The sequence below is a fragment of the Neomonachus schauinslandi genome, chromosome 10 (genome assembly GCF_002201575.2).
Source record: "Neomonachus schauinslandi chromosome 10, ASM220157v2, whole genome shotgun sequence".
Lineage (NCBI taxonomy): Eukaryota > Metazoa > Chordata > Mammalia > Carnivora > Phocidae > Neomonachus > Neomonachus schauinslandi.
The window spans coordinates 110255548-110324714 of NC_058412.1; the positions used below are offsets into that span (position 1 = coordinate 110255548).

Genomic DNA, 69167 nt, shown 5'->3' on the forward strand with positions numbered 1-69167 from the left:
CCACACTATGAGCATTTGGTGTAGTTTGTTCTGAGGCCTATCCTGCGGTAAGTCCACCACCGGTGTGCAGCCAGTAGGGATCCCTCCAGGGCAGGACCAGGTTATCCTTGCTTCCGGGAATGCTGGCTCCTTTCTCCCTGAAAAACTCCTATTCACCTTTCTGCTCACACATCACTTCTGAGAAGTGTCCCAAAGTCAGAGAGACAGAGACAGATAGCCACAGAATCAGACAGACTCAGAGAGACAGAGCGAAAGATACGGGTACTTAGAAAAATAGATATGGGAAGGGGGTAGGGGTCAGGGGAGGGGGGCACAAGGAGCCCGAGGCAGAGGTGAAGGAAGGCAGGACAAGACACAGAGGCTTCCCAGGCCACCCAGGTAAGTTTGGGAGGCAAAGCTACAAGGACTAGGCCCCCAAGTCCTTTACCCTCCAGGAGCCCCGGCCAGGAGCTGGCGAGGGTCCCAGAAACCTGAGGAACAAACCAGCTGGGAGGTGCCAAGAGAGAGGAGTGGTTTATTGAAAGCTCAGAACTCTCCACTGTTCTTCGAAAAGGAGTCCTGTGCCCAGCCCTGCAGTCCCCACCCCAGACTGGGGGCAGAGCTGCAGGGCTAGAGCACCTGGGTGGTCCTGGGTGCCTAAGGGACACTAACACTGTCACCGACACAGGCCAGAGGCTGGGAGGGAAATTGAGGCCGAGTGAGCAGGTGCACGGACTCTGGAAGTCAACGGGGAGGGCAGGTGGCCATCCTCAGCTTCAGGATACCACGGTCAATACAACAGCATTCTGCAAGGAGCGACGGTTCTCGGTTAGCCCATCTGCCACGCCCTCCACCCCCGCTGCTGTCTCCATGTCATCCTCCAATCCTCCCCTCACCCCCAGCCCTGTGCCCTGGGGTTAGCACCAGACCTGGAACCCAGCAGGCACTCGCTAACTGAATGAATGAACAAGTGAGTGAACGATGAATGAATGACATCCAGTGTGGGAGAGGTCACTGACTTCCGAACTTAAGTCAAGAGACCCAAGTTCAAGCACCATTTCTCCTGCTAATTTATTAAGTGGCCTTGGACCAGAAATTTGACCTCCTTCATCCCTGATCCTCATCTGATAAATGGATCCATAATTCCCTGCTCTGCCCACCTCCCAGAGTCGTTCCAAGACTCAAAGTGGTGCTGGATTGAAAAGGATCGTGAGGGAGTGCCTGGGTGGCTCAGTCATTAAGCGTCTGCCTTCGGCTCGGGTCATGATCCCAGGGTCCTGGGATGGAGCCCTGCATCGGGCTCTCTGCTCCATGGGAAGCCTGCTTCTCCCTCTCCCACTCCCCCTGCTTGTGTTCCCTCTCTCGTTGTGTCTCCCTCTGTCAAATAAATAAAATCTTTAAAAAAAGAAAAGAAAAGAAAAGGATCGTGAGGCCATGTTGATGTTCAGCAAGAAAAAATGTCATGAACTATTAGCCATGCCTGCCACAGGCACAGGATATTTGCTAGCCCTGGGCCAGGGGAGCCGTGACTCTGTGAGTGAATTTCAAATTCCATCCAGTAGGTCAGATGCGTGTGTGCATTCAACAGGAGAGGATTCTGTGATCGACCGACAATGTCTGCCGTGGGCGAGTGAGGAAGGAGCTGTAGCGCACGTCATATGTTTGACATTCCCAGGTGAAGTAACTTGTAATGCCCTGAGCAACTTAAAAAACGGTGCAGGGACAGACCAGATGGTGAGGCAGGGCATTCCCCTCAGCTCGAGCTTAAGGCCCATCAAAGCCACACCTGCGTGGGAAGCTTACCTCGATGATCTTCAGGGCTGCGTTGGCAAAATTGACATTGAGAACCTTAGGCAAGGGAATTCCAACATCCAGGTCCACTGTGAGGAGGAAATGGTTGAGAGCCAAAGTAGGTTGGGGGCTGGGACAAGTTTCCTTGAGCCAGCCATTTCTGTTCTTGGGGACTCAGTTTTCCTGATTGGCAGACTCCTACTCATCCTACTAAACCCAAACAAAAATGCTCCTTTTCTGTATTGTCATCAGTGGCTCCCCTCAGGTTCTATCAGTGCGAGGTTCTATCAGTCCCTTGCATACTCTGAGTCATCTAAATTTTAATTATTTGTTTATATGACTATTTCCCTCTGGATTGTGAGCTTGAGGACAGGACACTGGTCAGACAGCTTTCAAGGCCCAGGGTTTGGCGAGATGGAGGTGCTAATTAATGTAGTTTGAATGGAAACATCGGTGCCTCAGTTTCTACATCTTAGAAATGGGGATCAACCCCTCCAACCTCGGTATCTCTATCAGAACAACGGGCAATCTGATTTCAGACATTCCATGTTTCCAAGAAGAGAGCAAAGTCCGCCCATACCATTGAGCTTCGGCACATAGGCCACCCGGACCACATCACTGAGCCATTCTTCTAAACGGGATGCCTGCAACAGAGCACAAGGAAAGCTGGGAGGTGTGGCTTCGCCAGGAGCAGCTCATCCCTTCCCCAGCAGGGAATCCAGAGGTCCAGCTGCTGAGCCTCCCCCAAGCCTGAGGACACATTCCTGGTGGGCACAGGCCCCACTGGGGTGGCTGTCCATCAATGACCCCAAAGGAGACTCTGTGATTTAGAACAGCTTCACGCAGGCCCTGTGAGCTTGGAAGAACTGCTTTCCTAGAGGAAGGGTCTGTGAGGCCTGGAAGGGACAGTGCCTGAGAAAGAGCAGAAAACATGCCCAGCTCCAGTAGAACTTTGAGAGGTCTGCTCTTAGATTCCTATCCATTTAGGGACCCTTAGAATGTTCTAGAACCTGAGACCATTGTGGGACTCCAGAACCTCCGAACTCTGAGAAGCAGGACACCAAGGGCTCTGTGAGCCTCTGAAATGTTAGAACTTTCTGAGTTCAGGAACATTATTACTGTGTGAAGTTCTAGAATTTTGAGTCCTTGTGAGATTCTGAATGTTTACAACTTTGTAAGGTTCCAAGACTTTGGAAGATCATGAGATTCACTTTCCTCAATGATGACTATTTTACACATACATATACACACATGCACACTTGCTCTGATGTTTGCCCACTCTGGCTTGTTGGGGCAGAGCCCAGACGGGTCAGCTCAGGTATATGACCTATGACTCATCCTGCCCCTTTCCACCCCCCACTTGAAGACCCTCACCACTGGCAAGCTGCTCACCCTCCCAGGAACTTACATCAAAGGCGTGGGCAAAGGAGGAGGCCAGCTTGACACTGAGCCTGGGGGAGAGAAGAGAGATACTGAGCGGCCGCAGCACCCACCACAGCACCTACTGAGCACTGCTCTGCCCACCCCACTCCCAGGATCAGGAAACAGGGTTACAGCCCCAACTCTGCCTCTAGTCACCTCGACTCAGGGACTCAGTTTTCCTACCTGTAAAATGGACCTGAACGGATCTAACCTTCTTCTGATATATCATGACTGCCCCCTCTGACTCTACGGCCCTGGAGTCTTAGTCCCCCTCCCAATTGTTTGGCCCTGGGCAAGTGGCCGAGCCTCCCTAAGGAGTGGCCCTCCCAGAGACTAAGCACTGGACTCAGGGTTCCCGGCATCCAGCAGGCGAGCACTAAAGACAGCACTAAAGACGGATCCCAGCTGGCCCAAATACAGGTCTAGGGCCAGAGCCTGGACACACACCTCTATTTCCTGAGGGGCTGAGGCAGGGACTGCCACCAGGGAGGGCAAGCAAACCCAGGCAGGGGGACAAGGCTAGAAATGGGGCGACAATGGAGCCTTGCAGGGGGGAAGCAGCAGCCTGAGGCCCTGCGGAGGACACGAATATGGGGTCAGGTGAGCACTGGGGGCCTACGGCTCTGGACGGGCAGATCCCAGAGACCCCCGGGAAAGTCCCCCACACCTAGGGGAGGGACAGGCAGGTCCCCAGGCCTCAGGCCATGGTGACAGCACTGGGCCTGCAGAGTGGAGGCCCAGACCACAGCCCGGCTTCGGGGGACAGCCCGCTGCGTGAGCCTGGGCTTTGCCGGCCGTGAAGTGCCATGCATGTGTCAGGAAGGACTGTCACCAACCTCACCATCTTGGTTTTTATGGTTATCATGAGACCTAGTTACCTCGGGGGTGGAGAGATTAGACAAGTAACTAGTCCACATGAATAACAGAGAATTTTACAGTTTTCTCCGTGGCTAGTCTCTGGGGCTGGTAACTCACGGGGTTTGGACTCCATGTCCCCGCAGCACGTTTATCTCCCAGGGCCAGGTCTGGAGCAGGTGCAGTGGTAGAAGCCTGCTTTGGATCCTGCTGCCCTGAGCCCCGGCTGTCCCATCTGTAAAATGGGCTAATACCGACCCCTCCCTGGCAGGTCCTGGAGGCAAGGAAGAGGCTGGTAGAACACAGGCAACTTGACTGATGCTCAGCGAATGGGTGGTGGTTCCAGTCGGCCCCTACCTAGTTCTTGTTCCTAAAGACAAGGCCCAGGACCCCACGTTACCGTTCCAGGGACAGTGAGAGGTGCAGCTTGGTAACCGAGGGAGCCAGCTGGGCATTTAAAGTCAAAACCTGCAATGGAAAGAGCAGGCAGAGGTTAGCCATGAATGTGGCAGGAGGAGCTTGAGGACAGGGCCACTTTGGCCAACAGGTGAATTTCCACTATCCGTTCCCTCCACTAATCCCTACTGTGGCCCTACTGTGGGCTAGGGTTCACGCTGGGCTATGCGGAGGTAACTTGAAGGCTCTGGTGTTCAGGAAGTGGAGCATTGAGGGCACCTGATGCTGCATGAGAGGAAGCTCTGGGGCTCCAGGAGCCTGGAGAGACCCACAATCCAGCCTAAAGGGGGGCAAGGAAAAGCATCCCCAGTGGGGTGACACCTGAGCTGAATCTTGAAAGAGGAAGTTAGCCAAGGGGGGAGGGGAGACGGCACTGCGGGGGGGGGACCCCGCCAACAAAGGCACCCAGGTGGGACCTGCTAGCCCTGAGTCACTGAGGCCGAGGGAGAAGGATGGGAAGGGCAGAGGATGGGGCGGGAGGGCAATGAGTGCCAGGCAAAGGTGCTTGTCCTGGGGGGCCAGGCAGAGAGTGAGCAGGGAGGGAGCTGTGCTTTTGGGAAAACCAGCAGAGGTGGAGGGCCAGGGGGAAGCTGGAGGGTCACCGGAGAGATATCTGAGCACAGCGAGGCTGAGGAGATGGGGAGTCATTCCTGAGATCTGAGGAAGGCAGAGCAGACAGGACCCGGGCCAGGACAGATGCGTGATGGAGCGGGCACCCGGGCCTCCCGGGCCTCAGCTCAGATGACGACAATGGGGGAGGGAGACACCCCCGAAATCAGGGTCTGGGAGAAGGCAGGCCCGCTCAGAGCCCCGGTGCCAGGCTCCCAGCCCTCAGCCACTCACTGCATTCAGCTCGAAGAGGGCTTCAGGGGTCCCTTTAGGGGGGTAGGACAGCACATGGATGTTAGCTGGGATAGAGATGGTGGCCTTGCCGTTCTGGAGTGTGACTGACGGTGCTTCTTTCACCCGCATGGAGAGCAGGAGCTGCTGGCCTGGGGGCAACTTTCCCAGGGCCTGGAGAGAGGCAGGGGCAGGGCGGGGGATGGGAGGGCAGCTTCAGTGCCCCAGTAATAGAATCAGTCAACAAACACCCACTGAGCACCTAATGGGCACCGGGCACCATGCTGGGTGCTAAGGTTACAGCCCGAACCAGACAGTCCTGCTCATGCCCCCCCGAGGCTGACATTCAAGCGGGGAGACATCAACCCACGGAACTGAATCAGGCTCTTGTCTCACAGTCAAAATCCCCCGCAAGAACCACAGGCCCTATACGACCCATCCTCGGCTCTCCTCTCCATCTTCCCTCCAGCCACTGGCCCCACATTCTCTCCTGATTCACTGGCCACTTCGCTCTTCCTCCAAACTGCCTGGCACACCCCCAACCTCAGGGCCTTGGCACTTGCTGTTTCTTCCCCAGATACTCACGTGTTTCCCTCCCTCTGCTCCTTCAGCCTACTGTTCAAATGTCACCTCCTCAGTGAGGCCTTGGCAGGGCACCCTGCCTAAAAGCACTACCCCCGCCTTCCTCATCTGCCTTCACCGCCCCATCCTCTTCCACCTTCTGATGGGGTGTATAGTCTACTTATTCATGTGTCCAATGTCTGTCACCCCTACCAAGATGGCAGCTCCTGAAACAGAGGCTTTGGTCTGCTTTTCATCTTTGGCTCCTTCTGCACACCCAGCACCTAGCACAGGGCCTGGGACATAGTAGGTGCTCAGTGCGTAGCGTTGACTGACTCACGATCAGGAAATTCCAAGATTCACAATCATAGAAGCATGGAAATGCTGGAAGCCACGGAGTCACCGAGGCTTAGGACCACTTGAATGCTGGAACCCAGGGACCCATCAGCCCTGACTCCCAGAGTCGCAGGGTCATAAAGACAGGGACTCACCAGATTCCATCCTTATGTATCCACAGATTCTGAAGTCATGGAACCAGACTCAGAGCCGGGGCCATGGGGCTCTGACACAGCAAGTACAAAGACTTCTGCCTCCAGAGACAGGCCCAGCCTCCCCACGCTGGAGGGACAAGGCCCGGCTCTCTGTGGGCATGGGTTCCCCACTCCTGCCACCTCTGCCTCCTCCAAGTCCCTCTCCATCTTACAACTCCTGCTATCGGGAGGTCCTCTGCATGTCTAGCCCCATCTCCTCCTTTGCCTGAGACCCCTATGCCCTTCAGCCAAGGACTCCCAGAAGCAGAGGCCCCAGCCACGCCCGCTAAGGTTGATGTGAATCACCACCTTCCAAGGATTCAGTTTGTCCTCTGCACCCCCAAACTCCACTGCCCTCTCCATCTTCCCCAGTAGAAACCCAGACCTTCTGGGCCTCATTCCAACCTCTGTCAGCATCTGCTATTACGTAAGGACCTTGTAGTAGTCATTTCAACTCCAGTATGAATTCAGATTCCCACAGCTGGAAAGTGGCTGGTCCAGGGCCTGGGACACAACCTGATGGATGCCCTGAAGTCACAACCTGATGGATGCCCACTAGTCAACCCTCCCTGAATCCTCTCCTTTCCCTTCTCTCCTCAGGGCCAGCACCCAGAATCTTCTCCCTGGGGGCGGAGAAGACCGAGGCCAACATGAAGTTGGGCAGGTGGACGGAGGGGAAGAATCTCCTGTCCTCTGCCTGACGGAGGTGCAACAGCCACAGGACAAATACCCAGTTGACTTCTGGGCAGTTAAACTCTGATCCTTTCCTCTCCAAGCAAAATCTGCGGTCAGGAAAGTTTAAGTGGTAGTCATTTAAACTTTAGCGTGAATTTGGACTCGACATTCGATTGCAGCTGTCTGGAGAGCGGTATTGAGAACGATTCTGGAGTTCACTCAGGCCCATCAGGAAAGAGCGACAATGATCAAAGCCCATGAGAGGGTCACTCACCTCAGGGACCAAAGCCGCCAGGTCTGTAGTTGTCAACGGCACATTGCTGGGGACCTGGACCCAAGCCCAAATGGGGTGTGGGGTGAACAGACACAGGACAGGAATTCTTCAGCATACACAAAGTAGTCCTGCCCACATCCCACCCACCCCTGCCAATTACACACACACATCCCTACAGACACTCGGGTTCCTCCTCTTGGCCACTGATGAGTGTTTACCACTTGCCAGGCCCACGCTAAGAGCTTTGTGTCCTTTGCTCATTTCAGCATTACATTACAGATGGGAAGCCTGATGCTCCCGCCCGAGGTCATAAGCTGGCGAGTTGTGCTGCAGGATCTGACCTGGGAAGGCTGACGCCTGGACTCTTAAACTACTCTGCCAGAGCTTACAATCTGAAGGCCCAGGGATCCGATCCCAGACATTTCTGCCCTTTATCCAAACGGTCTTTTCTCAAAACCTATGAATTTGTTTCCAGTATTTACAAATCAAGAAAGTTCATATAAATTTGCCAGGCTCTGGCTAAAACTTTGGAAAACCTGATCACACTGGGCCTGCACCCCATCCCCTTGGGGAAGCTGAGTAGCAGCTGCCAGAGACACGGGGCACAGGCCCCCTAGCTCACTACAGTCCCATCAGGTCTGCTTTCATCTATAATGGCCCAGCCGCCCCGCCCTGATGTTTGCACATGTCCACTTTGCAGAACATACCTGTTCACACAGGATAAACATACAAACGCATTCTCTCCTGGCCAGAGGATTTCCAGACACTCACCCAACACACAGCTATCACCCCATGGCCACTGAGGTCCCTTTCTCCTGCCACACACACACACACACACACACACACTGCTCTGACACACACATTCTCACACTCATAGTCTCTGCCTAGCCTCCCCTGTCTCCTCCCTCCAGCTAGAAGACACCTGCCTCCCAGCTCAGGGCCCTATTCCCACCTCCCATAGGCCTTCACAGTGCTCTCTGGACCCCACCATCAGGAAATGAGTGATCAATCCTTGCTGCCTTGGGCCTGAGTTGCAGGCAGAGGCCCCAAGGGGCTCAGACTCACTGCCTGTGGAAAGGATGAGACTAAGAAAAATGTCTCTGGGTGAGGCTCCTGCGGGGCTTCCAGACATCTGTGAGGGTACGAGAAGGGCCAGAATGGAAGCAGAGAGGTCTCAGAAGCTTTAGAACAAATGTCCAAGTGACTTTAGGTATAGTCCAACCCTAGTTTTCTTCTCTCCAACTCAAATCTGCTCTTGAGAAAGCAATGGAAATGTTAACCATTCACAGTTTAGCATAAAATTGGGCTTTGACTACAGAAGGACTCATATGGTATGGGGATGGAAAACTAGCTACATTTCATATGCCAGTTTTGACCGATTGAAAGTAACTTCCTGGAGTGCCATGTAGAGAAGGATTCAGAGGTCCCATTCAGATTTAGCCAAGTAGAGGGCCGTTATCGATTAGTGGTATCTGTCACAAGGACAAGAGTGGGCATATGCATGCTGTAAACTTGTCCAACCCTCTCTAGTTATAGAGAAGAGGGCTAGTCAAGGCTGACCAGTGATGATGTGACGAGCTCATGGCTAGCACTGTCAGGCCACAGCGGGGCAGGGGCCACACTTACCAGCTCCCGGGTGATGTCTATGTCAAGGGCACCGTTGGTCTGCAGGAGCCCAAACACGGTGCTGAAGAGGGGCAGAGGCACAACCACTTGGGATGTGTGGTCCTCCTTGGGGGGCACCTTGATGGGTTTGGGGGGCTTGGGGAAGTCGATGACATCACCAGCTATGCTTTTCACGATGGGCTGTAGGGGAGGAGACATCATTTGGAGGACCACCAGCATCTCCTACCCAGCCTCTGCCAGCACCCCACCCCACCCCCGGCTGTGGGCAGGGCCTTGGTGGGCACTCACGTTGATGTCCAACTCTATGTACTGGTTAGAGATAAGAGGCAGTGTGGCCAGAGTAAATTCCACGGACCCAAGAGCCCCAAGGGGCACCAGGCCTACATGGGGAGGGGAGGAGGGAGAAAGACCCCATGAACCCAGCCCCCAATAATAACAAGCCCGCCTCCTATTTATTGAGTGCCTAGCGTTCCACTAAGTATTCACTTGGGCACTAGGGTCATCTGCAGTTTATAGATAAGGAAGCTGAGGCTCAGACGGAGGACGTCACCAGCCCAAGGTCACACAAGCCACAGAATGGAATGGCAAAGCCAGGATTTCTGTTTTCCAGAGCTAGTTTCTTTCACTAACCACGAGATGGCCCCGCCTCTCTCAACATAACACCATATATAGGGACATATGCGCCCCTAAGTTTTCTACCCTTAGCCTGGTTATGTCTTTTTATATTTTTCGAAGGCATCCATGTCTCCATAAGGCTCAGAGAGACTGGAGGCCACTGTGGCCGTGGGGCTTTGGGTTGCTGACTTAAGCTCTGGGCCTCAGTCATCTTGTCTGTCCAGATAATAATAATATCTGTCTCGTGCTTCTGACAGCGCCAGACACACCACCAGTGCTGGACAAGTGACCCTCAGCCCCTGGCAGGGGAAGACCTGGCTGGCTCTAAGCCTCCAGGCCCCGCAGAACCGGCCTCAGCCCAGAACCCCACCATTAGACCTCCTCCATGTGGCGGCCTCATCAGTCTGAGGAGGAAGTGAAGGCCCCAGAATTCTGCCCCTTCCTCTTCCCGTAGCACCCTGCCCCCGCCTTGGGGTAATGGGAAGGGGGAGGGAGAAGGGGCAAGGAGGAGGGGGTTGGGCCCCAGCTTACTCAGCACAGTCCCCAGGAGCTCATTCACCACGCCCAGCACACTGTCCACCATGGGGCACAGCTGCGTCCGGAGGAGACAGGTGTTACAGGAAAATAGAAGTGGCCCCAGCCCAGAGCAGGGGACAGCTGACTTTTCTCCCAATCATTTGCTCAGTGGTCCTGGGGTCCAAGGCAAGTCAGAATGTGCAGACGGACTGGGGGACACACAGGCGGGAGGCAGGGGTGGGGGGGGCTGGACTTTGGTGTCAGAGGGCAGAGCAGAGGGCACAGAGGGCCAGTTACATGGGTCCCCTCAGAAAGCCTCGAAGGAGGCCGGGAGAACAGGGGAGGCACATTTCAGAGGCCAGCTGGGGGGTGGGGGCACAGCCCTCCCTTGAGGAGACAAAGGCAGCTGCCCCCTCCCAGGTCTCGGGCCCCTCCTGCTGTCCAGGTGGGCACTGGGCAACCTAGAATTCAGACACCGAAGAAGGGCAACCCCCCTCCTCCACCCAGAGAGTCAGGCCTGGGCCCCATCCGCTGCACACACTACAGTGTCGTGTGTGCTCAGAAAACCCCTGGGTGAGGAAGACAGACACGAAGTGGTTTGGCTTCCAGAACCCCAGGTCTGGGAGTCACAGAATCTGAGTCCGCTGGAGCAGGAAGCCCAGAGGCGACCCAGTCCAGCCCCTTCCTACTTTCAGCCCCTTCGTTCGGCAGCTGGGATGGAAGAAAGGGACCTGCCCAAGGTCACAGCTGTTCTCAGACAAGAGATGGCTACCTTTTCATTTATACTCAGGGACCCCCAACTCCAGGGTTTCTGGGGTCAGGCATGTCACAGAAATGAGAGGAGACCAGAAAGGGTTCTGCTGGGCAGGAGGGGCCTCCTCCTCGGCACCAGCGTGTGTAACCTGCAGGAAGGAGGGCCTGTGGCTAGGGTGGCTGACTGCACCAGAGAGGCCAGAAATAGGATCGTTAGGAGAAACCTCCAATCTCGAAATGCTAGTAACCGACCCTTATTTTTAAAACCTCTTAGAGCTACACAAGTCCTGTCTTGCACTCAGTTGTCCTGAAGAGCCCAGTGAGGGGCTGTGATTTAAATGTACCCCCTCCACGTTGTTGAAATCTGCCTGAGATGGGTCTGGGTTGGGGTCCTTGCTGCTGGGAGCTTCTTTTCCCCCTGAGCTTCATTTTCAATTGGCTTCTTCAAGCCCAGGGCAGTTTTGCCAACCATGGGCTCCCACAGGTATTCTTCACTATGACTCACAAGAGAGGTCCTGCCAGGACTCGGGGTCAGGAGGCCCGGCCACCCTTTGCTCGCTGTGTGACCCCAGCAAGACCGTCCCCTCACCGGCCTGAATGAAAGGCGGCTTTGGGCAGACCAGCTTTTCTCAGGTTTTCGCGTTTGACCTATGATGTATTAATTTATATATATGTGCTTTTCTGGACATGTTTGCCAAAGCCCAGGGCTCAGTTTTAATTCACTTTAAAACTGGGTGACTCAATTTTAATTCAAAGCTAGTTTAAAGAAAAGTATAAAGTCAATAATCATACAGGAGGCAAAGACAGAGCAGGGGGCAAGAAAGGGGCTTGGATTTGGGAGCCAGGGACTCAGCTCATCTGGAGCTGTCAACTCAGGATCCGGAAGCCTGGGGATGGAGGGTGCCAGGCCACCTACAGACTGGCTTGGCGACATCCGGGAGGCTCGGGGGCAGGCCAGGATGGGATTATCCAGTGGGCGTGCAAGGGGAGAACAGCCTAATCCTGCCTGGCGCCCAGATTTACTCAAAACTGGGGAAGGAGAGGCGCAGTCAAGGGGAGGGGCGTTCCTGGCCTGGGGCCCACACACTCACCCGTCCCGGCAGCACCTTGAAGAGTGTCTGCTCCACGACCCCGAAAAGCGGTGCGGGTAGCAGCCTGCGCAGGGAGAGAAGTGTGAGGGCGTGGCCACCACACAGGGACAGCTCCAACTGGGGAGACACGGCCGGCCGAGTGGGCACTGGGGGCTCTGGCCGTCTCCCGTCTCCAGGCGGAGGGCGTGGGGTTTAAATCTTGGCTCTGCCTTGCCATGGAAACCAGGGGATGACTTCCGTTTCCCCATCTGTAAAATGCCCACCTTAAAGAATTGTTGCTCGATGTGGATGGAACTAGAGGGTATTAATTAGGCTAAGCAAACTAGGTCAGTCAGAGAAAGACAATTATCATATGATTTCACTCATATGTGGAATTTAAGAAATAAAACAGAGGATCATAGGGGAAGGGAAGGAAAAATAAAATAAGACGAAATCAGAGAGGGAGACAAACCATAAGAGACTCTTAACTCTAGGAAACAAACTGAGGGTTGCTGGGGCGGGGGGGATCGGGTAACTGGGTGATGGGCATTAAGAAGGGCACGTGATGGAATGAACACTGGGTGTTATATGTGACTGATGAATCTCTGAACTCTACCTCTGAAACTAATAATACACTATATGTTAATTAATTGAATGTAAATAAAAATTTTTAAAAAAAAGAATTGTTGCTGCCGAGATTACATGGGACTGTATTCATGTCTGGTATACATGCTCGATAAATGTCTGTTCCCTTCATCTTCTCCAACATTTATAGACAAGTGACATTTGGGTCCAGAAGAGTGCCTGGCTTAGAGTGGGGGTTCAGTAAACATCTGTTGGGTGAATGAAGGGATATTTGTTGAATGAATAAGAGGGGGAGGCCTGAGGATGAGAGGTGCATGTCGGTGGGTTCAGGTGCGTCTGCAGACTAGGGGAGTCTGGGGAGGAGGGGTGGCAACCACAGAGCCGCAGCCACAGAACGCCAACACCATCGGGGCTCTAGTCCCCCCAAAGCCCTCTCCAGCCCAGAGGACCAGGGTGGAGCCACCGGGATTTAAGGAGCCCAAAGACCCCACCTGGAAACCCTGGGAAGCCTTTCTGGAGCCAGGAGCAACCCTGGTTCACCCTATTCCTGGGAGCGACCACAGAGCTGTCTGATTATCCCTCACGCTCAGAGCCACCCAACAAAGATGGGCTGGGGGCGTGGGATTTGGCCTGGAGTGTAGAAACCAATGGGGAGATGCAAAGTGTGAGGCAGAGGAGGGGAGGGGAGGGCGCCCAGCCCTGGGGAAAAGCCCCGGATCTGAGTCCAGAGGCCAGCCCATCTCCATCCTTGCTGCTATCTGTGTGTGACCTTCGGCAAGTCTCTTGCCCCCTTTGGGCCTCAGTTGTCCCACAGGAGTGATGGTTCAACATAAGTGTAGGGAAGGCCACTGTGTCCTGGACAGTTGGGGAAAGACACGGATGTAAAAGTGTCAGAGCCTTCTGGATCATCAAATTTAGGTCCTCATTATACAGCTGGGGACACTGGAGCCCAGAGAGAGGAGGGGGTTCCTCTGGGGTCACACAGCGAGTCGGGGGCAGAGCTGGGTCTCTGATGTGCTGAGATGGGGAACTGAGATGGCCAGGGTCTGCTCTGTCTGGGAGACGATCCCGGGGCGGGGGTGGCTGGGGCGGAGAAGGGGAGCGCCCAGTAGTGGGTGATGGTAGCTGTGGGCTGGGTCGGAGAGCTTGTCTGTGATGGGTCTCAGTCTGCGGGTCTGCGCAGCGGGCTGAACAGGCGAGCCCCACCGGCAGCCGGGGGGAGGTCAGGCCCCGCCCAGCCGGCCGCTCCCGGGAGACCTGCGGACTCACCCCGAGAGCAGGCTGATGCGGCCCAGCAGCGTGCTGCAGCGCTTGAGGACGAGGATGGGCGTGCCCCGAGAGCTCACGCCCAGCGCCACCCGCGACGACACGTTCACCTCCGCAGCCAGCTGCAGGAGGCCCCCCAGGGGGCTGCGAGACCGGATGCTGGGGCCGTGGCCAGGCTGCCAGGCCCCACCCAACAGGGCCCGCCTCGGCCACGCCCCCGGGGCTGCGGGAGCCCTGAGGAGTGGGTGGGTGGCCCTGGGAGAGGGCTAGTCCCCATGCCTTCCTGTCACTCACTGCGTCCCTGCCCCATTTTGAGGGTTCCTGCACCCTCTTCCCCCACCCCGTCCAGTGAGCCTTGGGCAATGGGGCAGAGCAGTCCAGGGAGAGAGAGCTAGAAGTCTCTGGGGAGGGGAGTGGGGTGGGATCCAGGAAGGGACCGGTATGGAGAGGAAGTATGTGGGAGGAAATGGGGGGTCAGTGAGATGGGGGTGAGGGGGGCAACAGAGTAGGGTCCCCAATGGAGCAGTGGCCTGGGGTGGAGAGCAGTAGGGTAGAGGTTCCCAGGGACACACTCACCCAGAGCCATGCAGGCCCACCTTGGTGTGCAGGCTCAGCTGCACCCCAAACCCAGGCAGCAGCTTCAGCGACACCTTTGGCAGTGTGAGTTCCTCGATCTTCAGCCTGGGATGGGCATCAAGGGGCGGGCCACTCACTTCCAAACCCCCCCACCCCCAGTGTCAGTCCCTTAGTGCCTGGACCATCTCAGACCAGGTGGTGCCTAGAGCCTCTCTGGACTGTGTCCCACATGCCATCTGTAACCCATAAAGTCAACTGTGGGCCCAATTACTTCACCTCACTGGGCCTCAGTCTCTTCATCTATAAAGTGAGCCAATACTAGTACCCGCCTCAAACGTTGCAAAGACAAGTGAGATAAATGTGGTTGCTGAAGCTGGCACAGCATGTGTTCAATAAATGTAATATCATCCTCACTGGAGGCTCAGTGAATTAAAGTGTTCTCCTCACCCCATCCCCATGGCCTCCATCCTGGTTCAGTCTCTGGCCTGGATCGTTGTCTCCCCACTCCCACTCCCCAGGTCCATGCATATGCAACTCAGCTGGGTTCTCAAACACAGCTCCCCGCAGCTCATTGCTTTCTCTGTCCTCTGGGCCTTTGCCCAGGCTGTTCCCTCTCTCTGGAACACCTTTCCCTTGACTTTCCTTCCACTCTGCATCTACCTTTGGCTAGCTGATGCCTCCCAGCTATCCAGATTGACCTTGCCCCGATTCACCACCAATGGAATGGTTCCCACCCACGTGGGGCAGGCAGGTAAGGCCTGTGACTAACACCCACACCCACCACCACCACCACTCCGGCTGGATGAACTTGGACAGGACCCTTGGCTGCCGGGGGCCTCAATCTCACCTGTTAAATGCCATTGATAACAGTCCTACTTCTAGATTCCATGGGATAATTAATTTACTGTGTTCAGCACAGTGCTAGTTACACAGAAAACCCTGGCTAGGTGGTAATTAAGTTATAAATATTAGCTATTATGTGATTTCATTCATTCATTCAAAAATATTTTTCAAACATCCATTATATATCAAGCACTATTAATGATATCGGGGATATGGCAATAAACAAGCCAAACAGGAGCCCTGCCCCTCCTGGGGTTTATAACCTAGCAGGGAGGCAAGAAACAAACCAGTAAAGCATATGGGGTGCGGGGGAGTGATACATCTTCTGGAGAACTTGAAAGCAGGGGAGGGAACAAAAAGGGGTTGGTCAGAGCAGCAGACACCCAAAGGAGATGAAGCAGATACCTGGATTAGCCCAGAGAGACTAAGCAACTTGCCTTAGGTCACACAGTGAGTAACTAGAGTCAGGCCCAGAACTGGAACCCTCAACCACAGGGACATGCTGCTATTCCTGTGTTTCCTGATACACAGTGGACTCATTATTTTCCGACTCAGGCCCTGGGACTCCCTATGCAGGGCTTCCCCCATTACCCCCACTACCTGCCAACAAATTGAAGACAGTCAATCTCTTCTCTCTTCCCTGAAGCAAAGAAGGGACTAGCCTTCCTGTAGGGCTCATAGTAGGTGGACAATTGAGACACCAAACTGTGAGGACTCACCCAGAAAGCTCTTCCACAATGCCAAAAACTCCTCCATAGCTCAGCAGGCCGCCTCCTCCGAGCAGTCCCCCAGAGCCCAGGAGGCCCTGGTTCACAGATGTGACTGTCCCCAGGACGTTCTGCAGAATAGGCCCCCCAACCAGCGAGTTCTGGATGGCTACAGGGAGGGTTGAAGGTGGAAGGTTCATTTTACAGAAGGGGGAAATAGGGCCCAGAGAAGGGCAGAGACTTGCCCGAAGTCACACAGCAAATCGGGTTTGGGGCCAAAAGTATGACTAGAGCTCCTTGACTCTGGGCCACCCTGTAGCACCAAAAGAAAGGGCAGAAGCAAAGGAGGGAGCCCACAGCCACCAGGGCTTGACCAAGATGGAGGAGGCCAGGCTGATTCCTTGAAGCATTTCCTATTCACAACTGCCCTACTATACCCCCGAGACCGTGACCCCGGGCCGTTGGGCCGCAGAGCACCCAATGCCTACTTGAGTTCCCCCACCCTGGCAAAGACACTGGTCCAGCCAGCCCCCTCCTCTCCACCTCCTCCATCCCACCCGGCCCCATCCCCGAGGCAGATGCAGCCCCCACAGGGCCGAAGCCCACCTCACGCAGTCCACCTCTCAGGAGAAGGCAAACTGATCACCCATGGGAGCCCGCAAGCAAACCTTTTAGCCCCCGAGCTCTCTGAGTAGATGAGAATCACAGCCTGTTTCCAGCGCTTCCTTAGAACAGCCACCCTAGGCATATCAGTGCGGACGTCTACATGGCAGCTGGACCCCTCACAGCCTGCCCACCTCAGGCTCACCTTTGCCAAGTTCATCCTTGTCAATCCGAGCAAGCGTGCCCACCTTCTCAAGCAGCCCCTGGCACGGAGTCACCAGCCCCCAGAGGAGAAGCAAGGACCACATGCCCAACATCCTCGGTGGCACACCTATCGGGGGCAAAAGCAGGAACTCTGAGGCACCCCTCGTGCCCCAGTCTTCGCCTGACCCCTGGGCCCCATCACCAGCCTGGGCCCCTCCCGCCCGCCTGGCCCGGCTCTGTCCAGCCTCACTCCCAGGAAAGCAGCGGCTAATGTGCCTGACTTAGAAGTCTTATTCCTCTGCGTCCCCGGTGAATGCCAGGTCTCTGAGGGAGAGTGACAGAGGGACCTTCCTTCCCAGGACGGCAGCATGGGAGCTTCATTTCCTGGCCCTGCTTTCCCATTGGCTTATGAGGCTGTTTCAGAAGGTGTGGCTGATTGGGGACCCACTAATTAACATGTCCCATTTCTGTCTTCCCCGGTCTCTGTGTTGGAAGGAATGAGATGGAAGGTGAGAGCATGGCTAACTTACTAGTTTCATAGGATGGGACTTATCTTTATGGAGCAACTGCCAATGCAGTCCCATAGCCCATAACCTCTGCTTAAACCCTGCTCCCCACTGCCTTTGGGATAGAACCCAGGCTTCTTGCCATGACCCACTAGGTCCCTGTCTGCCTCTTCGACTCCTTGGTCTTAAACATGCCAAGCCCCTTTCCACCTCAGGGCCTTTGCACACGCTGGTCTTTCTGTTAGGAAGGCTCTTCCCCTGGTTCTTTGCATGACTGACTCCTCATCCCAGGTTCTGAATAAATATTGCGAGCTTGGAAAGGCCTCCCTCCTTTACTTTGTCTAAAGAAGCCTGTTTGTCACTATACATCACTCAGAATATTTATTTTAAGGTGCTATCACAATTTACAATTATGCATTATGTGTTTGTGTCCTTGTTTGCCATCTCTGTAAGCTCCACGAGGTCAGGGACTGTGTCTAGGGCCTCCATGCATGATTGTGTGCTGGATGGGTGCTTGCTGAGGGGGCAAGAGCGGATGGAAATCCAGCTGCGCTTCACTAGCCAACATTTGCCCTGGCACAGGATGTGTCTGCCCAGGAGGGCACCTTTCCTCACTTGCACGAAGGTACATATGGATGCCATATGCACTGGTAGCAATCTCGGCAGAGTCTGTCTTCTTTCTTCAAGACTTGTCCCAGAGCGGCTCCCTGTAACCTCGGGGTCCCTTACAGAAGGAAATAGTCCCACAGTGGGAAACCAGTTGGTTTCTAGGGCTTAAAGAAAAATGGGCACCCCTCGAGCCCTGTCCGTAGGACGGTTCTGTCCTCAGCCCATCCATCCCTGCCTTTGCCCCTGGCTGAGCCCCAGTTTTCCTGTCGGTAAAATGGGATTGTTCTCCCATCACCCTCCAGGGAGCCCCAGCGCCCTCCTAGGGTGGCTTCTTTCCGTGCCCGTTATTCAGTTGGGACAGCAGGATGGTCGCCGGGTCAATGGTTGGGGATCTGGATGAGGCCGGGGCTGCCACAGGCTGCCTTACCCACACCTGCAGCTCCACGAGGGGTGGGTGGAGGTTCCCAGCCTCTTGCCAGCTCCTCTACCCTCTTGGGCCTGGGGGCAGCCCTTATATGCCCACAACAGCTCTGGGGACACAAAGGGGGGCACAGCCGCCAGAAATCCGTCAGTGTGTTATGTCAGAAGCAAATTGTGGTTTGTCCTGCGGGCCTGGGCTAAGCCTTCCTTCTGGGGGGAGAGGGAAGGGGGAGGGGCTGGGGGCTGGGGTTAGTGCCCAGGGGCGGGAGGGAAGGTGTGGGGCTGCAGAGGCAGCCACCTCCTCTCAGAGCTGGGGGCAGGGCGGAGCGTTCGCCTACGGAGTCTCCCTCCAGGGTTCCCCAAGGGCCGCCCGCGTGGCACAGAATCTATCCCGCCTCCCACCTACCCCAGGGAGAGAAGAAAGGGAGACCCTCGGCCACCCCCTACCCCAGGCCTGGCATGGGGGTGGCCGCGGGGCCTGGAGAGAGGAACTCTGGGCCAACCTGGGGGAGGGGCACCAACTCCACCCCCACCTCCCAAGACCCAGTGTCCCCCAGGCTCCAGAACAGGTACTCTTTTCGCCTTCCTGAGGCTGGTGCCAGTGACGGTGGAGAGAAATTCATTCACTCGTCCCTCAGCCATCCATCCACCCTTTGCTGCTTTCGTTCGTACACCCTTCAGCAGGCGTTTGCGGAGGGCCTGCGGCCCGCCGGGTGCTGGGGCTACAGCAGTAAACGGAAGGAACGACCCCGACCCTGAAGGAGATGACCGATTGAACCACGATGCAAACGCACGTGTTCTAGTAGCCATACGTTTTAAAAAGGTAAACGGAGACGAGTGAATTCATTCTAATAGTACGGTTGATTTAACCCAATATAACCGAAATATTATCATTTAACATTTAATCGATATATAATTATTAATGAGACGACTTATATTCTTTTTCTCATAGTAGGTCTGCAAAATCTACTGACAGCACACCGGATTTAGACTCCCCACATTTCAAGCGCTCAGTTGTCCTACTGGACAGCGCAGCTCTGGAGGAGGGACGGGATAAACCCACGACACAGTGAGGCAGAGGCTAATGGCAAGAATAAAGCAGGGGTGGGTGCAACTTTCAATACGGTGGTCAGAGGAGGCCTCAGATTGGAGCAGGCATGAGGCAGAGGCTAATGGCAAGAATAAAGCAGGAGTGGGTGCAACTTTCAATATGGTGGTCATTGGAGCAGGCATGCCCTTGACCCGCATGTAGAGACGGAGTGGGCCAGGGGGATGTCTGGGGAAGGGCCCACGAGGCAGAGGGAAGGGCAGTGGGGCACAGGTGGCCGAGGAGGTGATGGGAGCCTACAGGTTACTATACAGACTTAGAAACGTTGGCTTTTGTTTGCCATCCTTCTGCAGGTACTGGCTCAGGCACCACCCCCTCCAGGAAGCCTTCCTGACCCCCAAGCTGGCTGTGACCCACAGCCCCCTGGGATTCCCTCTGTTGGAGTCTGCGACATGTAGGTCTGTTGCCTTGTTTCTGGGTATCTGTGGGTCTGTCTCCTGCCGGGGGCCCGGAACCGATGCCTGGTGAAATGGGGAGGAGGGACGGTGTTTGTCTCATTCACCCCATAACCTCAGGGCCCCTACCCTTACAGTGTTCATCCTGATGACTTCAGACGCTGAGCCAGGTGACTCAACCACACCACTCTTTAAAAATCAGCTTTTTATTCAACTAGAAAGCACATACGGAGAAAGACCCAGATCCTAAGTTACAGCTCCATGCATATTTACCGACTGAGGGCTCCAGGAGCCCCTGGTGTCCCCTCCAAGTCATTGCCCATCGAGGGCAACCACGGTCCTGACGTCCAGCACAAGGGAGGAGCTCTGTGTGCTCTCGAGGGCGCTCTGCTTTGCTGTCTACTGCTCTGTTCTGCGAGCACACCCGAGTTTGCTTCTCCGTTCTCCTGCTAGAGGTGCCTGGGCCCCCCAGAAGCCGCCGGGGCCCTGCACTCCCGCTCTCAGCCCCGAGGTACTTTCGCTCCACAGCAGCCAGTAACCGGGCCCCCGCAGGGGTTCTCGGACACTCGTTTGAGGCACGACAGACACGGACGTGTGAACCCATCAAGTTGCCCCCGCGGCCGGTGGGGTCAGCGTGATCGTTACCGCCCTGTGCCACATGTGGGGAACCACAGCCCTGCGAGGGGGAGCCGTGGGCCCGAGCTTACACAGGAGTCCAGCCGGGCCAGCTGACTAACACTCCCATTTTAACCACTGCCCAGCCTGGCCCCTTGGAAGGGAAGACAATACTACCTCGTTTCTGGCCTGCCTTATCTTCCCCCAATTCCTTCCAGTCTCCTCCCCAAAGAAGACTCCTAGCACCCTCCACACCCCAGACACCTGTAAACTGCCTCAGGCACCCAAGCCGAGTCAGAGATTGGGCCTGCCCATGGGAATTGAAATACATATCTCCAGGCCCCACCTGGCCACTGTGACCCAGCAGGCCAGGGCTGCGGGGCCTGGGAAGTGGCAGGTTTAACAAGCATCTGGGGACAATCTGATGGGCGGCCATATTGAGAGCCCTGGTGAGGGTGATGGGGAGCCAAGGAAGGGATTAGAGGAGGGGAGGGACTTCAGGAGGACAAATATCCCCAGGCATTAGCTCCTAGAGTGAAGGCTCTGAAGACAGAATTCTGGGGTTCAAAACCCGACTCTTACTGCCGAGTGACTTTCCCTGCAGAGCTGGGATTGCCCCATCTGCAAATTAGGTGCCCACCTCCCCTGAGCGGTCCGGCGATGAGGACAAATATCCTGGCAATGGACTTTAGGGCATTAAGGAAGGGTGCCCAGGGTGCTGAGAATTCCAGGTGATGGCGAGATCCCTGGGAAGTCTTCCCAGAGTTCAGAGTGGGCTTGGTCAGGAGAAGGCAGGGTGGGTGGTGACTGGGGTGGACACAGATTTGGGGAGCATTGTGTGGTATTCATCTTCCCAGGGCTGGGCTGCCTGGCAGGCCCCCGAGTCAATGGCTGTGGGCCCAGGGTCAGAAACCTGAATCAAAGACCTGCTTCTTTCTCACTCTGTGACCTCGAGCCAATCACACACCTTCTTTGGACCTTGGTTTCCTTATAGGAGGATGATGCATCCCACTGCTGAGTGTGGCATGACAGAGGAAGGAGGAGATTCAGACTCAGACAGACAGGGTTCACGTCCCAGCTGCACACGCGTGTGCCCTTGGGCCAGTCCCTTCACCTCTCTGAGCTTCCACTTCCTCACCTAGGGCTGGGGGAGAATGGAAGGTGAGCAGTGCCATGGGCAGAGAACCTCCATCATTACCTTCCAAGGAGGTGAGGTCACAGCACAGGGCTCCCCTGGCCAGCCCAGCCCCCATTTCTGCCCGGGGTAAATCTGGGGTAACTGGCCACTCAAAGAATGTTGAAATCAGAGGTTAGAGCATCTGACCCCTTTCCCATTTCCCAGATGGGAAGACTGAGGTCCAGAGAGGAGCTGTGGTTTGTCCAAGGCCACACAGTGTGCCCCTGGTCATACCATAGGGAGAGCCCAGACCTCCTGACTCTCACAGATTTGTGCCTTGATTTCTCCATCTGAACATTGGCCTGGGGAGCGGGGCAGTGAGGCTTCGGGTGGCCGTGAGTGTACGGTAGGCACATCCAAGGGCGGGACTGGGGGAGTGGAGGGGCGTCTCTGGCATGCCCAGGGAAGAGTATCAGCCACCCCTGGATCACCCAGGCCTCTGCATCTGCCAGGCCTGCCTCAATGCTGCCATTGTCCTGGCGTTGGGGAAATGATGGGTGATGGGATTAAGCCTGCAGCGGGGGACAAGGAGACAGCCCTGGCATCCGGGCCACAGGCAAGGGAGGGAACTCCCTCCTCTCCTCTGTGGCATGGGTCCGGGCCAGGCTGGGCCAGGGCCAACCTGCCAGGGCCCCAGAGACTCTGGGAGTGCTGGCCTCCTGACCAGACCTCTGGCCACACCATACTACCCACAGACATGGAGCCCCCACCTTCACAGACCCACCCAGACCCCCCACATACAAAGACAAAGACATCCTAACAGACACATGTACCAACACCCGGACACACAGACCCATGGCTACCAACCCAGTAATTTCCAGAGCTGGAGCACCAACTGATCACCCCCGATGTACATTTTTTTTCAAAGTTATGGATTTTTTTTTTACATTCTAGCAAATGACACTGATTTTTAGGGTCCATGTAGAGTAGACTTACCTTAAAATGTATTGTTCACTTTATTATGTATAAACATACATTTACTTTTTATTTTTTATTTATTTCTTTATTTTTAATTGAAATATATTTGCATATAACCTTGTGTAAATTGAAGGTATACAACATTTACTTTTAAAAGGAGTCCATTTAGAGAACAGTAGCAGTGGCAATCTCGGAAGAGGTAATGGGGCAGATACGACAAATCCTGGGAGCCAATCCTCACACGAGCGTTGTCTGTGAGCCCCTGGTACAGACTCCGTACACGGGAACACACAGACACCCAGACATGGATGGACACCAGAGGTCTTTTCCCACACAGACCTCTACAACTGGACCCTCCCGTCTACCCACATGCCCCAGACTGCCCTGATCATGCGCTGTTTATACACTGACAGGTGCTCACAAACACACAAGCTGGCCCTTGGCCTTGCACAGTTAGCACCCCCTCCCCAACTCCAACCAGACACACCTGTTCACATCTCTCTCAGCCTCAAAAACTCATCTGTGGTTAACATTTATTGAGCACTTACAGTGCTCATGAGCACTTTTCATCATTTGATTTATTGAAACCTCAGGACAACGCTGCAGAAGTTGGTACTGTCATCATTCCCCTTTTACAGGTGAGAAAACAGAGGTGAAGTGACCTGCCCAGGGCATACAGCAGCAAGGAGGCAAAGCCAGGATTTGAACCCAGGCAGACTGGCCCAAGAGCCCAAACTCCAATCCCAACCCTGTCCCCTCCCTGACTTGCCAGGTAGACTTGGACCAGTTGTTCTACTCGGAGCCTCAGTCTCCTCATCTGTGAAATGGGTACAGTTCTCACGTCCCTCACGTGTTGTGAGGATTGCAGGGGCTGACACAGGAGAGCTCCTGGAAGCACACTGAGCTTCTGCAGGCTCCCTGTGGATAGGGCCATCCTCAACACAAGATCTGGGGCAAGCAGCTGAGATGGGCTGAGAGGAGCTCTTCCACTTGCTCAGCTGTGTGACCTGGTGAGGGGAGTTGGCCCTGTGCCTCAACTTCCTCATCTGTAAAGTGGGAACGGCCATGTTTGCGTGGGTTATTGGGTGGATGAAATGAGATAGTACAAGTAAAGCCTAAAGCATGGCATTCAGCAGGCACTCCATATATGCCCATGCCTGCCCCCCAAGGCTGTGACCAGCGTCCCTCAGACCCCACGCTGGTCTTATACTCTAAAACCCACTGAAGGGGAAGAAAAGGCAGACGTCAATTTACTACAAATAAAGACATCGAACCATCAGATGTTCGTGAGGATCTTTCTCCTGTTTATTGTCAAGGCCCGGCCCAGGCCTGCCCGGCTCACTCCTTGTCAAAGGAGGTGGCCAGTCATGGTAGGGGGGCCTGGCCTACTGGCTCCAGTTGGGGGCTCCTCCAGAGGGCGCAGGTGGGTGGTGGCGTGCGGGCAGCCAGAAGGCCAATCCTGCCCTGGTCATTTCAACTTCAAGTCCAGCACCAGGGCATTCTGGAAGGAAGCAAAGGGCCAGGTAGGGATGAGGGACCATCGTACAGGATGGTTCAGGCCAGTGGCCAGGAAATGGAAGCCAGGGTGGTGTGTAGGAGCAGAGGATAAACTAGACCTGCCTGTGGCCCTTCGCGTCTCTAAGTGTCCGTTTTCTCAGTGGTCAAGTGGGAACAGCGTCCCTACCTCCCAGAGTGGAGAGATCAAATGAGAAAAAAGTACATTTAATGCTCTCAGCACAATACTTGGCATGTAATGTAAAGCTAATATTTATTACGTACTAACCGTATACCTTTAGGTGAATTATCTCAATAGCTCTCTGAGGTGGATACACTCATATTATCATCCCTATTTTAAGCCACAGAAAAAGGTAAAGTAAGTTGCCCGAGATGCCAAAGAAGGAAAGTAGCAGGATTCAAGTTTCCTCCTGGGGAGCCCCTGGCCAAGGGAGGCCCAAGTTCTGAGGGGCAGGGTCTTGCTCAAGAGAGCGGCAGGATTGTACTGATGGCCGCTGCCCTCCTCAAGCCTCCTCCCTCCAGGCTGAGAGAGGCAGGCTTTTGCTCATCACTCATTGGCCAAAAGTATTGACTGACATGACTTTCCTTAGCTCCTTTCCTCACCTCTACTATGCCCAGCTCTGCCAGGTTGTAATCCATGTCCAGAAAGTCTGGAAGTGGGAGCCCGACTTGGAGTGCATCTGAGAAACACAGTAAGAGTCATTTTAGCTGACTGCCCTGCAGTTGATTAATTCCTCCTTACAGCCCCTCCTTGGCCGCCTGGAGCAGAGCAGTGGGAAATAACACAGCAACTGGCTCATGACGTCTGCCAGCCAGCACGGGCATAGAGAACATAAGCCTGATCACCATGTGTTCACATCCCAGGTCTGGATCAAGATCTGACTCGTGGTGTGGGCTCAAGAGCCAAGGGTCCCAAACTGTGCAAGGGGCCTTTGTCCCCAGGCAGGTGACATTAAGACTACATTAGCTTCAAAGACCTGGCAATAGCTATCCACTCTGTCTTAGCCTCCCTTATCTGGGACCGGTGAAGGGGCTCTGAGACCACCCAGGTGGCATCCCCTCCTGCTTATAGTCCATCTTGACACCAGCAAAATCAAAGCCCCCTGGAGCCCTCACCATTGATGACTGGGAGGTACGCTTCTTGGAGATAATCAGTGATGAAGCCAGTCAACTTCTTCTCCTGGGGTTAAGAGAGAAGGAGAGAATACCCACATCCCATCATTCAATTCAACTCAATTCAACAGATTTTGGCAGCCCTCACTTCAACTGGGTCTGGGGACCACAAGAATGAATATTAGAGACATCAAATTGTCCACCTAGCAGCAAAACTGGGCAGGACCCTGTCTGACTGTAGGCTGATGCCTTACACCTCCACTTAGTTCCTGTTGAGTGACGTGTGGGCCTTGGGTCATGGGGCAGGCACGGAGGAATTCAGGACACAGCAGGTGACCTGTGGACCCCATTTTGCTCCTACAGGAAGCTCAGTGGTTTTGATCAGTCTTTCATTCACTACCTCTCTGTACCTCAGTTTCCCCATCTGTGAAAGTGAAATATGATAGCACATATGCACAGGGATTCAGTGAGTTTGGGTAAAGCACAGAGCACAGCATAAGTGCTCAGGAAGTGCTACTATTGTTATTATTATTATTGGTGCCCACTGGTCAGGTTCTGTCTTAGGCCTTAAAGCTACAGAGACTAATAAAAAAGACAGCTGCGTCAACCAAGCCAGCCCAGGCTGCTGCTACGCACGACAGTGTTATTAAAATCAATCCAGGGAGATGTCCAGATTCTATCCAGAAAAGGAGGTGGACTCAGAGACGCTAAGTGACTTTCCCAAGGTCACACAGCAAGTCAGCTGCCCCAAGCCCCACAGTTAAGATGCTCTCTTCCCTCTGCCTCCATTTCAGGGGCATTCCCTGCAGTGTCAAGGGAGAATAGGCACAGTCTTGCCCTCAAACCAGACCAGAAAGAAGCACTGGAGACACTTACGTTGAAAGCACCAATCGATGAGGACTCCCGTGACAGGCTCAGTAATCTGCATGGGGTCGGGGCGGGGGGGGGACAAGGTGTGGGCAGGGCAGTCAGAGCCACTGTCCCTGGCCATGGATAAAGGGGATCTCAAACACCTATAAACCCTCCCTGATGCAGAAGTCCCTACACAGCCTTCAGACCAGGTGCTCTTAAGTCCCTGCTTGGATGCTACCTATGATGGGGCACTCCTCACCTTTCATTACAGCCCATTTTGTTTTCTACAGCTCAAACCACTCCCTCTTCTCATTGGTTCTGACTCTTCCCTCTGGGACCCCCAGCCATGTCTATGCTCCTGCCCAAGGCCAGGCATGCAGAGGTTTGCTGCCCAACGAGTCAGCCCCAAATCCTTGCAGGACACAGGATTAGGACCCTTCACATGACCCCCTCCCCTGCACAGCCTCCAGTAAGCATTAATACATGATGGCACCAAAACAGGCCATGTGATGGTCATCTGGTGGCTTTATCTTCCCAAGTTCTATTCTCTATTCAGTAGCAGACCTCCCATTTTCCACTCTCATTCCAAGGCATACAGAGTCCCAGGGTGAGCACATGACCCAGACCTGGCCAGTCAGAACGTTCCATCTCTGGCACCAGGGACCAGTGTCAAATTGGTCATGTGATCCATGCTAAACCAATGAGAAGTGGCCTTGGTAATTGATAACTATTGGACAAGAGGGGTTGGGGTCACTTTGCCACCACCTAGGGACAGGCTGCCTGAGAATTTAACCAACAAAGTGGACAGCGAAGACCAAGGGAGGAGGGAGATCCTGAGGATTTTGTGCACCTAAGATCCAGCCATGCTTGAAATTAAGATCTACCCCTAGAGTTTTCAATTATGTGAGCCCAAAGATTCCCTTTTGGGCTTAAGCCAGTTAAGTTGGAATTGTCTCTGGCACTGAAAGAATCCTGGCCTAATACACATCAGATCAGAGATTAAGACAAACATAAAAGGTAATGAGGAAAAGTATGATATTGAAGTAGGATAATGAGTATAATGTATGGAGCCAGTGTCTCACATAGACGGAGCTCTATAAATGTTAGCTGTTATTAGTAGAAGGACAGGCTTCCAGGAGAAGGTGGCATTTGAGGTGGGTGCTGGGTGGCAGGTGGCATTTGGATGACATGGACAAAAGCTTATTAATGGAAAAGGGGACATGGTCCCATGATCAGACTCACTGTGCAAGAGCCTAGTGGAAGAGCAGGAGCGGTGGTGGGAGAATTTGAGAAGGGCCTTGAATGCCAGGCTAAGATTTGAGAAAAATCATGCAGATAATGGGGAGCTATTGAGGATTCTAGAAAAGGGATAGTGACCAGAACAGCCTGGCAGTGTGGGCCATGCTGGATGGATCAGAGGGAGACCCTGAAGCAGAAAACCAAGTGCTGTTGGTAATGCCCATGTTGGGGAACAGGGACACCAGCATGGGCATCAGACTCCTACCTGTCCAGAGAGGTGACCATTTGCAGACGATTCTCATGAACTGAGTACTGGATTTTCAGGTTGAAGTGCTGGCAGGTGGCAGATGGGAACAAAAGCAGGGAAAAGACAGTGGGTGCCCCATAAGGGCTTGTAAAACCAGGGGCTCCACCACCTTCCCAGCACCATTGCCATAGCAAAGCAGGGGTCTTCCTCTCTGCCCATTCCACCTTCGAGAACTGAATCTAGTCGTCTCCCCATGCCCCCAGCCCAGGTTCCTCAGCATCTCTGTACCTGCCCCAGGACCAGACTCTCAAAAATGTCTTGCACATTTGTAGGTCCTTGCACACACCACGTTATTGCTCCAGCCTTTGCACATCCTGTTATCTCTACCTGGAATGCCCTCTATCACCAGCATCAACCCTTTCTCTGGCCAGTCCTGCTCAACCTTCAAAACATAGCTCAGGCATCACCTCCTCTGGGAAGTCCTCTGTGATTTCCTCACCTAGATTTGAGATCTTTCTAGGCTCCCATATTCTCCTGGGTGAGCCCTTCAGACCAGGTGCTCTTAAGTCCCTGCTTGGATGCTACCTATGATGGGGCACTCCTCACAAAGCCTTCTCAGGCTTTGTATATGCTAATGACTGTTGGAGGAAGGAAAGGAGGTAGAGAAGGAGGGAAGAAGAAAGGTAGGGAGGGAGGAGAGAGAAAGGAAGGAGTCAACTATTGACCCTCAGTTTGTTGATCTTTCTAGCCGTTCAAAGGTTCAGTGGCAGAGCCAAGGATCAGACATCAGGTGACAGCTCCCAGGAGGTTAGGATCACATAATTGGGATTAATTAAGGATTTTTCAATCCATTACTTGGCTATCAACTAAAATCCTACACTCCAGCCTTGAATATCCATAAGGTGGGGCTTAAATAGGAAACAGATTCTACTCACACTTTCCAGGAGAAAGAGGGATACAGGAGCCTTGCCCCGCCGCCGAGCAGCAAACATCTCCAGGGTGCCATGGAGATGCAGCAGGCTATTGCCTGTCTTCATGGTGACCTTGGGGGGCTTGTTTATCCTGATCTGGGTCACCAAGGGCTTCGGCTTGGGATAGGCCTTAGCTACCTACAGAAACCAGGACATTCCCCTCAGGGCCCACCCTCAGATGGGCGGCTTCAGCTGAAACCAGGAGTCCATCATGAAATAGGTCCCTTGGACACAGGAAACATGACATGCAAGGGCAGGGATGTGTCCATCAGGAAATAAAAGAAACAAAACAAGCAGTCTGCTCTTTCTTATTGGACATAGGAAGTACAACTCACAAAAGCTGAGCTGTTTCTATGCTGGACCCAAAGAAGTTGGGATATTCCACAGCAGACAAGGAAAATGTGACCTTGAAAAGCTGCCTCCCAAATCCCTTGTCCCTTCAACTGGAGAACAGGGCAGGGGAGATATGGAGATCATGGGCAGTTAGGGCACTCACTTTAGGGATGAAGCCAGCCAGTGTCTTCGTGGTTTGTGGGGGCAGCTGACCAATCTACAAAATAAAAGCAAGGTTAGGATTACTGAAGCCTTCCCCTGCCCTTCCTAACAGACACCTCCTCTGACTCTATAAGGTAAGCCCTCTGATGTTCCCTCCAACATAATACTACCACTGTGATTAAGTAGATAAGGAGCTCCTGGGTAGCCCAGAATGTGGCTTACATGACCCAATGTCCATGGCTCTTAGCATAAGGTCAGACGCTGAGAAAATATTGGATGAAAAAGTGGCAGGCAGATGGGAGAATGGATGGATGTGATGGGTGAGAGGAAGGCGGGTGGATGGATTTGTGGGTGGATAGATGACTGGGGAAATGGATCAACAAATGAGTGCTGAATGGATGCGTGGATGGATGGATGAGCACTTATGTAAGAGAATGAATAACAGATGGGCAGGTGGATGGGGTGGGTGGAGGGATGAAAGGAATGATGGAAGGGAGGATGGCTGGGTAAGAAGATACGGAATGGTCTGATAAATGAATGGGAAAGTGGATAAATAATGGGTTGATAGGTGGGAAGATGGATGAGAAGGTACATGGATGGATGGTGGGTGCATGGATAGGAGGATGAATGGATGGATCCGTGGTGATGGATGGAAGGATGGATGAATGGACAGATGAGTAGGAGGATGGATAATGGAGAGTTGAGTGGGTAGATGGGTGTTTGGGTGGTGAAGGATGGATGTATATACTCACTTATTCAATAGTACCAGACCCTGTTCTAGGTGTGGATAATATGAAGGGTGGATGGATGGTAGCTGGAAGGATAGAGTCTAGGGCATGAATACATGATAGCGAGATGGATAGACAAGTGGCTGATGACTGGATAAAAAAGGGTGGATGGATGGCCAGTGCATGAGATTTGTAGGTTGATGGATAAATACCTGGTTGCATGGACAGCTGGATGGATGGATGAGTACATGGTGGTTACATGGACAGAGAGATGGTGAGTGCTGGGGCAAACTGATGATAGAAACCCAAATCAGTCCCAGCATCTCCAGTCTTGGTGCTGTCCACAGCCCCAGGATAATTCTCAGAACAGACACACCAAGCAGGGACTGTCATTACAGGGCAGCTCACCTTCATATCATGGACATTCACATCCAAGGACTTCTGCAGAAGGGCCAGCTCTGCGGTGAGGAAGGCGGCCGAGAGCAGCAGCTGTGAGGAGCCTTCAGCATAGCCCTCAGGGAACTCGAAGGCCTCCCCAGCATCAGCAAGCTGGATGGTGTTGCCCTCTTGCTGCTGCACCATAGGCTTGGGACAGCGGGGAGAGAGATGCTCAGCCTTGGCCGTGAGCTCAGCCAGGGCTGGAGACAAGACTCTGTCTTCCAAACTAAGTGGCGCTCAAAACCAGCCCCCAACTCAGCAAGTCACTCGATGGTAGAGCCAAGAGCAGGCTATCCTCCCAGTGTATAGATGGGTAAACTGAGGTCCATGAGGATAAGGGAATCAGTCACTGAGCCATGGGTGGTTGCTCATGGGATTGCTCAAGTAACCCCAGTTAATCTGACTGAGAGTTGGAGCAGCTTAGCGTTCTGTTTATTCTCAGAAGGAGGTAAGTGGCAAACAATGCAGGGCCTGAAAGATCCACACTGGAGGAAGACTTCCCAGGGAGATGATGTTGTGGGATTTTTCTTCCCATTCCTGGAAGAGGCATCTCACCTGTCACCTGGAGTTCTGAAGACCTGGCTGAGGACCCAACTCCACCACAAACTCACAGTGAGACCCTAGCCAAGTCCTGTCTCCCCCCAGGCCCCAGTGTTCCCATCGGTACAACTGGGTGAGCCACTCATTGGGAGAAGCAGACAACCTTGGCGAAGGTGTGAGTGTGGGGTCAGCGGTCCTGGAAGTCAGCTTAGGACTCAGGGTTCATATTGAGAGCAGAAAGAGAAAGAAAGCTTCAGTGTCAGGGAACACTCTCATGGTGGGCTTGGTCTGCCAGGGCCTGAGGGACCCTCCCACCCTCCGCACTCCAGTCCAGCCACCTCCCTGGCAGAAGCAGGCTCGTGAGAACCCCAGTCCCCTGGTGGCCCCCTGGCACTTACACTGAAGTCCACTTGGATGTAGCTGGCCGTGGTGGTCGGTATGGACGTCAGGACATATTTGACTGTGCCCATCTGACCCACGGGCATGGGGGCTGTGCAAGAGGGGGTTCTATTCAGAGAGCCGCCAACTGGGGGCAGGTCATAGATGCTGGCCCCAGCCACCTGCTACCTGAGCTGGCCGGGGTGCCAGGAAACCTGGCCTTCTGTGTGACCCAAGGCAAGTTGCTTAGCCTCTCTGGGCCTCAGTAATTTCATCTGTAGAATGGAGGCAGCAGTGGCTGGCCTGGAAATCCCACTCCCTCATATCACTCTACAGGCACAGAGCTCGAGAGTTTCCTGAGAGGTGTTGTGGCTCAGTTCCCACAATAGACTGGCGCGATCAGGATTCTTGGCTCTGTTTTACAGATGCACAGACTGAGGCTCAGAGGAGTAAAGTGAATCAGGCCACGCTGCTGAGCACATGAGCCAGTTTTCTTCATTCCCAGCCATTGGGTTTTCCTCTCACCCCACTAGGGAACCCTATGAACCCCGAGATCACAGAGGCAGTAGACCCCCTTGACAAAGGCAAGAGTCAGGTGTCATCACTATAGGATTACTATTCAGGGTGCAAGGTTTCTAGACGAGCCCACCAAGGCTGCTGTCCTTGGAGTCTGGGGGTCACGTATAGAACATTGGATGGAGGACTAAGACAAAAACCCCAGAGTCCCTCAGAGCCTCAGGTTTCCCATCTGGACAGTTGGGGGCTGGACAGACACCGCGACCTTAGACCTCCTCAGTCCCAAGGCTGGGCTTGGAGCAGGCGCTTGAATGGGGAGTGGAGGCTTCCAAACCCAGCCATCCTGATGTCCTATGTGGGAGCGAGGCATGGCTGGGGCCACTCACCATTCAGGCTGGCCCACTTCCTGTTCACATACACCAGGACCGCGTCAATGGCTGGACACATCTGGAAGCAGAGAAGGTGCTGGGCTGAGGGGCTGCTGCATGGAGGGTCTCACTCCTCACAGCTGAATGGTACTCCATGGGGAGACCCAAAAGCCCTGGAGGGACAGGGACTGGAGAGGAAACCGAGGCCACAAGTCACACAGAAAGTCAGTGGCAGAACCTGGACTAGAATCCAGAGCTGCTGACCACAGCCTGCAAAATCAGCAGGGACTCATTCCCCAGCAAATGGTAATCATTCCTCCTTCTGTGCTCATGGCAGACATCACTAGATGATCAAGGCACTTTCTCCTCCTGAGCCAGCCACAGCCTCGGAGTCCTCCTCAGCTGTGGGGTCAGTCAGTCAGGGTCACACCCGAGAGAAAACGCTCTTGCCAGTCCTGGTCTGAGCACTGCCACGGATGCAGATGCGGGTGGAGGTTTGCTCTGGGCACTCACCAGGCTTGGAAGAACTTTGTGCAGGGTGCTGTCCAGGAACTTGTTGACAACCTTAGGCAGCATGCTGGACACAGAGGATGGCGACAGGGCACAGATGGCAGGCAGGTAGGCACAGGACATACAGGGGCACGACAAAGGAAATGCAAGGGCTCAGGATGTGAGATGCTGGGCAGGGGTGGCAATGTGGACCCCACCCACCTCCCCAGCCATAGAGCCCCTCACTTGCTGGGCAGGTTGGTCTTCACGCTGATCAGGATGATCTCACAGCCCTCGCTCTTAAACATGGGGAGGCCCGTTTCCTCATCCTGCAGAAGCCGGTTGGTGGCTGTGATGTTCAGAGCCACGATGATCTCCATGTTCCCACCCATGAAGCTGGAGGGGCGGGTAAGCAGGCATCATGGGCATCTTGGCCACTGTGGCCACTATCCCTGGCTCCTCTGTGCTCTCAGTCTCAGCAGCTCGGGGAGGAGGAAAGGGTGAGACACCACCCCCACAGGACAGAAAAGAGGATGGGACCTGCCCAAGGTCCCAAAACCAGTCTTTCCTGTTCCCTCTTGCTTTGGGGAACTCCTACACATCCTTTAAAACCCTTCTCAGCATCATTATCTCCCCAGAGCCTCTTCTGATTGCCCTCACACTGTTGGGCTTCCTCTGTCTTAGGCTAATCACTCAGTCCGTGATCGTCTGTGCTCAGGTCTGGTTCCCACCAAATGTAGGAACCAAATATGCACCATCTCAGAGCACAGCACCCAGGTGGTTCACAGTAGGTACTCAATAAATGACACGTAAGAGTAAGACAAGGTCATCCTCCTCTCTCCCTCCCCTCCTCTGCCATACTCACCTCTTGCCAGTGATGGTCATGCCGGTGGACACACATTGGAAAATGCCCACCCCAGGGATGAAGTTCAATGTGATGACAGGCAGCTGCACATCCTTCACTTTCAAACTGGGAGGGGACAGACATCCACAGCAATGAGAACCGGACAGTTGAGACCCAGGCGCCCTTAATCCATTCCTCCACCACCTTGCTGGGAACTCTTGGGTAAATCCCCCATCCCATGCCACAGGGATAAGCCTGTCTCGTGGGGCCATTGTGAAATGCAAAGGCTGAACACAAATCAGTTTGTACACAGAAGTACTTGTCATGTGTGAGTTGGGACACTTGGCTGTGTGATCTTGGGCTGCACCCTTCCCCTCTGGGGGCTTCAGTTTCCCCACTGGCAGAATGGGGAGGTTTGCTTAGATCAGGGTTTGTTAACGGTGCCACTGTTGACATTTTGGGCAGAATAATCTTTGTTGTGGGGTGGGGGGCGGTCCTGTGTCTCGTAGGATGTTTAGCAGCATCCCTGGCCTTTACCCACCAGAGGCACAAGATGCATCTCGGTCCACCCACTCCAGCAAGCTGTGATAACCAAAAATGTTTCCAGACATGGCCAAATGTCCCTTGGAGGCAAAATCACCCACGGTTGAGAACCACCGGTTGAGATCCAGGATAACAGAGATGTGGCATATCGAACAACCCCCCACCCATTGCTGACCTGAGCTCTCGGCAGGTATTGCTAATTGACCACAGTCTATTTCCCGCTCAGTGCAGAGTGCTCAGAGCCCACCCTCCCCAGCACATCCTTCCAGGCAGCCCCCACCAATCAAGCCCATAGGGCACTTGCAATGGAACCAATTTGCCTCGTCGTTAGATGGTGGCTGATACCTTTCTGCCTCTGGCATTTGAGAACTTTTCGCGTGCATTCAGTGAGCCCCTGCTGCATGCCGGGAGTTGGAGTTTGACTTCTCAACCTCACTTCCTCCACCCAGTGACCCTGCTCATGAGACTCAGCAATTGTCTCCAGTGGATGAGTGAGGTCCAGGCAGGAGCAGTGACCTACCCGAGGTCATACAGCAAAGCCAGGAAGAGACCCCAGGCCCTGCCCCAGCTCTCCCTCGTGCCCTCTCAGGTCCTGGTCACAGCATTCCCCACCACCCTCTGCCCTGCCACCCCCGAGGCCCCTCCCCTGCTCACTTGGTGATGCCCTTGATGGGTTTCACCCCCGGCCGATTCTTGCCCGCCTCAGCTGCCATCTCTTCCAGGATGTGGCTCTCATCCATGGCATTCTGCACCTCTGGAAGGGGGGTGGTGGTGTCCAGAGAGATATTTAGCTGGGCTCCCCACTACTTTCCTGCCCGGGGCCACCTCTCAGGCATCCCAGGCACAGGCCACTCACAAGTGGCACCACCCTGTGCCCATAGTCTCTGCGCCCCACCCTGGACTGGGTGAGCCAGGGACCCAGAGAGGAGTCACGTCTGGCCCCTGCCCTCCTCCAGCCTCATGGGGGAGACAGTCACCAGCACTGACAGTAACAAGTGACAAGAGCCGTAATACGCAGACAGCTGGAGGAACCACAGGAGGGGTTTGGGCCAGGAAGAGAAGAGCTAGGGAAGGCTTCCAGGAGGAGGCGGCATATCAGTTGGTCCTTGAAGGAGGGATAGGAACTTTCACCAGGAAGCAAAGATGTAAAGAAGGCTAGTCCACGAAAAATGCAAAAGTGGAGAAGCAGGGAAGAAGGCTACATGGAGAGTCAAGAGTGAGAAATTCAGCAGGGCTGGAGGGTGGGGAGGGACATGACAGGGATGGAGCAGTTTGCAGGGGGCATATCATGGGGGTCCGAACCCCAAGCTAGAGTGCTGACTTTATCCTGTGGCCCAGCCACTCTCAAAGCTGCATGACTAGGGAGCTCTGAGAGCTTGTTGAAGATGCAGATGCCGCTGGTTCTCCGGGCCTGGAGGCCCCCACCCCTGAATGACACCGTGCCAGAAACACCTGCACAACGGTCATAGGCCGATTCCCAGAGAGGGGACAAATACCGAGCCCGAGGAACTGTCATCAGCCCTTTGCACCAGCACGTGACTTCATTTCCCCTAAAGTCGTGGAGCTAGGAGGTGGCAAATAACTTTTACCAAAGGCCCTCCAGGAGATTGTGGGACTGGTCGCCCTATTTCACATTTCTTTACATTTTACATTGACAGATGAGTGGACTGTAACACAGAGCAGTAAGCCCTTGCCCGAGGTCACACAGCAAATTGTTAGCAGAGCTGGAATTTGGCTCCAGTCTGTCTTCCTCACAACCCGCTTATGGCCCCCAGGCCTGCTATCAGGGCCAGGAGAGGCTCCTGGAAAGCAGGGTTTCCAGCTCTGCCTCCAACTTGTGGAGGGACCTTGGACAAGTCACCCCATTTTCTCTGGGCCTCAGGTTCCTCCTCTGTAAAACGGAGGAATAATATCATTGCTGCTAACTTTATTTTGAGGATCATGGGATGCTCAAAGCCATGCAAACAGGAGCGGTCACCACCTACCACCTGCCTCCAGCCCTGCGCCCGAGCCCGCCAGCTCACCACGGTTCATGATGTCCACGCCCAGCCGCAGCAGTGCCCCGGGGTCAGCTAGGGTGTGGGTCAGCAGGCCGCAGAGTGCCAGAAACAGGATCCGCGGCATGGCTCCACCTGTGCCATGAGGCCAGAATTGGGTGCAGCCCCCCTAGGCCCTGGGTCCTCTGGGGACCTCCCATGCTCCAGAAGAGAACAGGCACCCTGGATGGTCTTGGGGGACCGGGAGCCTTTGAACTCCAGCCAGTTCAGCAAACCTCATTACTGACTTCCAGAGGGGTCAAAGAGTGTCCAGATTAAACACAGGACTTTGGGGGCACCCCAGGAAGGTCACTTCCCTTTTCTAAGCCTCAGTTTCCCCATCTGTGAGCATGATGGGTTCTGACCAGCCGGCATTATGGGGTTGGTGGGAGGTTCAGCTGCTGTTTTTATAAGTTCAAGGGCAGCTCAGTGCCAGGCAATGCTGGGGCCGCAGAGGGGACAGGGAATGGGGGAGCCCTCTGCTCCCCGCACCCTGACACTACAGCCAATGGCATCCCCCACCTCCTCCAGCTCAGTCTCACTTCCAGAAATCTCAACTCACAGCTCCTTAAGGCCCCTTGAGATATTATCACACCAGAAGGGAAACTGAGGCACACCAAGGTCTCATAGACAGTGAGTAGAGAACTGAATAAGGACCTCCCTGGGCCCTTCAAGGTTTCCAGAAAAGCCTCACCCCAACTGGACCCCCAGAAATCCCTCCTTCTTACTTACCGAGAGCTGAAATTCTCCTGAGCAGAGGCCAAGGGTTTATTTCAGGTTTGAGCTGCGGCTGAAAAGAATTAAGGAGGGACCACAGGGCCTGGCCTGTGTCACCCAGAGAGGGGGAGTTCCAGCTGGACTCCTGCTAACAGCAGGCTCGGCCACTGGGGGCTCCACGGACCCACAAACAGAGATGGGTGCCTACCGGGGCCGCCTCCCCAGCCAGAGACCATACTTTCATTCATTCATTCGCCTCACATTTACTGAGTGCCTACTATGTGCCAGGCAGACCGGCCACAAGGTACACATGGCAGAGATGGTCCTGCTCCTCCTGAATCTTAAAGAGAAGCAATAGAACGGGATAGAGTGTGTGCATGCGTGTGTGTGTGTGTGCGCGCGCGCGTGCACGCCTGCATGTACACACGGGCCTGCATGCTCACCCGGGGCATGAGGGCTGGGGTGGTCAGAGAAGGACCCTCTGAGAAGGAGATATTTAGGCTGAGATCTGAAGGATGAGAAGCAGCTAGCTTTTAAAAAGCCAGGAAGACCATTCAGGCCTACAATCAATATTTGCTAAATGAAAGTGTGAGCTCTTTCTCTGTCATTCAATTTTTAAAGATCTATTTGGGCTTAAACATAATCAGTTTTAGTGTTTCCTCGACCTCTGTAGACACACACACTCATGTGCCATGAGCATGTGTGGGATACATGCATGCCCAATGCCAAGCCTCTTTGAAAATCCCCAGAGGTACTGTGAAGTTCAGTGTCCCAGGGTGACAGAGCTGGGAGGGGCTTGGTGAAGGTCACCTCCGGCTCCAGCCCTATCTCCCAGCCCCAAGACAGCACCACCTCAGTCTCCCCATGCCCAGGCCAGAGCTATTGCCAGGTATTAAGCATCTGCCTTCAGCTCAGGTCATGATCCCAGGGTCCTGGGACTGAGTTTCACATCGAGTCCCTCATCGGGCTCCCTGCTCAGCGGGGTGTCTGCTTCTCCCTCTCCCTCTGTCCCTCTCTTCCACTTGTGCTCTCTCTCATGCATGCTTTCTCCCTCTCAAATAAATAAAGAAAATCTTTAAAAAAAAAAAAAAAAGGCTACTCGGGGGATAAGCAGCTTGGAGTAACAGGGTCGTGTGAGTGTTTCTGGGACAGTCAATGCCAGGTTTTGTTTCTGGCTTTGCTTGTCCTTTGCCTAGGCTGTTCCTCCTTCTTAGAATGCCACCCCCCCAATCCACAGCCTGCTCATCCCTCAAGTCCTAATTTCAGCCTTTGCCTCCTCTACCAGGAAGCCTCCCTCAATCCCCAACTACCCCCAGTCTCAAAGATCACAGCTTGAACTTGACTGTATTCTTAATCCATCCCACCCAAGATGAGTGTCTCCTGCTGTCTCCACCCCATCCTTTGCTCACACGTTTTCCTCCACCTGAAGTCCCTTCCTCCCTCTCTCTGCCTGGCAAATGCCTAGATGCCGACTCCCTGTCCCAGTTGCCCCAGCTTAGCTCTGAGCTCCTGCGAAGCAGAACCTCCATGGTCTTCCCTCAGCCTCAGTTGGAGCCCAAGGAGACCCCTCAGATCTTCTGTCTCCATCTTGCCTAAGTCCTGCAGCATCTGAAGATTTCAGTGGTTTCCTATCAGGTGGGGGCCACCAGGTGGGGATCAGGACATAGATCCAAGCCCTGACCCTGCCACTCACTTGCTGTGTGATCTCAGGCAAGTCCCTTCTCCTCTTTGGGCCTCAGTATTCTCATCTGTAAAATGACAGGGCTGGAGAAGACACTATCTGGGGAGAGTTCCACGCATGGGGCCTGTCCTTACCTTGCTGAGCCCAGGGATGTCCTGCAGATGACTGACCTCTGCCTCCTAACCCTGGGACGAGAAAGTCCTTATATTCAGGAACCTGATGAGCTGTTTGGGTAATTAAGGGTTTAATAAGGCCCAGATAATTATCTAGCGGCCCAAAGAGCAGAGCCCCGACGCTCACGTGATGCTTCAGTCTGTTCCAATGTCAATAACACAGAGGAGGAGAGTGGCTGGGGAGCCTGGGTGCTGCACGAGGGTGGGCGCTGGGGCGGGGAGGATGCGGTCGCCTTAGCCGGCCTCAGGGCTCACACTGCCCCCTCCCCTGCACGCAGCACCTCCCACCAGGTTGGACACATAGTTGGCACTCATCTGTTTCTTCTACATCCATTGAGAACCTACCGTGTGCCGGGCCTGCGCAGGGCACTAGGGGTGCTGCATTGAACAAGGCTCTTGGGGTTCCTCCTGGAGCCTACAGGGGGAGATGGACGTGCCACAAATCAACAGTCACAGAGCCAGGTCATTCCTGGGGAGGTAAGAGTAGTGGAAGCCGCTGAACCAGAGGGACAGGATAGGAAGGGAAGCAAGGGGTTGACGTTAGAGCCGAAGATTCCTGGAGCAGAGGGTGTTGGAGCCGATGCCCGAGGCATGAGGTGTTTCAGGCCGGTGCCGGCAAGTGCAAAGGCCTGGCAGACATCGTTGGACCACCTGAGATGCACACAGGGCACCAGGGGCTAACAGCCCCATGGGGGATCCTCAGAGGGACCCTCCTGGAGGAAATGCCAGGAGCTGGTAAATAGCAGGTGAGCTTCTCTCAAGGTCCGAATCTGGGACAATGAGGGCAGGGTGATCCCAGGGCCACACTCAAGCCGGCCACGGAGCTGGGGCTGGAACTCGGGCTTGGGGGTGTCCAGCCTCTCATGTGCTTTCCACGATGCCTTAGGAGGCCTGGCTGGGGTGATGGCAAGTCCCGAGGGGCTGCTGGAGGACTGAGGTTTTCCTCATCTGCCCCACAGGGAGCTCCGAGCTCTGGAAGATGGAGGAAGCCACTGTGCCCGATGCACACTGGGGCCCCTGAGGCCAGAGGGGGCAAGGGCCTGCCTGAGGTCAGCGGGAATGAAGCCAGGTGGGGACAGGAGGAGAGAAGGTCCTAGGTCGGCCCAGCCAGTCTCTATCCTGACCTGAGCCCTGAGCTGGAGGAGCCAGTCCTCAGATAGCATCGTTTTATCGCTGCCGATCCGCCCCTGACAGACAGAGGGACAGACAAACCTCACCTCCTCCTCCCGAGTGCAAATCTCCCCCAGCGTGCCTCAAGTCAGCCGGCTCTCCCTGCCTCCCCCCCCAGGGCCGTCCTGGGTACTGTGGGGAGAGCAGGGAGGCAGGAAGGACATGGTGGGGAGGCTGGAGAAACCCCCTGGCCTAGGTTCAGAGCTCGGGGCCCCGGGCTGGCCACTGCCCTCGCAAGCTATGTGACCTTGAAATGCTGTTTCATCCTCTCTGTCATGAGGGAGGAGAATAACAATAGGCTTTCTGAGAGGGAAAAGGACATTCACGCCAACCCCTATTGCCCTAAGCTCAAAGTCAGTTGGTCATAACCAAGTTCTAATGGCCAGAGGGGAGGCAAGCTCCCTAAAAATAAAATTACTGTAAGGAAACAGTCTTTCCTGGGGCCTTGGGTCACCACACTGCTTCAGGGTCCCCGGGGGAGGCCTGGTCCAGCACACTTGCGGCTGGACCTGCTGTCGGCACTCTGACCCAGCTAGCATTCTGCTGGCGGTAGTAGGGACATGAGGGCACATTTCCTGTGCCTGTGACCGGAGCCCGGCCTCGGGCTAAGTGTTTGACCTGCACTAGAGCATTTAAACCTTAGGACTACCCTATGAGATGAACACTTTGACAATTTTCTCCATTATACAGGTAGAGAAACTGAGGCTCAAGGTCAAGTCACTGGGTCAAGGTCATACAAGTGATGGCACAACCAGGAGCTGAGTCTGGATCTAAGGGACTCCAGATCCCAAGCCAAGACTTGCCAAAGCGCACCACCCAAGAGGGCTCCTGCCTGACAGCCTGACCTCCCTTCTCCGCACCCCAGCACTGCCTGTCTGGTCCTTACAACACCCACCCCACCAGCGCTGCAAATTCAGCCATCCTCTGGGACCCGCTGTTGCTGCTTCCCCCAGGGAGCCCTCCTAACCCCTTTCCTCCCCCTACCTCTCTGACACTGAAGACAGGGCCAGTCCTGAAGCTCAATGCCATCTTTCCCCTTCCCTGCAGACGCTGTGGGGACCCAACAAAGGGGACTCCCACACCTACCCATGGGAATGGGTCTCCACATGGCTTCCTGGGGCTGGGGACTGCGGCAAGCCTGGGCCAGCATTTACACGTGTGAGCAGCTCACTAAGCACACATTTATGTGCACTTGCCGTGTGCTGAGCTCCGTGAGGGAAACCACAGATACCAACAACCGTGGTCTGAAAGTGAAGGACATCAGAGTCACCGCGGCCGAAGGGTGTGGGCGTGGCCAGGGGAGCCTGCTTTGGAGCTGGTTGACAGGGGCAAACCGATTCAGGTTAAGGTTTCCTGGGGGAGAAAGAGCAAGGGCAAAGACTTAAAGAGCAAGTGTGCAAGGTGTGCGTGCATGGGGGTGGGCGGGGAGGTGGGGGGCGGAGGGGGCTAATCTGTGAAGGGGCCAGACCTGAGAGGAGGCGGGCCTTGCCTTCTCCACCCCATGTGTCTGGAGCCGTGACTGCCCCCTTCTCTGAATGCATCCTTGCATTCTCATCCTATGATAAACTATTTATTTTTTTAATGTTTCATTTATTTATTCATGAGAGTCAGAGAGAGAGAGAGAGACAGAGGCAGAGGGAGAAGCAGGCTCCCCACCTAGCGGGGAGCCCAATTCGGGACTCGATCCCAGGACCCTGGGATCATGACCTGAGCCGAAGGCAGACGCTTAACCATCTGAGCCACCCAGGTGCCCTCATCCTATGATAAATGAGGGAATTCAGTGCGTTCCCTTCAGAGTGAGTGTGATGTTAACCCTTCTCAGCTGCGGGTGTTTGGATCCCTGGACTGACCACTTAACTAGATGGATCCTGGATCCTGAGCTCACAATCTGGTCCTAAGTTATTACCTTTCTCTTCTGGCTGGCTCTGTATCTTAAAAATTTTTGTCTTTCTCATATTCCAAATCACCTAGCCTCAGGCTAAGCCTATATTAAGTACCAATAAAAGTAGGATTAATGAATGAATGAACTAAGCAACCAAATGAAATAAAAATCGTGCTGTCCTGAATACAGCCACAAGGTTGGATGTTACAGCCGGGCCCTCAGAGCTGCTCACACCCCCCCCACCCCCCACCCCCCCACCAACCACCCAGACTCTGGGTTTGCTCCAGGCCTCTCAGCCTGTCACACTGAGACTTCAGGGCAAACCCCTAACCCTTAGACAGAGAGGGGCTAGTGTCCCACTGTACCAAAGGCTGAGGGTGGGAATTCAGGCACCTTTTACCCCCAGAGAAACATAAACAGAACGTGAATCCTGTATATCTAGGCAGGAAGGAACACTCTGTCTGGCTAAGAGCTTAGCTTATCAAGGGAAGAAAATCACACAGCTTTGGCTTGCCAGGGTTCACGTCCCTTGGTCTTCCTTAGGCCATCTTGTTGTGCATGAGCCTCGGAATGCAGAGAACTTTCAGCGGCAAAGGACTGAGACTTGCTTTGTGAGGCCACAGGCCCAGGAGGCAGGCCCCCTCCTTCCTACAGACACTTGCCTGTGGTCCGAGTAAGCCCAAGGCAGAGACGCTGTCCGAGAAGGCAGTGCACTCCCTGTCACCTGAGGCTTATGACCCAAGGACAAGCCCCAGATGGGGTGCTGGTGAGCAGGAGAGGGAACTGGACATCTCATTCCTGGAGCCCAGGAAGGGCGCAGCCCTAGGCATCTGCTGCCGCATCCTGCTCTGAGACCTGGCACATTTCTCTCCTGGCTGGGCCTCAGTCCTCACCTCTGCCAAATGGAGCCCCACAAGCCTGCCTGCCTGACTTGTAAGGCTCCTCTGAGGTTCTAGGAACAAGATGGGGTGTGACACTGCAGAGGGGAGACGCCACCAGCTGAGGACATAGTGCGTCAAGTGTCACTGTGGTATTGGTAACTCATAGTCCTCCTGCTGCTCTCCAAGGTCCCCTTTCAAAAGCTGAGTTTCCCTGGGCAACGCAGTGAGGAAGGTTAACAGATCTGGTCAACAGAGATGTGGTCACATCCTCTTCTTCTGCCAGGTGGCTTTGATGGCTCCAGGGACAAACAGGACCCAAGAACTGGATGTAGGCAACTAGCCTCAGGTTTGCGCGAATTCACCAGGCCTGGCTGGAAGTTGCGGCTCAAGAGAAAATGTTTAATGCGAGAGGGGACAGGTTGGTACAGCCTGGAGGAGCGACCTGCTGCTAGCATCACAAGGAGGGGAGGGAAGGGGGAAGGAGGGAAAAGGAGGGGAGGGAAGGGGGCAGGGAAAGGATTCTAGGGGAGGGAGGGGAGCTCAGGCACTCAGTGAAGACTGAACAGCCTGGCTGGATCATCTAGCTCGCTGGTGTTGGCTAAGTGTGGCTCTGCCTCAGTTTCCTAAGTGGCTTAAAGCAAGAGAGTCCCTGAAGCAGGGAGCTGGCCCCTCTTAGCTCTTCTGATGGTCCCACCTCAGCGCTGGTATAAGAGTCCGCTGGATATCACGACGTAGCCCTGGAGGGCACAGAAAACCATGGGCAGGGTCAGAGGCCACACGAGGACCAATTAGGACCCCCAGCTGCCCCATCAGCCTGGCTTTGAGCTCACGGTCTACCACTCTTGCTGGGTATATCCTGAGGACAGTCCTTTGCCTCTCTGGGCCTCAATTTCCTGCTGTCCCTTGGGAGTGGGAACAGCACCCTCCCTGCAAGCCTACAGTGAGGATGCAGCCAGAGCACGTGGGCAGAGCCCCCAGCGTGGGCCTGGGGCTTGATGTGTGCTTGTGCACATGGTTGGGACCAACACTGTGTTAGGACTGGGAGTCCAAACACCACGGATCTTCTCCGGGAGCAAGTCACCCCAGCAGAGCCAGGAACCTCCCATATATCCTCTGCTCTCTACCTCACACTGCAGAAACGTGCTCAGGGCCTGCTGATCATTCATTCATTCATTCATTCATTCAACAAATCTTCACTGAGCCTCGGCTCTAAGCCAAGCCCCAGGCCACATGCTAGGAACAAGGCAGACCCAGTCCCTGCCCACTCGTAGCTCATGGTCCAATACAGTAGCCATTATTAAATTAAAGCCAATTAAAATGAAACAAAATTTACAATTCAGCTTCATAGTTGCACTAGCCACGTTTCAAGTGCCCAACAGCTACCCGGGCCCAGCGGCTGACCATGCCTACTGTGTTGGACAGTGCGGACTTCCATCCTCACAGAACATTGTTTTGGACAGTGCTGGTCTAGGGACCTTTGGGTTTGGACCCAGTTGGCTGGATCTGTGGGTACCAGGCTGGGTCAGCCACTGACGTGCCTGTTCCAGACAGTCTTAGGGAAATCCCCACTACCAGCCCAGGCTCCAACATGTGCCAATGGTTCCTTTTATGCAGGGTGGAGCGTGGACCACCCAAGTGCCTTGGAACCATAGTTCTTAAGCAACCAGAGCATCATCCCCAGAGAAACATCAGTGGGTCCCTCTCAGGGGATCTGAATAACATGCAGATGTTGGGCTTGAGGGGCCTTGGCTAAGCTTTCTGTCCTACGCATGTCTTGTTGAGCGAATAGAAAGAATATTATCATTTTTTATCCCAGGTGAAACAAAAAGAAGTTGTAGGGTCTCACCCTGGACAGTGGTGATTGCACTTCACCCTGGGCCCACAATTTCTCATCAGGGAAAGTGATTTTAGAAGGGTCGGGAAGCACCCCTTCCCCCAACCAGCCTGCAGGGGTTCACGTACAAAGCTGGAAGAAACTCCTCTGTCATCGTTCCCAGACACCGAAGGCTGTGCCCACCCCAGGGCACAGATCGTGGGACAACTGAAGCCCCCGAATGTGGCCTGGCATGATATCTGACGAGGACTAAAGGGTGGGCGAGACCTTTGCACCAGTGTCTCTGGACACCCTATATTTTCCATCTCACTACCGCTAACGATTCATGGCATGGTCTTGGCAGGAACAGGGCACACCCCCAGGCCTGGCTGAGCCTGCGACCCTACTGTTGGTACTGGCAGGGAGGGAGGGTGAGAGAGAGCCCTGCCCTGCTGAGCCCAGCCTTCCCCCAAGGGTGGCAGAAGTCCAGGTAGTCACACCCAAAGGCTCTCACCTCATAGACAAAGACCTCAGGGTTGACATAGTGGAGGTTGACCACACTGGGGAGGGCGATCCCCATGCCCAAGAGAGCTGCAGGAGGGGAAAGAGAAACCAAGCTCAGCTGGGAGGTCGGAGCGGAGCACCACCGGGAGCCAGCCCTGTGCTGAGGTCCTCAAGTGCGTTGTGACCCTGAGCCCCGAAGACGGCCAGGGAGTGGGAGCCATTATTATTATACTCACTCTACAGAAGGGAAAACTGAGGCTTAGGGAGGGAAAAAAACTGAAAAACTCCCACCCTCTTCACCTCTGAGCCCGGGAGGTGGCAAGGGGGCCGGGAGGGAGAGTGGAGCAGGGGTGGGTCAAGGAGGCGGTCACGGAGGCCCACCGGCGTGGAGGGCAGGGCTCACCATTGAGGTGATCGAGCAGGGGCTTCCGGAACAGGGTGTCCATGAGTGGGCGCACTTGATTTGCCTGCAGCCGTGTGGTCAGGGAGATGGGGGACCCTCGGCCCGCTCCGGGCAGGGGCCAGGAGAGAGGGACAGATGGGCCACACGTGAACACACAGACAGACACAGACACACACGCAAAAAGCAGAGGCACAGGTCACCCCTGTCCTGCCTCAAGCAGAGTCCAGCTACCCCTGGGGCCGGGTCAGCCTTCTGAGAGGAGCCTAAGGCCGGCACCGGACTGCCTGACACCGCGTGGCCGACAGGTGGCTGGCTGCCTTGCCGGTGCTGACCGATGGATGACGGACTGACGGCGGACAGACTGACGGGCCATACAGACTGACAGGCCAGCCAATGAAGGGCTGCTTGGTGGCTAAGGACGTGGCCGAAGGAGCAGCCAGCACTGCCTGACGCTGGCTTGGCAGATTTACCAGTGCACTCCGTGATTCTTGGACTGGCCGGCCGTCACCCACCGGGCAGTGACAGGCTGGCTAGCTGAGCCACCCCACTGAAGCACCAAAGCTGACCGACCGGCTGACCGGCAGACAGACAGCCTGTGTGACGGGTGGGCCCCCTGACCGACCACTGTCGCCGGGTACCCTGGGGGGAAGCTTGGTCACCGTGGTACACAGGGGCATGGTGTGCCAGCATGCGGGTTCAAGGCCTGCCCCACCCAGCGAGGGGGTCCCTGGAGACCCTGGCCCCACACTCACATCGATGAAGCCCACATTGGAGGAGGCCACGGTGAGCTGGATATCCCTGAAAGGGAAGCAGGAGGCTTAGGGCTGGGGCCTAGGTGCCCCCTCCCTCCATACCATGCATGCGGCCTCCCAGGCTCCTCTGACTGACACTGCGACGGGTGGTGTTGCGAGAAGTGGCTGTGGGCCCATTGCACAGAGGAGCACACCGAGGCTGCTGAATCCAGGAGGCCTTGCTTACCCCAGCACAGAGGTGGTCCCCTGAAGCTTCACCCTGGACATGGAGAGCTGGAGACTCAGGTTCACGACCTGGGCACAAAGGGAGAGCAAGGTCAAAGAACACAGAGCCACATAGGAGTCTTCAGGTGGCCACCGGCTCCCAGCCACTTCCTGGCTGATTCCGGTGTTCACGGAGCACTCGTGCGTGCCAGGCCCTGCACACCGCACAGTGTGAACGAGACAGACCAGGTCTCTGCCCTTGGGAACCCTCACAGGCCAGGGGAGGAGGTGAACAATGACCAAAGTAACCACACAGGGTCCTTAGTAGCCGGGGCCAGGAAGGCAGAGTAGTAGCATGGAGAGGGCGGATGGGGACCATCTTTCTCAGGGTGGTCCAAGAAGGCTGCCCTGAAAAAGGCTGCAACATTTAAGCTGAGACCTGGAAGATGAGGAGAAGCTAGCCATGCCAAAAACTAGGGGAAGAGCGTCCTAGGCACAGTGTCCAACAGCACGTGCAAAGGGCCTGTGGCAGAAATGTCATGGCCTAGAGAAGGAACAGCAAGGAGACTAGTGTGGACAGAGCAGAGCAAGCGAGGAATGTGGGGCAGGAAGGGAGCTCTTGGGAGTCACCGCCCTCCCGGCCAGCCCCAGCAGCCCACCTCACTCACCACATCAAAGGAGAAGAGGGACTGGAAAGCTGAGTCGGAGGCCACAGCGTGGACCTCCACAAAGGGCTGCAGCTGAATTGTGGCATTGTTCGCACGAAGCGTGGCCACAGGCGTGGCACCCAGCCGTACCTTGAGTGTCACAGGCATGGGCTCAGGGAACTGGCGGGCCACCTGGGAGAGTGGAGAGGGAGAGAGGGAGGAGGGCACCTGGGAGCAAAGGCTGGGTGGGCTCTCCACCCATCATGCCTCAGATGAGGCCACCGAGGTGCATGCCCCCAGGCCCCTGGCCCGCCCTCGGGGATGCCCAGCCTGAAAGGGGTGGTAGGCATGAAGTCGGGGGCAGCCTGTGTGATCTGTGCCAGAAGGGACGGGGGAGCTCAAGGAGGCTCCTGGACCAGACTAGGGGTTGGGTCCTCCCTTAAGAGGCAACCCCTGGGCTTGGTCTTGAAGATGAACAAGAGAAAAGGAAGCAGAAAAGGCCCTCCAGGCAGAGGGTTGCACTTGGACAAAGGCATAGAAGGAGGGTAATAGCATAATCTCTGACCCTGAGGTGGAAAAGGTGCAGCGGTAAGGACACACGCTGAAGCCCACGGGGGACAGATCCGGGCCAATGGAGGTTCCCCAGCCAGAGAATCTCCCAGCCCAGGCCCAGGTCTCAAAGTCCCTGAAATGACCAAAAATGTCACCAACCTCAGGGATGAGCTGGCCCAGCATGGAGGTGTTCAGCAGGTTGTCCTCCGACTTCTGAAATTAACCCCCACGTCCCGACAGGCTTTAGGGCAGCCACTCCTCAAGCCCCACCACCTCTTGACTCCCCTCGGCCCCCTCTTCACCTTTCCAACAGCTACCCTGTGGCCCCAAAGCTTGGGCGGCCCTACCCATGGTCTGGCCTCGGCAGGGTCTCCCCAGGCTGGGCCGCAGGGCACGCCTTTCCCCCGCGCTTGGGGCAGCAGGTCCGACCCTCACCAGCTGCCCTGTGATGTCCAGGTTGAGGGCACCCGCCTTCTGCAGCAGCAGGAGGGCAGAGTCAAACAGGTCCTGGGAGAGGCCCACGGTTGCCATGGCACCCTTGGCACCCATGTGAGCTGGCAGCACAAAGTGGGGGGCCTCCACGGGCAGGACGATGGGCTTGCCCAGGAGGAAGAGAATGGCCTACGGGGTTGGTGGGCAGTGAGAGGGAGAAAAGCAGCAGGGCCTCAGTAGGGTGGAGGCTCCGTCCCAGACCCTGGGCTCTCAGATGCCACCCACCCAGCATGCCGCGCGTTGTTCGACCTCACACCCGTGCCCGCCTCTAAATGCCATTCCAGCTCCTCTCCCTTCAATACCCCTGCTCTTCTAGGAATGTCCCAGGACCCCGAGGACTCCAGAGGCAACAAGCCCACAGCTCTGGGCTGACAAGGCAGCACTTACATTGATATCCAAGGAAATGTAGTCCTTAGTGATGTTGGGCACGTTAATCATGGAGTAGCGAATCTGGGACTCCGGACCCACAGGGTTGAGGTCTAAATAAAAGCAGGATGAAGAAGAAAAGATGGTATACTTAGCCTTATCCACCAATGCCTCATCTATCCAGAAAACTCAATTATCTGACAGCTTTGGCTAGCCAGACCCAGGCCAAGGAACAGAAAAGGGAAGAAGAAGGTCTCTGAGTAAGTGAACTTCAGTTGCAAAACACACACAACCAAGATTCAGCCACTCACGCCCTACTGACTCTTCGTTTAGACACAGTTCTAAGAGTTTGGGTTTCTGCTTTCCTGATCAGTGGAAGACGAGAGACCCCGAATTAGAAGGAAGGAAAAGGGTCACACTCCCCCTGCAAAAAGCAAGAGGGAACCACAGAAAAAGAACAGAGGTCACGTTTATCCAGGTCCAGACATTTGACTTACATTGTCCCATTTAATCATCACCACAATCCTGTAAGATCAGGAGCCCATTTTACACACGCATGCACACGCACACACACACGCAGTTTGATATGTTCAGTTGTGCCCAGGATTGTATATCTGGTCTGTCTGACTCTAAAACTATGTTCTCTCTCCACCTAATCGCACAGCCTCCTGCAGAAACTCAAAAGGCATGCGCCCTGGGGCCACGCTGTGTGGGAGCACAGAGCAAGGGCTCCCAAGACACCCTCAGGGAGCCTTTCAGGGATGCACAGAGGAGAGTCCAGTTCCTATAGGGCAAGTTTCCCCCGAAGCTCAGAATATTCTGATTGGGGAGGTTGCCAAGGGTGAGTCACTTGTGGGAACTGCATTTCGGGACACAGCTAGGCGAGCCAGCATGGCAGGTGGAGGCTCAACCCCACTCTCAGGAAAACCCAGCTTTTAGCAACAGGTCTTCAAGGGCTCTGAATGACCAAGGTGTGTGTGTGTATGTGTGTGTCCATCAGATTTCTGCCGGATTTTCTAATGTCTCTTCTGGATTTAATTTTATTTCCTCTAATGTTTTGGAAATTTCTTGTGATCATAAAAGCAATACAGTATGATTCCATTTCTACAGCTCAGTGGCTGTCAAAGATTGGGCTGGTAGCAGGAGGGGGGCAGCTCAGGGGGATTTGAGGGGCTGGCAAGATGTCTTGTATCTCGACTTTAGTGGTGGTCACACAACTGTGACTCAGAGGACAGGACACTAAAAAGAATAAATTACTCTGTTTTTAAAATGAATTAAAACATGAAAAATTTTAAAATAATACATATTCACTGTGGACATATAGACATTTTTTGGAGGATGGAAAAAAAATATAGCCCAGAATCTCAAATTTAGTTTTTTCAGTATTTTCTTCTGCAGAGACAAACGGCCCCCCCATCTGTCCCTCACTCAGTAAAGCTGCAGCGAAGCCAAGTGTTGCTTCGGGCCCGTCTCTGTTTTCTTTATAGAGTGCCATTATAGCTTAGTTAAGGGCACAGTTCTCAAGGCAGACTGCCTCAGTTTCTTCATCTGTAAAATGGAGCTAATAATGTTACAGTAAATATTAACTTTCACTATACTGTATTTTGCTAGGCATATTGCTAAGTGATTGAAAGAAGGCCCTTTAAGCTCTGCTTTTTAGTGGCTCAGTTCACCCCACACTGTAGCTACCCAGGACTCATGTAAACAGTCCCCTAGGCCTGAATGCTTAGATTTATTTTACTAGATTGTTTTTAATTCCTCAAAGAAAAGGGCAAGAGCTGGTCTTTGCTATGAACCCAATTACAAGGCGTCTCGGTGGAGATCACCCTACTGAGGAAGAAGGGAGAGATGAACATTTATTGAGCCTCTTGTCCACCAGGCTCTTAACCTGTGCTGTCCGGTAGCAGCACATGGGAGAAACAGGAATTCTGAGCCCTGTTTTTCTGGATTGAAATAGGCTCAGAGAGATGGAGCAACTTCCCTAAGATCACACAGCAATGGAGCCAGAAGGCCAGAATTTAACTTCATGTCCTTTGATTCCAAGTCCTGTCTCCTTGCTCTCTTGGTGCCTCCTGTGAAGGTAATAAGGGGGGGGGGTGGCACTGAGGGGAGTGGGCGTAATCAAGGAATGTTCCCTGAGGGGACTGTGAGCCAGGCCATGAAGTCTGGGCAGAGCAGTGGTTGGACACGTAAGGAGGAGAAAATCAGCCTGAGTCCGTTCATGGGTGGCTCTCGCGCCACACTGAGGATTTTAGACTCAGAGCCTCTAATTCCCCATCTCTGTATCAGGGATACTAATGCCACCTCATGGGACTGTTGTGAATATTTGCACAAGAGGGACACCTGGGTGGCTCAGTCGTTAAGCGTCTGCCTTCGACTCAGGTCATGATCTCGGGGTCCTGGGATCGAACGCTGCATCGGGCTCCCTGCTCCGCGGGAAGCCTGCTTCTCCCTCTCCCACTTCCCCTGCTTGTGTTCCTGCTCTCGCTGTGTCTCTCTCTGTCAAATAAATAAAATCTGGGGCGCCTGGGTGGCTCAGTCGTTAAGCGTCTGCCTTCGGCTCAGGTCATGATCTCGGGGTCCTGGGATCGAGCCCCGCATCGGGCTCCCTGCTCGGCGGGAAGCCTGCTTCTCCCTCTCCCACTCCCCCTGCTTGTGTTCCCTCTCTCGCTGTGTCTCTCTCTGTCAAATAAATAAAATCTTAAAAAAAAAAAAAAGTTTGCACAAGAAAGCCAAAGCTAGCTTGATAATGAAAATATTCACTACAGAGCCCACCGCAGACGCTGCCAAGCCGTCCCTCCCAGCCTAACAGCAGCATGCCGCCCCGCTCCTGTCCCCACACACCCACTCCCGCGCACCTGTCCCATGCTGTGTCACCATTAGATGTAAACCCCTGACTCAAAGCAAAGCCAACCAATTGCAAAGTCCAGCTGGCAACAGTCAACAGCTCTGGAGTTTAGAAAGTCGGTGACGGTGACCCAGGGAAAGCGCTAGAATCCCAGGCAAAGCCGTCAGATAGAAAAAGGTGTGCTTCAACAGGAGCATCTTCAAACAGCTGTGTGGGGAAACAGAGGGATCCCTGGATTTTGCTCAGGGCTCACTGAGCACATACTACCCCCTAAATCAACAAAGGATGCATTTTTGGCCAGTCTGGGGACAGGCAGGGGATCACCAGTGTCGTTATTAATGTTGATGAATACTACTGAAAAGAAGACGAGGCTGGCCTGCTTTCAAAACCTTTAGCTTCATATTGTGAGATGAAGTCCTGATTGAGGCTCGTTTAGGCCACCACCGTGGCCACGCTTCTGTGTGGACCATGCGTGGTGGCTGCGAGCCACCTGTGGTCGTGGAGGAAGGCCTGGGGGGCAGTGGGGAGGTGACTGATGAGTGGTGGGAGTTGGCAGATATATATATGCCCCAGCTCCTGCCCCTCGGGGAGGATGCAGGCACAGACCCCTCAATCTCCAAGAGCCCCTCGGTGGGAGTGCACCCCAGTTGCCCACCGCAGTGCCTGCTCACGAGCACACCCTCCTTCCCTGTTGCTGCGCCCCTTCCCCACCCGTGCCCCTAGGACCCACCCCATCCCAGCCACTTACGCCCACATCTTGTCTCAGGGTCTGCTTGTGGGGGGATTAGCCTACAGGGCTTTCTCCTAATATACTCCTCGTCCTCCCTGGATAGGAGGACCCCCGGGAAAATCAGAGACGGACTAGCCAGACGGCAGATGGAAAGGAGAGAGAGACTTGCCTCTGGGTGGGTGGATGGCCCTTGAGAAGGGGAGCAGGGGTGAGGGCACTTGCGAGCAGGTGAGCCTGAGTTCTGTTGAGCACATGCTGAATCAGAGGAGCCTGTGAGACCTCCAGGAGAAGGGGTGCAGCAGGAAATGGAATGTGAGGGCCTGAGCCCCAAAGTGCCAGGGGGAGGGTCCGCCAAAGACTGTGGGAGAGGTGGGAGCAAAACCGGGGGAGGTTGGGGTCTTTGAGTCTCCAGGCAGGGGAGGAAACAACAGCAAAGTGAATGTACTCTCCCCAGCCCCCCCCACACACGCATGTTTGCACACTTGCATGCACACACTAAACGTTCAAAAACTCAATTGCAGAATTCGGAGATTCCCTGAGTTCATCAATATTCATCAAATTCCCTGAGTTCAGTCATCCTATGATTGATCTCCCAGAGGTCAGCCCTGACTAGGGGGGTATCTTTGAAGGGTCTTGGGGGCCCCAGCGCGGCTCAGAGGCCCCAGTCCCCGCCCCCCCGGGGCTCCCAGGTCTTACCAATTAAAGTGCCCAGGTGGACATTGAGGCCTTGCACCAGGTTGGAGATGCTCAGGCATAGCTGCGGCAAGACAGAGGAGGAGGCTGGTGAGGAAGGCGCTGGGGCTGCCTGGGTAAGACCGGGAGAGTCTAGGGTCCCAGCTGAGGCCTGGAGTCCCGCCCTCCCTCCACCACCCACGGCGCTCGCTCTGCCAAACTGTTCTAAACTCCCCACGGATGTTAGCGCGCTCAACCCCCCAGCCAGCCCACAGGGGAGGTTTACTCTCTGCACGACAGGTGTGGAATTGGGGGCAGAAGGAGGTCAGGTGACTCGTCCAGGTGCCCCAGCTGGGAAGGAGGGCACCAGGATTCAAACCCAGGCCACCCCTGGCTCCAGTGCCCGTGCTCCTGTCCACTTCCATTTTGTCTCTTTTTCACAAGCCATGTGGCCCCTGAATGCACCGCCTCCTCCTCACCCTCCAGCATGGAACTGGGGCTGGCCCAAGAGCCTGAGCCTCCCTCCCCAGTGACACCCCCCGCCGAACTCACCCTTATTTGGGCTTCTCCATCACTGCCCTGGACCCTCACCCCAGCCCCTTCCCTGCCCTCCTGGGAGAACGGAGAAGCCCCACGAAGGGTCTTCTATTAAAAAAAAAAAAAAAAAAAGCAATAACAGGGACACCTGGGTGGCTCAGTCGGTTAAGGTCATGATCTGGGGGTCCTGGGATCAAGCCCCACAGCAGGTTCCCCGCTCAGCAGGGGAGGTCTGCTTGTCCCTCTCTCTCTGCTTGTGCTCTCTCTCTCTCTCTCTTTGTCAAATAAATCAATTAAAGCTTTTCTAAAAATTTTTAAAAAGTGATAAGAATCCCCATCTCTCCCATGCCTGCCATTCCCCGTTCATCCAACGCCCTCTGAGGTTAGGAGGCCCTCCGTCGCGGGACAGCTGGTCCTTTACCTTGTTCTGCAGCACAGCTTTGATGTGCTTCTGTACTGGGACCAGCAGCCCAGGGGCCACGCTGAGAAAGAGAGAGAGACAGTGCTCCTGAGCTCCGGGTCACGCGTTTGGGCCCGTTTCTCCTGGCAAAGCCACTGTCGGAGAGACAGTGTCTCCCCCAAGCCAGGGGGCCAGTGAGTTCTGTTCTGCACCTTGTCATGTGCCAACACAGTGCCAGCACCATTGTCCCCACAGATGAGGAAACCGAGCCTCAAAGTAGAGGTCACTGGTTCCGGGGTCCGGAAGTGGCCAAAACGTGATGATGAGGCCAGGCTTTGGGGAGACAGAGAAGACGCTGCAAAGGCCAGACTCAGCCACGTTCCTGGCCAGCTGGCTTCCTGGCCGCTTTGAGCCCAGTGAGCTGGGGGTGCTTCCTGCTTGGGCTCCAATGCTGTGTGACATACCCAGTAAAGTCCCTTTCTCATTCTGTGCCTCAGTTTCCCCTCTGAACAATGGGAGATGGGTCTAAGTGGTTTCTCAGCAGGGATCCATAGGAAACTATGGTTCCTTGGGGTTTCTTTTAAGTTTTTATTTAAATTTCAGTTAATGAAGAGTCTGTTTCTTGGTTTGCCTCTCTCTTTCTCTTTCTCCCCCCTTTGTTCCTTTGTTTTGTTTCTTAAATTCAACATATTAGTGAAACCATATGGCGTCTGTCTTTCTCTGACTGACTTATTTCGTTTAGCATTACACTCTCCAGCTCGGTCCATGTCGTTGCAAATGATAAGATTTCATTATTTTTCATGGCTGAGTAAATTTCCATGGTGTGTGCACGTGTGTGTACCACGTCTTCTTTATCCGTTCATAAATGGCGATCCAAGCTGCAGCCCAAGCTCACTGACTGCATCTCAGTGGAGGTGGGGGGATGGCAGCTGTGTTTTTAATGCCACTAACTTCTGGGCTTTCCTTTCTGTGAGCAGCTGCTGCTGCCCGTGAGGGTGGCGGGGGGTCACGGGACACGAGCAGGGATGGACTGATGTGCAGCCCCCTCTGTGGAGAGAGGCCAGTTCCAAGTTCCCACCCAGCTCACATGTGGGAAGGGAGACATCATGCAGGAGGTGAGTCAGGCTACAGGGGTTCGAACCCACTCCACCGTTTGCCCGCAGTGTAAACTTAGGCAAGTCACTTAACCGTTCTGTGCCTCCATTTGTTCTCTTGTAAAATGGAGGGAATCCTTGTGCCTTCCTGGCTGGGCTACTGTGATGTAGTAAAGGGTTTGAATCTGCCCTGCACACAGCAGGTGCTCCGGAGGTGGGAGCTGTGGTCAGCTTTAGAGGCAGCCCTGACTCACAGTGAGGTTGATGGGTCCCAGCCCCCTGGACCTCAGAATCCCCATCCCTGCAGGGAGGGACAGCCCCTGAGGCCCGTGGTGGCCACATCAGGCCAGCAGCCTCCCTGAGTACTACGGCAATGGCTGGCGTGCATGGTCATGGGCTGTGGGGGGCGCTGGGGGTGCAGTAGAGGGGACGTGGCCTCTGGCTGCACACTCTCTGGGTGACTCTGGGCAAGTCCCTCCCCTTCCCTGAGCCTCAGTGTCCTCAGCCATAAAACAGGTGTGATCCTGGGGCTCTCTCAGGCCCCTTGTGGCAATTGGGTGAAGGCTGGAGTAGGAAGCTCAAGAAATGGCACCACAACCTTGGTGTTGGACCCTGCAGCCCCGCCCCTGCCAGACACTCACCTGGCACTGCCCTCAGACACCGCGGCGTTGTGGACGAGTGGGAAGCAGGCAGAGAGGCTGACCACGGGAGTCCTGATGGAGCCCTGAGCCACGTTGGCATCAGCCAGCAGGACCACGGGCAGCGTCAGCTCCAGGGGCTCGGGGACTCTGCGCAACACCGTTCCTGAGCCCCGGCAGCACGGCCCAGCAGAGCCTACCCTGCAAACCCCCCTGACCTGAGCCTGCCTTCCACTTGACACAGGCAGGACCCCCACTCAGCATGAGATGGCCCCCTGGGGGCAGGCTCAAGGCCCTCCAAACTCCACTCAGGGTCACGGACATTGCAGCAGAGGGGTGTGAACTCTGGCTCCCGACGCCCTCTCCCTGTGCGACCCTGGGCCGCTCACTTCCCATCCCCCATCCTGAGCCTCCAGTTTCCTCTTCTGTCGAATAGACATGAGAGTGACAACACCTCTCTCTCAGGGCCGTGCTGAGCTTTCTGCGAGGCAGCCGTGTGGAAACGCCCCGCCTGGAGCCTGGCCCCCAGTGAGCACTCACACAATGTCAGCACAAACAAGTTCAAATCAAAGAGATCCCTCTGAACGCCCGGCTGATCATTTGGAAATCAAACACATACAAAGTGACTGGGACACAGAAATAATTCTAATAGCGACATTTACTGAGCACCTACTCTGTGCCTCACACTGTGAAAGGGGAGGTGTGATTTTAATTATAGCATGGAGCGTACGCTGCATTCCCCCAAAGCCGTGCTGCAGAGTTTCCTCCCACTTCCCAGAGCGGGAGACTGAGGGCTGCAGGGGTGAACCTGCTGCCTGGTTACACGGGTGTGGAGCAGGGCCCAGGGTCTCAAATTCTCACTGTCTCACGCCCCCACGGGAGGGTGGGAAAGAGCACTGGACAGGGAGTGGAAGGCTTGAGTGCAGGACCTGGGAGTTGCTAGCCCCTCTCCCCTCACTCTGCCCCTTGGAGCTTCCCTGAAAATCCTTCTGCACACCCCCGCCAGGAGATTCACTCACCGAAAGACCTTGAAAGTAAAATTGGCTGCTACCAACATGCGTACCCCAAAATCGGCAATGAATTTCAGGTTGAATTGGGGCACATGGACATTCGAAATCTGGATCCTGCAGGGTGGGAATGGAGGTGACAGGGTGGCTCCCATTAAACCTTGGAATCAACTCTGGGGCAGGTGGTATGAGCCATATCCACACTGTTGATGTTATGAAGAGGGACTCTCTGACTATTGGAACCATGGAATGAGGAAGAGGTAGTGAGTTCTCCAACCTAGGGGGCATGCAAGCCATTGTTGGACAACCAGCTGGCAGGAAAAGGGTGCAGATTGGATTCTCAGCCTGGGGCAGGAATTGAGGGAGAGGACTGTTTGGGTCTTGGAGGGATTTTAGTTTCTGACAGAGGTTGGGAAAGCTTGGAAGGTGGGACGCACAGAGGGCAGAAATCCCCTCTGTAGCATTCTAGTCTACAGCTTTGGCTGGTAGCCCTCCAGGGACAGGAAACTCATTCCCTTCAAAGCTGCCTATTCTGACTGCTAAGTACTTTCTAACTAATTTTCTCTTTTTTTCCTCAATGAGTCATCTTTTCTCCTACGCCAGTGTTGGGGGTGGGAATTCAGACACTACAAAACGATATAAATTTGAAAAGTCACATCAAAACTCCACCCTCAAACACTCTCCCTGTTGGCACTTAGCGGACATCTTTCTGCGACTCTCTCTGGGACACAGGCTGACCGAGAACCTGCTTCTTTTCACTCGACAACCACCTTGGATGTATTCCCACTTCTGCAAACAAGGACACTCAGTGCTGTTGGCCAACAGCCAGGTGGGGCCAACCCTAAACCCTGAGGAATCCTCCACTGTCGGGTGTGTCTGCGTCGTTCCCAGTTCACCATCCACCAAGGGCAGGACCCCAGCCCTACCCTCAGGGCCTCGTACTGGGGGCCTCCACCCCAGCTGCTGGTTTGTCCAATGTTTTTAAATTAGTTGCCATCATTCAAAACTTGATAGATTTTAAATACATATATGACTTCTCTTGGGAATCCAGAGATCCAGCAATAGTGAGTCTGTTCGCACATGGTTGGGGACAACTCGCCCGGCCCCTGGATCTGAGTTTGAGATGGCCCCCATCTCCCTCTGCTTTTGAGTCTCTGTTCATTACAGGGGCGTGGGGGTGCTTAGGCTCAGACTTGGGTCTAAATTCGGTGTCTCATTTTTGGAGAAAGTAGCCAAAGGTCCTGCCAGCCCTAGGAACCCAGGAGCTACAGTCTTGGCCCCTGGGGGCAGAAATCTACTAATTCAGAGGCACCAACCCCCACCCCCACCCCCACCGCCCCCGCCATGTCTCCGCCTCGGTCCCACCTCCTCAATTACCTTGTGACCACTCACTTAAAGGGTGGGAATATCTAACCTGGTGAGGGAAGCACTCATCCAGCTGCTTGGAAACACTCACCTATACGTGGGGTATTCATCCGGCAGGCTAAAGCATTTTCCCCAGTAGGTGGGAGCACTCACCTGGTGGGCTGATGCACCTCGCCATTCCAGTCCAAGAAATACGGGACTGTGACCTGCAGAGCCTGCTGAAGAGGGGCTTTCCCGATTTCCGACACTGGGGGGCCAGAGCAGGATAAAGTCAGGCTGCCCTCCGGGGCCACCGAGCAAGACCACAAGACCCACCACCCTCCGCCCCACATCTTGGGCAGAGAGGACTCAGAGACTGGAAGGGTCACCCTTGCCCACGGAGGTTGAGGACTGCTGGGGACCAATCCCAGCTCTGCTACTCACTATCGATGTGGCTGCTCTGTGTCTCAGTTTCCCCTTCTGTAAACTTGCATTGATTATGATGGTACCCACCCGGAGGGTCTTTGTAAAGCCTCGGTGCACAGTAAATGTTAGCTCTTACTGTTGCTATTTATTTGGGTAATAATAATGACTGTCTCCCTTTGGGCCAAACACGGTTCTGAGTGATGTAGCTACACTGTGCCCGGTTTACCGAGAGGTGAAGACACCTGGGAAGGGGAAGTTGGATTGGCTGAGGCGCCTGCTCCCGAGTCCCTGGACCTCCTCACGCACCTGTCCTGCTGGGCGAGGGAGGTACTAATTAAACAATTCAACATGGAGTGGAACGCAGACGAGAGGGGATGGGGCTGGAAGGGAGAACCAAATGAAGAGTCCAGAGTCCTGAACTTCACTCAGGCTCCCTGTGGGAACTTAGAAAGAGGCGTGTGTGGCCCGGGCTTCCCGCTGGATTTCCACCAAGAACACAGGCCGGTGAGCCTGGGCTGGCTCTCTGGAGACAAAGGAGCCTCACAGAGGATGGGCAGAGGGAGGATGGCCAGCGGGAGGCAGCAGGCCTCATGTCCCTGCCTGTCGCTTCCGTGAATGGCTCCATGTGCCAGGCACAGACTAACACGGGTCACTGACCCCTTTCACCGCCTGCCTGTCTGCCCGGATACAAGGTCCTGGAGGCTATGTGTGCGCCGCGGGGACACTGCTACCTTGGTGCTTCGTGGCCTGGGCCACGGAAAGTCTCTTCTACGGCCTGACCTGAGTGTCTCACACCGTAATCTGAGTTTGGTCCGGTCTTGGGGGAAATGGCTTCTGATTTCTCACCCCTGACGCAGCTTTGGTGGGATCCTGGGAGCAACTGAGGGGAACTTTTGTCCCTCCCTGGGCCTAGGTTTTCTCATCGTGCCTTCCTCGGGGGATGGGGCAGGTCTTAGAAGGATGGGGCAGTGTCATAGGATAGAGACCTTGCCCGAGAGGGGCCCAGAGCAGGGCTGGTCTTCTCGCCGTGTGCCCCACAGAGATCTAGCTCCGGGACACTCCCTCCAGTATTGTGCTAGACCCTTCCCCCAGCATGCACGTGCGCACACTGCCCCCTACCATGCACACCTTCATGGGTGCCCCCAGGGAGGGCAGCCACACCCATACACACACCCAGGCACGTACTGTGACACCTGGCGCACGCATGGTGGACGTGGTTAGACGCCCTCCCTGACGCTCAAGGACACGCATGGGCACATCTCCATGGGTTTTCAGACTTCTACACAGACACATGCAAGCAAAAGTAGTCACTCAGACCAAACCATGCCCACACCACGGGGGCACGCGAGCACAATCACGCGCGCACGCACGCATGGTGGACATGACTACGCTCCCACGCACACATTCACTTTTTAAGTGTTTGCCGAGCGGCACTTTGTCAGACCTTATCTGGGGGCCAGGGACACAGAGGCACAGGAGATAAAATCGAGGTCCTCGTGGGGCTTTTGGGGTCCCACACTTGGGACCGTGCGCGTGCTCGCGCTCAGACACCCACGGGAGAGGCCAGGGCGTGTCTCTTACCATAGCTCAGCACGGCCTTGTTGAGTCTGACCACGGTGCCCGGCAGGGAGGTGCCGGCCACAGGCAGCAGCAGTGCTAAGAGCAGACCCAGCCTGCACGCCCGAGCCATCGCTGTCCTGGCCACTGGCCCCCAAGATCTGTGGGCTGGGGTGGGCACAAGCATCAGAGAGCTTGTCCAGAACGCGTCCCCTCCGGGCTGCTGGAACCCCACCCCAGCCTGGAGGTCGCAAGCCCTGCACGGTGATCCCAGCCCTACCCGGGACCCCCACACATCAGTGCTGCATCTCTGCATTGGGAAGGATCACCTGCCCCGCCTGCTTCCTCAGGAACCACAGGGAGATTTGGTCTGGAAGCAGGCCCCAAGACCCAGAGAAGACGTGGCCTTGCCTTAGGCCACACAGCAAACTAGGGCCGGCTGTCGGACCGAAGCCATGCCAGAGCAGGAGGGCGAGGTTCCTGGGTAGGGAGACTGAGAGCTGCTTCCTGCCCGGAGGAGAGAGCCCAGGCCCATCACCCCAAGGCCCAGGGCTGTGTTTCCTGATGCCAGGGGTTCAGCCCATGTGACAGCCCATCCTGGTGTCCCCACTGTTCCAACCTGCGAGCAGAGGATCCAGAGGGGCTCCTATCCTCATCTCATCCTGTACCAGGGGAGGAATGTCCTAAAAGCAGGCCTCTGCATGGCCCCCCAACCCCTCCCCACCCAGCTCAGCCCAGTGGACGGATCTGTGTCTGACTCAGGCATGAGGGCCCACTGATGAGATGGTCTTAACGGAGGCCCAGAGAAGTGGCACTTGCCCAAAGTCCCAAAACAAGACCGGGGATGGACCCTTCTGTAGAAGGCGGTCGGAAGTAGTATTCCCATTGAACAGATGGGGAAGTCGAGGCTCCACCCTGGAGAAATGCCAGCCCTACCCCCACTCCTACCTCAGGTGGTTTCCGGGGACAGGTGGATTCTCAGCCCCAGCCAAGGTCTCCTGAGCCCCTTGCAGGTGCGGAAGCTGCTTTATGAGGCTCCCGGTGGGTGCAGGGCCGGCTGTGAAGGGACCCAGGGAAGGGCAGGTTTGCTTGTGGTTGCGAGTGTTTTCCCTGCAAACATGGCCTTTGCCAAAATGTTTCATCCTATGTGTGTGGTGGGGCTGCCACGTAACCAGGCTGCTGCCAACGGCTACAAGGTCCTGGGGATGGGCCACACTAGGGCCTCCTAGGCCAGGAGATCTCGGGAAAGAGGACTGCTCTGAGGGGGACCCCCTCATCACCCCAGCCAGGCCTGGCCAGGCCCAGGAGGATGTGGATGCCCCAAGTCAGGGGGGCTGACTCGCTAACCTCTGGGGCCTGGCACCTCTCAGCTCTCTCAGAAACATGACCCCTTTTAGGAGGAGCAGGAGGTTACCTGGGCCCTAGCCCCAGTCACTGACTGAGCCCTGCTCCTGATCACACACTGAACCCTGACTCAAAGGGCAACAGACGAGAGGGCGTGTGGATGACCCCGCCCTGCTACTTCATACTGCAGGCTCCCTCCAAATGCCTATTTCACTCACAGTGGATGCAGCCCATCGTCTCTTTCTGCATTACCAACTCCAGCCTCCGCCTTGGCTCTCTGCGCTCGAGGAGCTGTGTGTGCACAAGAAGCAGCTTGTATATGTGTGTGGAGGGGGGTGTGTGTGTTTCTCTGTATGTGGTTGCGTGTGTGCAGTCATCACACACATGTGCATTAGCTACTAATGACTAGGATCAGAGGAAAATGTGTGTGCGTGAGTGTGTACATGAAGCGGGCATGTTGGCATCTCGGTTTATGTTACCTGCCCGTGTACATGAACCTACATGAGTGCAGGCATGGGAGTTTTGTGTACAGTATGCATATGTGGGCTTGGTACACAGAGCGTGTCTGTGGGGGTGTGGTTTAGGTGCATGTGTGGACGCTATGGGTGAATAGTTGACTGTTTCTTGGCATGAGTGGGGGCAGAATTTATATGTGTTTGTGCATTTACTGTCTGCTCCTCTGCATGGCTCAGCTGGAGTATAGGCACAAAGGGACTTGGAGCCTTTCCCCATTCCAGAGCCCTTCATGGCTCCCACCGACTCCACATCAGCCCCAATACCAGCCCCAGAGCCCAAGCCCACCCTCTATTGGATCCCCACTAGGGCCCACAGCATTGCCCGGGACCACAGACCCCAGCAAGCCCTCCCCTGAAAGCACAGAGCCCCTCTGCCCCGTTCATATGCCAGGTACTCCCTCACATCCTACTCCTGGCCCCCTGGCCCTCACTGTCACCGGGGCAAACAGCAGACTCGGTGGAAAGGGGCACAAATATTGACCAAAGCCACTCTCAGTGTTTGCTCTTGGCATGAACACTTCCTCTTCCTCGACATACCCAGCGCAGGCCATATTGACTGACAGCCAGTGGACACACGGGAGGGAGGTCCTCACCAGCCCCTCCTCCCTACAGCAGCGGCCAGCATGGTTGGGTGAGCACCTGCTATGGGCAAGGCGCTCCCCCAGCCACTTTGCCCTCCTCTCCCGGGACAGAAGCTGGTTCCGTTCACCTCTGGAGCTGGTGCCTGGAACATACCAGGGGCTCAGTAAATATCCGTTGAATGAATGAGTGAACAACTGAAAGATCCTTGTACCAATCTTAGTGGCAGGATTTCAGGGCCTCCCCTTCACCGAATGTTCTCAGGGGTACAGTATGAGTTTCCTCTTGCTACTATAACAGATTGCTACAAACATAATGACTTAAAACACAAACTTATTCTATTTCTGGAAGTCAGAAGTCCAACATGGATGTTGCTTGGCTGAAATCAAGGTACCAGCAGGACTTTGTTCCTTTCTGGAAACTCTAGGGGAGGATTCATTTCCCTGCCTTTTCCAGCTTCCAGAGGCTGCTTTCACTGCCTGCCTGAAGGCCTCGTCCCCTTCAAACCAGCATGTTGGGCTGAGGGCTCCTCATGCTGCCTCCCTCTTCCATTTACCAGACCCTTATGACACCGGGCCCGCCTGGATAAGCTAGGATATTCTTCTATCTCAAGGTCAGCTGGTTAGCGAGCTTAATCCCATCTGCAAGCCCCAAATCACCTTTGTTCTGTAACCTAACACAGCCCCACGTTCAGGTGTTAGTATGCAGGCCTTCCCGAGGGGCGATTCTTCAGCTTACCACTGGAACTTAGCCTACAATTTGAGAAACTGCCACCCAGGGGCAAAAGGAGTTCCTTTTAGCTTCATAATCTGAATAAACTCTCCATCGGCAGGGCTGACAGGAAAAAAACGTAGCCAGACATTTCCACTCTGTTATGCTTTTATTTGTCTCCAGCAAATGTAGAACTCTATTAAAACAACAGCATATACATCATTTTGTGTTATGCGAGACCCACATATAAGATGCCTTCACGTACAGCCTAAGCAGGTGCTGAGGCAGGTGGCAAGTCTGGGAACCTTGGAGCAAGGAAGGAGCTGGGGGCACGAAAAAGCCTGGCCTGGACCTTGGAGCCTCTGCTCTGGCTGCTGCACAGCCCCTGAGATCCTGGCATGGCCCTTCCTGTCCTGGGGCCTCAATTTCCTTCTCTTGAAAGTGGAAAGTGGGTCACAATGGGTCCGTCCAAGGGGGAGTTCCAGGACCGAGCTGGAGACTGGGCAGAGACCCCGCCCTCTGCTCTATGAGGTCACAGTGCCCACAGCTCTGCTTGACCCGGCGAGATCCTGCGTGGCACCTTCCAGGGAACGCTAGGAAGTGGCAGCAGCGGCAGCCGCTTCCCCCTCGCTGACTCCCAGAGAGCCCCCGCACCACCCCCCCCCCGGATTTCCTAGAGAAGAAAATCGATGCCACGGTCCTCAAGGAGCCCCGGGGACCCGTGTGACCCGCCCGAGGATGTCAGGCCCAGGAGGTGAGGATGGCAGCCCTTCCCTCTGCCGGTTCTTTGCAGTTTACAAAACGCTGACCCTCTGCCCTCTCCCCCAGAGGTGAGCGGGCATGACCCACGGCCTTCATGGAGGCAGCAGCTGAGGTTGGGGAGGTCTGACGGTGGATTTCCTAAAATCTCCCCGCCAAGGGGGTGGAGGGGCAGTCATCCCCAACACGTGCTTATTGAGCACCTAGTGTGTGAGGGCACTGGGCAGGGTGCTGGGGACACAGGCTGCACCCAGCGAGTGTGCTCCCTGCCCCCATGGAGGTCCCAGGCTAGCGAGGGAGACGGCGGTAAGTGGGGAAACGCGCGCCTCTGCCATCTACCTGCCTACCGCTGGGCCCCCAAAACGGGGTGTATATCCCAAAACAATCCCCTGGGGTGAAGGGGAGAACTTATTAGAACTCCAGTGTATATATTTTTAGCTCACCCTCTTTTAATTTCTATTACTCAAGAATGTATAAATAAATTTGCACATTTGAAAGAGTAAATAATATATATGTGGTGTTATATGTAGAATTTCTTAAGGAATAAACATAAATACATTGGGGGAGGGTATAATAATAAATGTTTGGAGACCATTGTCTTAAGAAATAAATAAAAATTTGTTATCTCACGCACCAAGAGGTCCCAAGAGGTGGATGGCTCCAGAGCACGTCAATGCTGCGTGTCTGCAATGTCCCCTGAGACCCAGGTCCCCGCCATCTTTTTGCTCTTCCTGTTGGCCTCCCCGCTGTCAGAGCTGGCTACCACAGTTCCAGGGGCCCGGAGAAGCTTGGCTGTCTAGGTGCAAGGAGAGTGGGCCTTGTTTCCCGTGGGTCTCATTTTAGCGACAAGAAAGCCTTTTCCGCAAGTGCCAGACCCCAATACCCAGCCCACCCCCACCCCCACCCCTCACCCCTGCGGACCGGCCCCCACCGAGCCGACCACAGCAAAGGCACTGGGAGTCCTAGAGCGGGCTTGAAGCAATCAGGATTATCCAAAAGCACACGGGCGGGGTAGGAGGGGACAAGGGACCAAAACCAGTCTCCTGCCAGAGAGGGGAGGGACTGGCTTTTGGCGGATAACCACCGGTGACTACCAGAGCAGACGGAGTCCTTTCCTCAAAAGAGACTTGGCTTTGGGGTCAGTCAGCCCTGGGTGTGTCCCTGATTCACAGGCTGGCGGTCTCGGGCAAACTTCTCTGCACCTCAGTCTCTCAATCTGGAACACGGGGACAACCGCGTTTCTTAAAAATTCTAAAATGCAATTCTGAGTCTTGTTATCCCCAGGCCCGCCGCAAGAAGCCGGAACACCTGCAGGATAACAGAGGACACTTTGCCAAATGCGAGTGAGCAGGGCGGGGAGGGGGAGCCCCGGGGTCTTCGTGAACAGTAAGGGGCCGAGGCTCAGAGATGCCCAGATGGGCACCCCGGGGTCACCCAGCGGGGGGTGGGGTGGGAAGCAGGGATGGCCACCCCCAGCTCAGGGTGCTCCCCTGGAGTCTGCAAGGCACCATGTCCCCGAGGCTGGCACTGACACGACAGCCCCACGCTCTCTGCAGGTGATGCCTTCGTGCTGCCTATCCGCATCAGCGCCCCAGCCCCGGGCCTGACCCAGTGCCTGCTGGCGTGTGTGTGTACGTATGTACTGAAGAACCGCCCTGGCTGTCGGCCTGGGCCTGGGAAGAGGGTCCAGCCGCAGGCCAGGCTGACCTGGGGGAGTAAGGCCTCTGACAGGCTGCAGGGGAGGGAGGGAACTCTGGGGGCGTCAGGGGTGTCATTCCAGCCAGGATCTCTTTGGTGGCTGGAGAGAGGGAGTAGGAGAGAGACACGCTGTTTGGAGGAGGAGCTAACTGTCGGGCCCTCCCCTACTCGACCCCCAGCCCGGCCCCTGGGCCAGGAGGCCGCTGGTGAAGTCCCGGGAACAGTCTGATGCCATGCGCCCTCACTTCGGGAACGTGGTGTGACCACACTCTAAAGATCCGTCTTCTACTTCTCTGTTCATCCACCTGCCCCTCCACTTACTCATCACTCAGTCATTTCTCGGATCATCTGTCCGCATAGCCATCTGTTGTCATATCCGTGGGCCCCGTTATTTCAGCCAGCCAGTCAACCATTCACTGAGTCAACCACCAGGTCCCCCGTTCCTTTATCTGCTAATATTCACACCCACCCAGTCATCCAGCCATCCATCCTTCTAGCTAGCCTTCCATCTGCCCATCCTCTCATCTGTCTTCCTATTTAGCCACCTTCCAAGCCGTGGTCTCATCATTCTTCTGTCCATTCATGTAACCTCCCACCTACTTATCTATTCCTGAATCCCAGCTTTTTATCTAGCTCCCTGCTGGGCAACACCAGGCCGCCAGGGATAAACCAGACAAGGACCCTGCCCTTAAGAAACTCCCAGTGTCTGGGAATGGGCAGAGGCACATCCCAGACTTTTTGTGCTCCCGAGTCACTGTTAGGTAGCTATTAACTGCCGGTCGCAAGCCATGCTCACCTCTAGGACCCGTCCTCCCTCTGAGCTGGCGCTCACCCATAAGCAGAGCAGGGTTACCCTGGGCTCGATTAGAAAATTGAGAGGGTCTCCCAGCAAGAGGGCCTCGCCCCCTGCAAGGCTTTGTAGGGTAAGAACAGGGTGCAGCTGCTCACCGCCCTCCTGCCTCCCCTGCAGCCTGGATCACATGCCTGGCCTGCTTCCTGAGGACTCAGGTTCACCAGATTCTGTTCAGTACCTGCAGGTGAGCAGGGGCAGGCGAGGGGAGGCCGATGGGGGCAGGGAACATGCAGCTGGTTACCATGGCAGCCCCCTCACTGGTTTGAACCTCCTCGTGATCACCAGACCAAAGAAGCCATCCCAAACCTGGCTTTTATCATATCTCTCACCTCAGAACCCACTGTGGCTTCCTCCTTCACCTGCAGCCTTCTGGAATCCTGTCCCATGCTTCCTTTCTGAGCTGCCTCATTATGCGTCCTGCTGTGGATCCATCGGGCTGGCAAGGCTAGGGTTCTCACCCCCTGGGCCTGCTATTCCTATTTCTGCCTCAGTACCTTGGCACATGCTGTTTTTCCTGCCTGGAATGCCTATCCCATCCTTTCCCTTCACCCTTCTGGTCCATGCAAACTCCTCCGAATTCCTATGGAGCTTTCCACCTCATTCATTCACGTAGAGTTTGCATTCTAAACATCTCAATGCCTACTCTGGGCCCAGCCTTGACCCTCACCACTCCTGAGCTCCCAGTCAGGGGAAGGCAGGCAGACACCAAAACCAGTGGTAAGGGGAGGAGGCCGGTTTTGACTCTGGAGGTCGTAGGAGGAGGGGACGTTCATCTGTGTTGAACTCTGAAGGATGTGCTCACCAGGACAGAAGTGAGGGAACAGACAGTTTGTAGATGGAGAAAGGGTGTGAAGAGGATGTGGGTGACCACTGTGAGGCCCCAGATACAGGAGTAAGAGCTTTCTTCCCCCTGTGATGCTGTGCAGCCCCAGGACTCAGCATCTTGGAGGGGGTGTCTCACTGCCCAGGGTGGGTCCTTACCTTCCCGGTGGGAAAAGGGCAAGGGCCAGGCCAGGATTTGCTAGCCTGTGCAAAACCTCTCTTCACCTTGACCGCTGCTTCCTTCTCTTCCAGATGCAAGCTGTTCTTCCAGAAGCTCATGGAAAAGACAGGTGTTCTGGTCCTCTGTGCTTTTGGTACGTCTCCGGGGCCCTGCCCCAGGTAGAGGTATCCCTGAGCTCTCGCCCCACCTGGGGAGGGAAAGAGTGAAGGCTCTGACACTGACTATGTGACCCTGGGCAAGACAGTGACCTTCTAGGAGGCTCAGTTTCCCCATCTGTCTAATGAGTGTTGCTGTGAGGAGTAAATTAACTGATGACCAAGGAAATTTTTTGAAAGCTAAGAAAAGCCTTGAAAACTGTAAAGTTCTCCCCCAACCACGGTATGATCATTATTACTCATTTCTGAGTTTTCTATGGCTTCCTTCCAACCATTGCTACCCACCTCCCACATCACAGCTTTACTTTCCCAGGCAAAAGGATCTCCTCCCTCCACTCAAGCATACTGGCCCAGGGAAGTGGGGTTGGGCGGGGTGTGTGTGTGGAGAATTTCCTAGGAAATTAGAAATTCCTAGGAAACTTAACCCAACAAATAAGATTTTTTAAAATAATGGCTTTATTGAAATATAATTCGCATACCATAAAGATCACCATTTTCACATGTATAATTCAGTGGTTTTTAGTATATTCACAAAGTCATGCACCCATCACCACTATCAAATTCCAGTATTTTCACTACCCCCACAAAGAAATTCCCCAGTCCCTATCACGGTTTCCTGTTCCCCCTCACCCCAGACCTAGGCGACCAACTACTAATCCATTTTCTGTCTCTATGGATTTGCCTATTCTGGACATTTTGTATAAATAGAATCATACAATAATATGGGGTCTTGGTGGTTTCTTTCACTCATCCTTGTGTTCTCAAAGTTCATCCATGGTGTAGCATAGAACAACATTTGACCCTTTTTTATGGCTGAAAATATTCCGTTGTATGGATATGCCATATTTTGTTTGTCCATTTATTGTTTGATGGATGTTACAGTTGTTTCTGCTTTTTGACCACCATTATTAATGTTCCGGGGAATCTTCCTGTAAAATACTTGTGTGGACATGTGTTTTAAATTCTCTTGGGTAGAGGCACCTAGGATCATGTCATGATCCTAGGGTGCTGGGATTGAGTCCCCCATTGGGCTCCCTGCTCAGCGGGAGAGTCTGCTTCTCCCTCTCCCTCTTCCTGCCACTTCCCCTGCTTGGTGCTCTCTCTCTCAAATAAATACATAAAATCTTTAAATAAAGAAAGAAATTCTCTTGGGTTTATATTTAGAAGCGTAATTGCTGAGTCATGAGGCAACTCTATACTTAACTATCTGAGAAATTGCGAAACTTTTTTTCCAAAGTAGCTGCACCATTTTACGTTCCCACCAGCATGTATGAAGATCCAATTTCTCCACATCCTCACCAACACTGGTTATTATCTTTTATTTTAGCCATTTGGGGAGGGGGTGAAATGGTATCTCACTGTGGTTTTTATTTCATTTTGCTAATGATTAATGATGTTGAGCATCTTTTCATGTGCTTATTGGTCATTTGTAGATCTTCTTTGGAGAAATGTCTATTCAGATCTTGGCCCATTTTTAAATTGGTTTGTCTTTTTATTATTGAGTTGTAAGGGTTTCTTATATAGTCTGGATACAAGTCCCTTATCAGAGATACAATTTGCAAGTATTTTCTCCCATTCTGTGGGTTGTCTTTTCACTTTCTTGATGGTTTCCTTTGTGACACAAATTTTTAAATTTTTTTAAAAAGATTTTATTTATGTGAGAGAGAGAGAGAGAAAGAAAGAGCACACAAGCTGAGGAAGAGGAAGAAGCAGACTCCCCCCTGGAGAGCCCAATGGGGGACTCAATCCCAGCACCCTAGGATCATGACCTGAGCCCGAAGGCAGACACTTAACTGACTGAGCCACCCAGGTGTCCCAAATTTTTTAAATTTTGATGAAGTCCAATTTATCTATATTTTCTTTTGTCATATATGTGCTTTAATGTCAGATGCAAGAAACTATTGCCTAACCTAAAGCCATAAAGATTTACTCCCACTTTTTCTTCCAAGATTTGTATAGTTTTAGCTCTTACATTTAGGTTTATGATCCATTTTTTAGTTAATTTTTGCATATGGTGTGAGGTAAGCATCTAACTCCATTCTTTTGAATGTAGATATCCAGTTGTTCCATTTATTGAAAAGACTATTTTTTCCCTTATTGAATTGTCTGGCATCTTTATTGAAAATCAATTGATCATAAATGTGAGGGTTTATTTCTGGACTGTTAATTTTATTCCCTCGATCTATCTGTCTAGCTATTTGCCAGTACTACCCTGGATTGATTGCTATAACTTTGTAGTAAGTTTTGAAATCC

General features: G+C 54.5%; 4 protein-coding genes across 4 annotated transcripts in view; 1 reads left to right on the plus strand and 3 right to left on the minus strand.

The window, feature by feature from the left end:
- Positions 1 to 755: 755 nt before the first annotated feature.
- Positions 756 to 16860, minus strand: BPIFB3 (BPI fold containing family B member 3). Its single transcript, XM_021689254.2, has 15 exons — positions 16749 to 16860; positions 15953 to 16109; positions 14391 to 14495; positions 13818 to 13958; positions 11985 to 12048; positions 10156 to 10216; positions 9298 to 9389; positions 9010 to 9189; positions 7384 to 7437; positions 5347 to 5517; positions 4448 to 4515; positions 3179 to 3221; positions 2351 to 2414; positions 1783 to 1859; positions 756 to 785 (listed from the first exon to the last, which is right to left on the minus strand). The coding sequence occupies exons 1-15, from the start codon at positions 16858 to 16860 to the stop codon at positions 756 to 758; spliced, it is 1419 nt and encodes a 472-aa protein (XP_021544929.1).
- A 7103-nt stretch (positions 16861 to 23963) lies between these two features.
- On the minus strand, positions 23964 to 35895 carry BPIFB6 (BPI fold containing family B member 6). Its single transcript, XM_021689328.1, has 15 exons — positions 35796 to 35895; positions 34426 to 34525; positions 33250 to 33354; positions 32631 to 32780; positions 32409 to 32472; positions 31914 to 31974; positions 31032 to 31123; positions 30064 to 30240; positions 28929 to 28982; positions 28397 to 28570; positions 27480 to 27547; positions 26000 to 26045; positions 25127 to 25190; positions 24614 to 24690; positions 23964 to 23996 (listed from the first exon to the last, which is right to left on the minus strand). Exons 1-15 carry the CDS (start codon positions 35893 to 35895, stop codon positions 23964 to 23966), a joined length of 1365 nt encoding a protein of 454 aa, XP_021545003.1.
- Positions 35896 to 43006: 7111 nt separating this feature from the next.
- BPIFB2 (BPI fold containing family B member 2) lies at positions 43007 to 59430 on the minus strand. The gene is made up of 15 exons (XM_021689326.1): positions 59322 to 59430; positions 57489 to 57582; positions 55983 to 56087; positions 54967 to 55113; positions 53253 to 53313; positions 52319 to 52379; positions 48066 to 48157; positions 47622 to 47807; positions 47346 to 47399; positions 46656 to 46826; positions 46010 to 46077; positions 45784 to 45829; positions 45032 to 45095; positions 44639 to 44715; positions 43007 to 43048 (listed from the first exon to the last, which is right to left on the minus strand). The coding sequence occupies exons 1-15, from the start codon at positions 59428 to 59430 to the stop codon at positions 43007 to 43009; spliced, it is 1377 nt and encodes a 458-aa protein (XP_021545001.1).
- Positions 59431 to 63184: 3754 nt separating this feature from the next.
- The window catches only part of SUN5 (Sad1 and UNC84 domain containing 5), a 17975-nt gene continuing 11992 nt past the window's right edge, over positions 63185 to 69167 (plus strand). Inside the window, 4 exon segments of the mRNA XM_044919032.1 lie at positions 63185 to 63200; positions 64762 to 64836; positions 65874 to 65940; positions 66831 to 66892. Coding sequence (XP_044774967.1) covers positions 63185 to 63200; positions 64762 to 64836; positions 65874 to 65940; positions 66831 to 66892 — 220 coding nt within the window.

Coding starts and splice junctions, on each gene's coding strand:
- BPIFB3 (XM_021689254.2), bottom strand. CDS start 16,860: ATGTTGGGCATGTGGTCCTTGCTTCTCCTCTGGGGGCTGGTGACTCCG. Junction 1,860..2,350: donor CTATGTGCCGAAGCTCAATG/GTATGGGCGGAC, acceptor TCCTCCTCACAG/TGGACCTGGATGTTGGAATT. Junction 786..1,782: donor CAGCCCTGAAGATCATCGAG/GTAAGCTTCCCA, acceptor CGCTCCTTGCAG/AATGCTGTTGTATTGACCGT.
- BPIFB6 (XM_021689328.1), bottom strand. CDS start 35,895: ATGCCGCGGATCCTGTTTCTGGCACTCTGCGGCCTGCTGACCCACACC. Junction 31,124..31,913: donor GAAGTGGGCCAGCCTGAATG/GTGAGTGGCCCC, acceptor CCTCTTGCACAG/CCCCCATGCCCGTGGGTCAG. Junction 23,997..24,613: donor CAGAGCTGGGCATAGTAGAG/GTGAGGAAAGGA, acceptor GCTTCCTTCCAG/AATGCCCTGGTGCTGGACTT.
- BPIFB2 (XM_021689326.1), bottom strand. CDS start 59,430: ATGGCTCGGGCGTGCAGGCTGGGTCTGCTCTTAGCACTGCTGCTGCCT. Junction 47,808..48,065: donor ACATTTCCTTGGATATCAAT/GTAAGTGCTGCC, acceptor CCAACCCCGTAG/GCCATTCTCTTCCTCCTGGG. Junction 47,400..47,621: donor TGGACATCACAGGGCAGCTG/GTGAGGGTCGGA, acceptor GGTTAATTTCAG/AAGTCGGAGGACAACCTGCT.